Below are 72,089 nucleotides of genomic sequence, written 5' to 3'. Positions count from 1 at the left end.
CATTTAATTCCTTGAACTCAGAGTATTTTAAAGGGTGTTATAGCAACCCCTGAGAATTAACTTGTAAGGTATGTTATAAAAGCAGTGACGTTGTTGTTTAGATCAGGTGGACTTGGTAGAACTGATTTATTTGTCCCACCTAGGCAAGGCAGCACAATTAATTAGCTGAAGTGTTTGCAGAGGGCAACTGCAAAAGAACTAAAAAGTCATGCTCAGTTGAAAAAATGTAACATGGGAATTTATTTCTTATTTTGAAAAGTGTCAATCAAGTATTTTTGTTTTTCTTTCCTTTTTATCCTTTTATCACATTTAAAAACGTGTCAATAGTATTTAACTTTACATCTCAGTATGTTGGTTACAGGATAGCAAAAGGGGCGTGTGAATCAGCTAGAAGAGTGAACATCACCCACAAACAAATAAAGGACTTTGTGTCTTCTCTTGGAGAAAGGATCAGTGGGATTTTGGTTGTGTGTGGGATAGTTGTATGATGTTAGGCAAATGTGTATGGTTTTGCTTTGGCCTTTAGAGATTGAGTTTGGTTTAAGGACACACGTGTGGGTGCAGAGTTGACAAGGCATAGATTGCATAGCTTTGAAGCATGTCAGTTTGGCCAGGCTGAAAAACATCACCTAGAATCCCCTTTTGTATATACATTTCCTCGTTAGGGTGCACTGCCCGGGGGGATCCTGGCAGGGGGTCGGGGGTGACCTGGAGGGTGAAGGTGAGGCAGCCGCCATATTGCAGCTCATACAAATGGTCGTTATCTGCGGGTTCACCTCATTGGCAAGAGGCTGCAGCTGGGTCTGCCTTAGCTCTTCTGACTCCAGGGCCGGGAGGTGGGCTCACCTCCATGGAGAGAGGCCCAGGCTTCCGCTGTCAGAGGCAACAGGAGCTGATGTCGGTTTCGGTCAGCCTTTGTGGGTCCCAGCTTGTTCTTGGTCTCCCCAAGTCTGCATCCGTCTTCCCTTCCTGATTTCCTGTCCAGCATCAGTCGGTGAGACAAGCCCTTACTGTGATGGTTAATTTTCTGAGTCAGTTTAGCTCAGCTAAGTAATGCCCAGGTAGCTGGGAAATTATGGTTTCCCTGAAGTGGGGTTGGGGGTGGGGAGTCTGTGGTTTCTGGAAGAGATCAGAATTACTGAACTGAGGAAAGCAGCCGGCCCTCCCCTCTGGGGGCTGGTGTCATCCAGTCCACCGAGGGCCCGGATAAAACACAAAGCTGGCAGGAGGGCCAAGTCGCTCTCTTTACTCAGAGCTGAACCGTTCACCTTCCCCTGCCCTGGGAATTTGGCGCTCCTGGTTCTCAGGTTTTTGGATTTAGGTTAGAGTTCATACCACCAGCCCTTGATACTCAGGTCTTTGGACTCAGGCTGGATACCACCGCCAGGCTTCCTGTTCCTCCAGTTTGTAAACGGAAGTTGTGGGTGATTTCTCAGCCTCCAGAAGTGCACGAGCCAATTCTTATAATAAATCTCCTTTTATCTATAATATGTCTGCATCTATCCTATTGGTTCTGTTGCTCTGGAGACCTTGAATACATTTATAGACTACTTAACCAGCTCCCCAAATTTCATGGGGTCCAATTCCTGTAACAAACCCCATTTTAGTGGTTCTGTTTCTTTGATAGAACCCTGACTGATGTAGCAGGTTATAAAAATGAATTAAAACCAATATGCCACTTAAAAAAATTTGCAATAAGGCAATATAATTTGTGGCTCACATTGTAAGTTATTTTACTGTTGAAGCCAGTACATAGTTTGATAGAAGCAGAGTATTTCTCCTGTAACTGAGCATGGGAGCAGAGAGAAACCCTGGTGTTCAGTCATGGAGAATAATTATAGTGGAAGTTAGCATAAGAATCTGAAAAAACTTAATTTTTTTGACAGCCTAATCAAACTTTTTCAATTTATTTTGTAAAAGAGGAAGGTAAATAACACTAAATTCTAATTGGTCCAACAGCCAGTATTTTTATTTTTTTAAATAAGAGATTTATAATACTAAACATTTTATACATGTTTTTATTTTTAAATAAGAGATTTATAATAGTAAGCATTTTATAAAATGAAATAAATGAGATTTTACTCTAAAATAAATGTTTCATGATGTGTAATAAAATGTTTTAAGTAGACTGTTAGCAATACACACTGAGTCTCAGAAAATGTTACCTGTATGTTCATTCTAGTGTATCTTGAAAGTCATGTCGTGTCTGACTCTTTGCGACCCCATGGACTAGTTCATGGGATTCTCCAGGCCAGAATACTGGAGCAGGTAGCCGTTCCCTTCTCCAGGGGATCTTCCCAATCCAGGGATTGAACCCAGCTCTCTCGCATTGCAGGCAGATTCTTCACCAACTGAGCCACCAGCAAATCTGAAAAATATTCTTATTACATTTAAAAGAATCAGCATCACTAATCTTCACTGTTTTGGCTGCTCAAAATTGCTTTTCTTTCCAGCTAATGACAAGTTTTAGGCATGAATATTGAGAACAGCAGGAAATATTTGCTTGTGTTTAAATAAATGAAAAGAAGTTATTTTTTAGTACTAAGCATATCTGATTGATGCTCTCTTTGCTGTCATGAAAATCTTCCTTGGATGATTCATCCTTTGAAAATGGGCTGAAAAAAATGGACAAGAGATATAAACTAACAGTTCACAGAAGAGTTGCAAATTGCTTCTAGTCATAAGGAAAGATGTTTAGGTATAAGAGAAATACAAAGTGCGCCAAGAGGAACAGAACTCGTGGAGATGTGAGGAGCAGACACCTGGGATGAGTGTTGGGTTAACAGGTGATGGAGACTGATGGATGAGATTCTGAGCTGGAGATTCAGGGAAGAGGGATGAACACTGGTCCTCAAGTGACAGCAGCGTGTAAAGAGGACACATCCGCTAGGTGTTGGCTATGTGGGGGAGAAAGCAGCTACATTTTGAGATGGCTAAAGACAAAACTCAGGACAGAAAAATAAAAACGAAAACCAAACTGCCAAGATGCAAAGTGGACCAAAAAAATTTAAGAGTTTGACAATTCTATTGACAAAACCATGGGAACAGAAATCCTTTTATATTGCTGGGGGGAATGTAAAATGGTACAACCCCTATGAAGGGAATTTGACAAAATCTGGCAATATTACATATGCACTTACCTACTATCCCAGAAAACCATTTTAAAGATTGACTGGCAAAAATACAAAATGACAAACATACAAAGACTCATCTCATTGTAGCACCAGACTCTGAGTGCAAATGGAAAGAATGAAAAAGCCGGCAAACAAAGGGAGAGTTGAATAGCTATGGTAGACACACAATGGAATACTAGATAGGGATAAAAAGGAAGCAAGTTCTATAGGACAAATAGCCCATTTCTTTCAGTAAGTGTCAGGAATAAAAAAGAAATGGAAACTGTTATAGGTTAAAATAGATTGGACGCAGTCTAATGTGATTCATGTGTTGTTTGAATCCTAATTTCAACAAATCAACTAAAAAAAGCCATTTTTAAGATAATTAGGAAAATTTCAAATATGGCATAGGTATTAAAGGATCATTTTTGTTAGATGTGATAATGACATTGTGGTTATACTTAGGGAGAGGTATCAAAATATGTATCTGCTGAGATATGTACAGAAATAGCTATCAGTAATATGATCTGTAAAGTATAGAGTTTGCTTTAAAATATTCCTTCCCCACTAATAATAAAATGTTGTATGTGTGTGTGTGTGTATGTGTGTGTAGGGAAACACATGAAACAAGTGTGGAAAAATGCTGATTATTGTTGAGGCTGGATGATGGGTACTTGGCTTTCCACACTATTTTTGTACATGTTTGGAAATTTCCATAGTAAGTTAACTATTTTCAAATTCAAGAAAAGAGAGCGTTGCTAAATAAAATTTATTTTTCCCACCCTCTACTTGATCATATACTTTAATACACAATGTCTCAACACAAGTCAAAATACTCAGTTGCATTTCAGAATAATAGTTTTATTTAACAGAATTCCTAACCCTTTGGCTTTCACTGTTCTGAATTTCATGGACCCAACAGCAGCTGGCCTGTTTAAAGGTTGGGCTTTGCTTTTAGCTTTAGAGGTATACAAGCAGAGAAGTAGGAGGATTATCGGTTCCTGATTAATTAGCAAAGACATTCTTTTTATTTTTTAAAAAACTTTTCATTTTATATTAGAGTATAGCTGATTAACAATGTTGTAATAGTTTGACATGAACAGGAAGGGACTCAGCCATACATGTATATGTATCCATTCTCACCCGAACTCCCCTCGCTTCCAGGCTGCCACGTAACATTGAGCAGAATTCCATGTACGATACAGTAGCTCCTTGTTGGTTGGTTATCCCTTTTAGATATAGCAGAGTGTACATGTCCATCCCAAACTCCCTAGTTATCTCCCCCATCCCTCCCCCTGACAATCATAAGTTCATTCCCCAAGTCTGTAAGTCTCTCTCTGTTTTGTAAGTTCATTTGTATCATTTTTTTTTAGATTCCACATATAAGGGATGTCATATGATATTTCTACTTCTCTGTCTGACTTCACATAGTATGACAATCTCTAGAGCCACCCAAATGGCATTATTTCATTCTTTTTAATGGCTAGGTAATATTCCATTGTGTGTATGTACCACATCTTCTTTATCCATTTCTCTGTCAAGGACATTTAGGTTGCTTCGATGTCTTGGCTATTATAAACAGAATACACTCTTTTTATATCTTCAAAGGTTTTTATACCCTGGGGAACAACACAGCCGTAAGATTTGGAGTAGGTGATGGCTTAGTGTGGGAGAAAGGCAGTTTTGATGCAGCCTTTCTCTTAGGTGGGTGGGTTTTAGCAGAGTACGTAAGCAAGCACAAGGTTTAGAAATCAGGTGCCTTAAAATAATCCCTGCGCTAGTTTCTCTGGGGAGGTCTTTGTTTATCCACAAAGGTCCATGCCCTTGTGGGAAGACGGCTCATCTCAGTTTGGCATGGGTCCCAGCATCCCCTGACATTCTGCTTCTCTGGCAGGTCTTGGCATAGAGTGACAGTTTGCACAAAGGTGCCAGAGCGCTTTGCACAGCGCTCTGTAGGGAGGAAGGGGGTAGGCGAGGAAGTCCAGCCCCACACTTGCCAAACCTGCAGGCTGGCGAGGAAGGGCCTTCATGCAACTCATCCTCTGGGGAGTTTTCTGTCTTGCACAGAGGTGACATCTGTGCTAATGGAGACCCAGGCCCTGGGGGTTCATCCCTGACATCATTCCAGTCCCGATCACCTTCTCAGTATCAGATCTTTAGGTTTCTGCTGGGAGGAATTCTGAATCATCTGTACTCTGAGGTTTCAGTGGCTTTGTGTGGACTGTATAAATAGGGATCTTTCTTGTATCATCCACTCAGTAGTGTTCAGAGGACAGCAAATCTTGGGAGTCTCAGGGAAACACAGACTCTAAAGTTATCCTCATCTTATCCTCCTTTTTCTCTTTTAAACTCTTATGCCCTTGTTGCAAACTCAGATGCTTTCAGCATCTTGAAAATGATACAGAGATCCTTTTAACAATTTGGATATACAGTGCTTGCTACAGAAATATCTTTAGAATCACATGTTCCTGATTATGAGAATTATATGTGTTCATCATAAAAAAAATTGGAGATTTTGTGAATAAGACAAAAAACTGTACCATGCAGAATGAGTATTAACATTTTGCGGTTTTCTAATTATCTACTCTTCACATGTAGATCTATATGTAAGTCTATTCATTAGGAATGTTAGGAATTACCTGTATTAACAGTTTTACATCTCGCTTTTGTTATTAAGTCTTTAAACAATTTTTTATTTTTAAATTTCATTTATTTTTTTAGCTGTGCCCACTCTTGGTTGCGGCATGCAGGACCTATTTGCCTGACCAGCGATTGAACCCAGACCCTCTGCACTGGGAGCGTGGAGTCAACCACTGGACCACTAGGGAAGTCCCTAAACAATTAAAAAATAATAATAATTAAAGGATGTACTAGAAAAGGCACTGTGCAGGCTGTAGGGTGTACAATGTGTGTGTGTGTGTGTGTGAACTTATATATGCACAACTATATTATTCAGATTGTTTCCAAAAGTAAAGAGGTAATAGATATTACCTCTGCTCTCCCAGACTTTCCAATCTAGTAGAAGAAATAATACATATATGTAATCAGCTTCAATACAGTAGCAGCATATAATAAATCATGAATTCCTCAGAGACAACTTGGGGATGGGATGAATCTACATATTCATATTCTGGGCATTTTTCTCTTCTAGTGGCTGACACTGAGGAACTCTAACAATAATCCTAGCTTCTCCTCCCCTGTGAATGAACAGTTTTTGCTTTTCAGATGTAGAAATCATTGAAAAGTTTGGTGAGCTCGTGACAAAGGGATGCTGAAATCAGCAGAATTCGTCTCCTCCTCATTGTTCCCCGCCTCTGGAAGGTGGTTCTGCCAATGCTGTTTGGTCAGAGGCAGGCAGGGTCCTGGGCAGCTCCGCCGCCTGTCTCCGGAATGTTCTGAGGGTCAGGAGAGGATGAGACATTGAAAGAGTGAGAAGAGACTTTGCTTCTTGGTGTGCCAAGGGAAAACACTAGCTTAGAGTAATTGAGAGTAAGTAATGGAGAAGCCATAACGGGACGCTAGCCATGCATGTGACGCAGCAGCAGATCGCCCTGCTGATGGGGAGAAAAGACCCAGTTTTGAGCAGTTCAGAGACTGAACAGTGAATTCTCATCTAAACAGTGAGACTCACAGATAGGAGCGGCCTGGGAGAACGGATGTGAGCCTCTCATGGGTGAATGTACCCTTTTCAGAGGCAAAGAGATCCTAGCGAGTCTCCTGGTGTGTTTCATGTAATTTCCTTCTTTTGTGCCTCATCCCCATTAGTGATAAAAGATATGACCCGGAGACAAGGGGTCACCTATGCCTTTGTGGTGGAGGCTCTGCAGACCTAACTGGCTACCCTTCCAAAAAATGGAGGCGATATTCTAGTGCTTTTTATGGTCTTTCTGGGAAAGTTTATAAGATGTTGGTGAATTTGCTTACACTCACTACTCATGGGAAAATCCCCTTAAATCTTGGTTCAGGGTTATTTTATTTGGGAAAGAGAGCCTTCCCCTCACCTTCCAACAAAGATTTGCATATGTTATTCCCCCTTAGTACAGATATACAGATATTTTATAAGAAGCTGTGCAGACCTTATTTGGCATTATTTATTTAAGGAACGTGCTTCCCCTGGTGGCTCAGATGGTAAAGAATCTGCTTACAATGCAGGAGACCTGGGTTCAATTCCTGCATCAGGAAGATCCCCCAGAGAAGGGAATGGCAACCCACTCCAATATTCTTGCCTGGGGGATTCCATTAACAGAGGAGCCTAATGGGCTACAGTCCATGGGGTTGCAAAGAATCGGACATAACTGAGTGACTGACACACATTTCAGGAGAAGAACCACAATTTTGTTGGCATTTACCATTTCTCAATATTAATTTTTTTTTTTTGCCGCACCACACAGCAGGTGGGATCTTAGTTCCCAGACCTGGGATCGAACTCATGCCCGCTGCATTGGAAGCACTATCTTAACCACTGGACAGCCAGAGAAGTCAGCATTCACAGTTTTTGCAGGGAGGAAAGTCATCACATGGCAGGGGCTGGGCCGTCCAGTATCAGGTAGAGAAATTTCAGAGAAAGCCCCCACCGGACCAGAGCCCTGTTGAGAGCTCAGATACCCTTGGGTTGTCTAAAGGATATAAACAACTGGGCCAAACCCTGAGGAGTTTTCGGATATGCTTGCATGGAAAAATCAGACTAAGAAAGCAAGTCAGGTTCTATCTTGAGAAGAGCTTTAGTGATTCACCCCCACCTATTAGGGAGCCCCCCTGTAATGACTTAAACCTGTTCAGGTGGAAAATTATCTTCTTGGTCATCTGGCCGTGGAGATTTTTCTTAGCAAGACAAGAAGTGGACTCAGGCTGTTAGTAATGTGCCGGAAGCGCTGAAAGTTTTCCTTTCGGACAGAGACAAGGCAGCAAGGCTCTGCCTGAAGGTGTGGTGGGCTGTCATGACCAGGTTGGTCCTTTGCATTCCTTGGTCTGCTCATTTTCACCATCTACAATTCACACACACACAGATCTGCCCCAGGGTGCAATGTGTAGAGTAACGCTTTGCTCTGTGCAAAGCAGAGATTCCCTGAGAAAGGAGGTGTGGCCCCTGTGATCCTTGCGTCACTCTGCTCAGATGGAGCTCTTGGCAGGCAGAAATCTTTCTGACCCTGTGAACTTCCTGCTTAAAATCTCTTCCGGAAGATACCCAAGCTCTTTGATGATCTGGTCACAGACTACCCCTCCAGCCTCTTCTCTGACGACGCCTCACTCCGCAGTTTGGGTGCCAGTCATTCCTAACTACTTTTTTCTATTTTTTTTAAAGCTAATATTCACTGAGCTTGTTCTGTACTGCAGAGTCTAACATGGTGCTGAGGATTTTTACATGGCTTTTCTCATTTAGTCCTGATGACAACTCTGGGAGGTAGACACACGGAGATTACAGTGACCTTAGGTCCCGTCGCTCATAAGTGCCAGGCCAGGGCTGGGACTCAAACAGACTGACCACGGACGCAACCCACCTCCTTCACGGCTGGGCTCCACCACCTTCTCACCTGAAGGCACCTCGCTCTCTGCCGCGTCACTGTCTTTGTGGATGTTGTTCCATCTGCTCTTCATTCCTCATAGCTGCCTTTCCGTGTTCAGAAATCATGTGGCCATCACCTCCTTCAGGAAGCCCTCTCACACACACGCTCCTCGCCCCCGCGCTTGTCATCTACTTGTCACACGTGTGTGTGTGTGCACGTGTGTGTGGTATTTTTTATGGTCTCCCTTGTCACTAGGCTAACAGCTTATTTTAGGTAAGAACAACGTCTTTTATCTCCATCGCCCTACTCAGAGTTCCCAGAACTTAGAAAGTCTTACGTATACAGTAAGACAGTTTTGTTTTTTGTTTTAGGCAATGAATGCACGATGTATACCTTTTTCTCACCTAACAGTCTGGATATAAGGATCCAGGGCTGGGGATCCTTCACCAGCGTGAAGGGCCCCAGTCTCTGTGTATCTTTTTGATCCTCTCTCCTGCTCTCATCCACGTGGCCTGCATGGACCGTCTCCATCATGTCCACCTGCATTCAAGCCAGCGGGGAGGGAGAAGGGGGTAAAGGGAGCCCTCACTCTTTGCTTTCAAGGGTATTTGGTATTTGGTATTTGCACCACTGACCTGGGCTCCCATACCATTGACTGGAACTGAGTGGTGCAGAGCCTGGGAAATATCTTCTGGGAGGTCATCCGCCCAGATGAAAGCTATTAGCGTGGGACTTCCCTGGTGGTCCAGTGGCTGAGACCCCGTGTTCCCAACGCAGGGGGCCCAGTTTTGATCCCATGTACTGCAACTAAAGGTCCCACATGCCGTATTTGCTACCTGGCAGAGCCAAATAAGTAAATATTTGAAAAAAAAAAAAAAACTATTAGTATAACTGTACTACTATAGAGAGAGGGGAATGAATAGTTGGAGATAACTATCTTTTCTGCCACAGTGAACAAGAATTTTAAAATGACCGGAGAGTCTATCGTGGGCATGTTAAGTTAAAACAACACTTGGAGTGTTGAATTTTTATTTACTAAATATATAGACTCTTGTTTGTTGTACAGTCACTAAGTCATGCCCGATTCTTTATGACCCTGTGGACTGCAGCACGCCAGGCTTCCCTGCTCATCACTATCTCTGAGTTTGCTCAAACTTATGTCCATTGAATCAGTGATGCCATCCAACCATCTCATCCTCTGTTGTCCCCTTTCCCTTCTGCCCTCAATCTTTCCCAACATCAGGATCTTTTCCAGTGAGTCAAATTTTTGCATCAGTTGGCTAAAGTATTGGAGCTTCAACTTCAGCATCAGTCCTTCCAACAAATATTCAGGACTGATTTCCTTTAGGATGGACTGGTTGGATCTCCTTGCAGTCAAGGATTCTCAGAGTCTTCTCCAACACCACAGTTCAAAAGCATCAGTTCTTCGGTGCTCAGCCTTCTTTATTGTCCAATTCTCACATCAGTGCATGACTACTAGAAAAACCATAATTTTGACTTTATGGACTCTAAGACCTTCAGTAATTCTCTGGTTGGAATCACTGGTCAGTTTATGTATTATTAAGCGAAACAATTCAGTGGAACCATGGAAGAGTGGCCTGTCTGGGAAGGTTTCCTGGAGGAGGAGCGTCTGACCTGGTATTTGACACACTTGTAGGAGTGAGCCAGGTGATGACCCAACCTGGTCTGCAGGTGCGGCAGCTGCCGTGGAGACCAGCTATGTGGCCCTTCCCCTCCCGCCCACAGCTCCATGCTTGCTCCTCAGACCTCTTGCCTCCCTGCTGACCACGAGGCCTGGGAAGTTATGAAGCCCCCACACATACACAGCCAGAAGTGCAGGGCAGATAATGCTCCCCACCGGGGTGGACCTGCAACCTGAGATGAGGACTGCTGGACACATCTTTGTCCCTTTCTCGCCCTGTGAACGGCTTCTCAGAGGAGCAGCAGGAGGGCAAGCATCTGGTGTCCCCGCCTGTGTCACACCCTCGTGTATCCCTCCTCGTCCCCCCACCACCAGCCCGTGTCCCTCACTCCTGTTCCATGGAGTCGCCCCTCCTAGATAAAGGGGAAATTCAGAAGCCTTTGCCTGCCAGACTCTGCTTTCTGGAGAATACCTTGCTTCCTCTAATCCCATTTGCCGTTCCATCCACAGCATAAATGCACTGTCCTCTGTGCTCTCTCTGAAAGGCGCACAATAGCCATCCACATGAGTACTCCCCACCCCCCCACCGCCACCTGCTTCCTTTCCCCAAAGGAGATTGTAACTTCTGCAAAGACTTAGAGGCATGGGACATTTTCAGAACGCCATCCAGCCACACATTTCAATTTAGATCTCATTGATCCCATGTTAGCATGGGGAGAGAGAAAGTTATTAAGTCTGCGGTTGAGTGGTTCCCGCCCTGGCCTCTGTCTCTTAAGAGCTGTCCTCGGCGCTGCGATGGGGCGGGGAGCGGGCCTGCAGGGGGATGGAGCATCATGGCTTTCAGCAAGAGGAGACGTTTCTCTAGAGTCAAGTTAATGTGAGGGTGAAAGTCCCTCCTCCTGACCCCATACCCACAAAAAAGTCTCCTGCAGAGACTCAGCAAAGTGCAAGAGTCCCATCTAGCTTGTGGAGTTCCTGCTTTTTTTTTTTGGCCACACCCCAGGGCATGTGGGATCTTAGCTCCCGCACCAGGGTTCGAACCCATACCCCCCCTGCAATGGAAGTATGGAGTCTTAACCACTGGACTGCCAGAGAAACCCCCCTATTTTTTAAAACAGTTTTTAAATTTTTGTTTTTTTTAATTGAAGCATTGTCAACTTACGGTGTTGTTAGAGCATCAGGTGTACGGCAGTGATCTGGTTATACATGTGTCTGTATGTTCTTTTTCAGATTCTTTTCCATTACAGGTTATACTAAGACATTGAATATAGCTTCCCGTGCTATACAGTGGGTCCTTAGAGTTCCTCCTGCTGTCCTGGACTCTACTTCCTCCTAACACTCAAAGGAAATGTTACTAAGGTTAACCTGTTGACCGATCTTGATTTTGCCTTTTGTTCAATTGTGAGAGCTTGACACTGAGGAAATTGAAGTAAGAGATCAAAGATCAGCCGTAGTCCCGCCCTCTGAATGCAGTGCCTGGGGGCATCTAGGGCGGTGGCGTTCACGGTGCCGCCTGCATCTGGGAGCCTATGGATCTTGACTGTGACTATGCTTCTCTCCTCTGTCCTGTTGAGGCCAGTGACAGCTCACCCCTTCCCAAGGCCCACAGTGTGCCCACCGCAGAGCCCCCCGCTCACCCACACACACACTGCCGTTCCCCCCTGTGCCCACAGTGGGGCAGACCCTGGAAAGGTCTGAACTGGAGGTGCAATCCAGGCGGTTCCCTTGTTAGTCCTAAAGGTGTGGGAGCCTTTAGGTGTGGGGCCCTCTGGTGTGGGAGCATTGTCTGGCTGTTAGGAGGAACTTGAATGTTTATGACACAACAGCAACACGCATGAGTTTGCGGTTTGCTTTTCTTATAGACTGTAAAAAAATGGCGTGTGAAGAAAGTCATGCACAATGCCACCGGCTGCAGAGGCTCATTCTTGCTCTCTGAGTGTATTTCCTTCCATGTGCACTCATTTGCTTCAGTCACATCCGACTCTTCGCCACCCCCTGGACTGTAGCCCACCAGGCTGCTCTGTCCATGGGATTCTCCAGGCAGGAATGCTGGAGTGGGTTGCCATTTCCTCCTCCAGGGGATCTTCCTGACCCAGGGATTGAACCCGAGTTTCCTGCATTGGTAGGTGGATTCTTTACTGCTGCGCCACTGGGGAAGCCCATTTTCTTCTATATGTGTGTATAAAACGTTCTCTGCTGCTCACATGATTGCTTGAGCATCCATGCTGCCCTGTTAGCAAGAAAACCAGAATTTCCCCTGGAATTCTCTTTTATAGGATTCCCTACTCCCCACCCTTACTTGCTGGAAAACTCCAGGAGCTTACTTGGCATAGAGTGGCTGAGTCTTGTTTCCAGGGGCCAGGTGTGAGTACCACCAGAAAATGTGGTCATTCCCCTGCCACTCACTGCGTCATAGAATTGCTCTTCAAGACTGATTCTGTGATGTTGGACAGATGGCCTTGGTGCTCTCTGAAGCCCTACAGAGATGCTTCACATGTTAGCTTCACATTCACAGCCGTGGAGTCCCAAGGCATGAGACAGCTGAGGGATGGCACCGCTGAGAAGTAGCCCATCCCAGGACCTTTGTGTTGAGCCTGGACCAGCTCTAAACTCCCCACAACGTTCATAGCAGTGCTGTTTACAATAGTCTAGACAGGGCAGCACCCTGAATGTCTGTTGACAGAGGAGTGACTGAAGAAGTTATGGTATAGATACACACAATGGAACATCACTCAGCCATTAAAAAAGAATGAAATGATGCTGTTTGTAGCAACATGAATGAAATTATCACACTAGGGGAAGTAAATCAAAGGTAAGTATCATATGGTATCACCTTTATTTGGAATCTTAAAAAATGATGCAAATGAAACCTACTCACAAAACAGAAACATACTTACAAACATAGAAAAACTTATGGTTGCCAAAAGGGAAACGTAGGGGGAGGGATAAATTAGGAGTTTGGGATTAAAATATACACACTGCTAAATGTAAAATAGATAAATAGGGACCTCCCGTATGGCATAGAGGCCTTTACTCAATATCCCTTATATAGTAGAAAAAAGTATACATGTGTGACTGAATCAGTTGGCTGAAATGAATACAACATTGTAAATCAAATATATTTCAATAAAAATTAAAAAAATCAACTATCACCTTTTTCTCAGGGTAATTTTATATCATGAGCTCATTGCCCTTTGCCCATAATACTGGGTCTTGCTTAGGATCACACCATGATTTCCTAACAAGTTTCCCCAAACTGAATTTCAGTAAGCAGGGCTGGGGTATTGCTATACCGCCTTACCAGAAGGAGCTTGGGCACTTTATGCTCATAGATCTGTTCATTCCCACAGTCCTCCAGGCCCACCTACTAGGGGGAGCGGGAGATTTTGCTGAGTTCAGTGAAACCAATTACACCGTTTTTCGCTGGGTCATAGACGGCTACCACTTACACTTCTATTAACAGGACCCCTCGGGCAGTGGTGTGCCAGTAACGTTTAACCAACAGATCTCTGAAAAGATAAAAAGCCCTGAGTTTTTTGCTTGTCAATTTCTGTGATAGAAATATCCTTACCATTTTCAGCCTATCCAGGTGACGCCATTGGACTTGGCGTTGGGAGCTGACGCACACAGTTGGCACACCCTGCCCTGGGAGCCCAGCCAGCTACGGGAGGCCACATCCGCCAGGAAGGGTGCTGAGGGCGCCGTGCATCTTTGCCCACAGGGAGCTGCTGGAAGCACTTTCTAAGTCCGTAAGTAGATAAGTAACTAAAGTATGTTGTTATAAGTCGCTCAGTCATGGACGACTCTTCGCGACCCCATGAACTGCAGCACACCAGGCTTCCCTGTCCTCCTCTATCTAAAGTATACCACATTATATACTTTAAAACTGAGATCGTAGCAAAAATATATTCTCTAAATGTCATTGAAATAAGGCTTTTGGTACCCAGGGTTTTTGTTTTGTTTTTTTTGTGTACTTATCAAATATCTCAGAGGAGGTTGATTATTTTGTGTTCAATTATTAGATGTAAGCCTATGGCTGATTCATGTTGATGTATGGCAGAGGCCATCACAATAAAGTAATTATCCTCCAATTAAAATAAATAAATTAATTAAAATACTGCCCTTCACTTGAAGCGCCTGCTTTCTTCCCTCTTCTCTCCGCCCTCCCCTCCCCCTCGCCTTAGTGGGGTCCCTGGTACAGAGGGCATCCCCTTCTGGGGCAGCTCCCTACGTCACGGTCCCCTGCTGGAGATTTTGCTCATTCATGGCCTTGATGGTCGTGGCGGTAAGATGTAACTTAGTCAAAACAGAAAAAGCTTACATGATCTGCGTGTTGATTCAGCATGTTTTTATGACGAGTTTGTGACGTTCCAGGCATTACTGTTAACTGCTGAGATTTATCTCTGAACAAAGCAGGCAAGATTCCCATCTCGTGGCGTTAACACCCTAGTGAGGAGAGGCGGGCAGTGAGTGAGTGAGTGAGTGAGTGAGGTCTGTGGAAACAACGGCCAGCCGCCTGCTGGGGCAGCGTTCACTCGTTGCGGAGGAATCAGACGAGTCCTGGCATCTTTCAGAGAAGGCCCCAAAGCCCGTTGTCCTGCTGTTATGAGGTCAGGGAGATGGCAGAACAGCACTCAGCTCTGACGTCCCCCCTTCTCCCTCAGCCATCAGGACTCAGACTTGGTGATTCCAGAGCAGAGCCAGGTACCCTCGTCTAAAGGTCCGTAGAGAAGATGGGCTAGCCGCTCGCCCCCACGCCTTACCCTGCGAGGCAGGCACCTTGAGCTAATGTAGCGCATAGACTAGAGGGCAGAGGGAGGGGTGGAGGAAGGAGGTCCTGGAGGGAACCCGAAGCGCTGAGTCCTGGCCTTGCAATTCACTAGATGTTAAGACTTCAGGCAGCTTGCTTACTTTCTCTGAATCTACCTCCTCAAGTGGAAAACAGGTTATTAAATCTAACTTCAAGATCATTGTGGAGCTTCCAATAGCGGATACATGGGAGAGCATTTTGAAAACCTAACGCAATTTAAATGTCATCCATTTGGTATCATTTTGATGATGAGCTAAAAAATGTAGTGCTGAGGTGAGTTAGTCTGGAAATTCACCATGTGCATTCTTGTGATTCCCTTGCCCTGTAAACAGCATTTCCAATACGACACTAAATTCTGAAGCTCTTTTCAAGTGGCGATTTAAGGCAGAGATTAAAGAAATGTGTATGGTAGCAGTGGGAGTGTGAGACTTCTCACTGAGTGTGAACCTCCTGTGTTGTAGCAGGACTCTTGAAATTTGTCCTAGTAGGAAGGTTGCAGCGGGTGCTTCCTCGTTCCAGGATGCTGGCAGGAAGGGAGGTGTTCCCAGGGTGTGGGACTCTGGTGGAGGTGGGGTGTGTTTGCAGACGATTCAGGTGCAGGGGTGTTGGAGGAAATATCCAGTATATGTGGACAGTGGCCTTTTTATAAGTCTCAGCCTTTCTGCTGTCTTGCATTAAATTCTGTTCCGTGGAGTTTAAGGGAAAAGCCCTTTCCTCCAGTTGTATTGCACACACAAGGTGCCCCTTGTTGAAACTTCCTAACAAACTTAATTTTGGATCATTTCCCCGTTCCCACAATGCTGCTCTCATCGCCCAGGCAGCTCGGAGTCTTTACTGATGCTCTAAAAACATCCAATTTATTTCCAGGCAGTTGCATGAATAAAATGGTTCCTTTTAAAATTTGGTAGTTACACACTCTTTGTACCTGGCGAGGCAGGAGTGGGGAGGAGAGAGAGAGAGAGCAACTGGCCGAGTGTGGACTTGAGTCAGTGTTAGGAAACATTATCTATAGTCTTTAGTAATTTGTTGTTCAGTCTCTGAGTCTTGACCAACTGTTTTGTGACCCCATGGACTGTAGTCTGCCAGGCTACTCTGGTCATTGAATTCTCCAGGCAAGACCACTGGAGTGGGTTGCCATTTCCTTCTCCAGGGGATCTTCCTGACTCAGAGGCTGAACCCACATCTCCTGCATTTGTTTGTTGTTCAGTCAATGAGTTGTGTCAAGCTCTTTGAGACCCCATGGACTGCTGCATGCTAGGCTTCCATGTCCTTCACTATCTCCCGGAGTTTACTCAAATACTTGTCCATTGAGTCAGTGATGCCATCCAATCATCTCATCCTCTGTTGCTCCCTTCTCCTGTCGTCAATCTTTCCCAGCATCAGGGTCTTTTCCAATGAGTTGGCTTTTCGAATCAGGTGGCCAAAAAGTATTGGAGCTTCAGCTTCAGCAGCAGTCCTTCCGATGAGTGTTAAGTGTTGATTTCCTTTAGGAATGACTGGTTTGATCTCCTTGCTTTCCAAGGGACTCTCAGTAGTCTTCGGCACCATCTTGCATTGGCAGACGGATTCTTTACTGAGCCACCAGGGAAGCGCTATGTCTTTAATACCTTGTCTTTAAAGTACAGACACATTGTGTTTAAAAATGTATGCCAAGTTCTTAACTATTAAACTTCCACTAAATAAAAGTGTGAATCTTTTTTTTTTCTTTCCTTGGGGGCTTCCCTTGTGGTTCAGCTGGTAGAGAATCTGCCTGCAATGCAGGAGACCTGGGTTTGATCCCTGGGTTGGGAAGATCCCCTGGAGAAGGGAAAGGCTGCCCACTGCAGTATTCTGGTCTTGAGAATTCCACGGACTATATAGTCCATGGGGTCACAAAGAGTCGGACACGACTGAGCGACTTTCAGGTTAGTGGTGGTTCACTATTGTCTGAAGGAGCCTAAAGTAGTTATTGTAATTGCTGTCATCCTAATGATTTTGAATATAGAAGGTGGGTTGTAGTTATTTAAAAATGAGAAAACTGGAGCTCAAGGAGGGAATACTATTTTCTTCTGATATAAAATATCAAGGCAGACTAGTTATAAGAAGTCAGCTTTTCTGGCTAAACAGGTATCTGCTGCATCTTTTCTATAAAACATGTGCAATTACTGGGCTGGACTGTTTTCTTTCTTCTCAGTTTAGCTCTCTGGGCAGCTTGCCCCTTACCAGTCTGTCTTGAGATATCCTGGAGGTTCTTTCTGTCTGTCTGTCTGTCTCTCACACACACGCCCATCAGCATCACCCTTGCTTTATGCCCTATTCTTTTCATCTAAAAAGTGAATTATCTTCATCAGACCACTGAAAGATGCTTTTCTATAACATCAAATGACTGACTGACTGTATCTGTCTGTTAGGCCAAAGGTGACTCATAAGGCAGTGTGTGAAAAGGATGCACAGAGAATGGGAGGGGATAGATGGCTTTAAGCGTTCTTGACTCACAGTAACAGAAAACAAGCGTTTGGTTACCAGGGGGGATAGCAGGGGTGTGGGGGAAGTAAATTAGGAGTTCAGGATTAACATAGGCACACTACTAAGTGTAAAAGAGATAAGCAACAAGGATGCCCTGGATAGCACAGGGAGCTACATTCAATGTCTTGTAATAACCTGCAGTAGAAAAAAATCAGAAAAATAATATCTATCTTAATACAAAGTGGAAAAAAACCAGGGCAGGTATGGCCTGTACGTTGGATTGGCAGTTGTTCGCACAAGTTTCTTTGATTGTTCCTGGGAAAGAGTGGCACATTGAGGGGCAGAGCAAGGAGGCCCGTCACGCCTTACATGCTTGCATCTCTTGAATTCTTGGATACCGATTTCATTCCTCCATTATGCTGGCAGCCGCAGCCCGAGCATACCGGGCAAGGTGACCTAGATCATTACAGGGAGCAGCGTATTTTCTGTGGCGCACGGTTCCTTTTTTGAAACGGGAAATCTCATTCTATGGAAAAGACTCCAAATTGGCCTTTCATTTTACACACCAATAGCCGGGGCAGCTGCTAACGACTTTAGGCGGTAATTACAGCTGTGTGCACATAACCACTCTCTGCCTTTTTATTACCCTGGGAATTCAGGCTCTGGAGTATCTCTGATGTTCCTCTTGGCTGCATTCAGCGTTCAGAAATGACTCACGGTGCGCATGCTCACACCCACCTCCCCCGTGACCTGGTGCAGGGCGCGCCCCAGACTGTCCTGGGAGGTGCCCAAGAGCCAGAGGCTGTTATACTTTCTATGGGGACAGTTGAGTTCACTTAAGCCAGCTCGTTTGCGTACCTCTGCCCTCCCTGGTGATTTAAATTTGCTTAGTTAGTGACTCTCTCTCGCCTCTAAGCAGCAGTCGAGCAGGTCGCTCACCTGCTACTTTGGTTTTGCCCGTCAAGCCTGCCCTGTCTTTCTGTCCGGTCAAGTCTGATTAGTTCTTGCTCCCTGTGGCTTCTTGGGCTGCTGCCGAGGGGTAGCCTGTGTGTTCCCCGGAGCACTTCTCTTGTGGATGGTGGTCAATGGCCATTCAAACACCCCGGGCAGGAAGGGGAGGGAGTGCGGTGAAGCTCAGATCCTCTGGGAGAGGGAGGGACCCAATTGCATTGTTGCCCCCTCCTCGTGGGTTTATAATTTTATGCAAAATAAAAGTTAATTAGAGGTGAAGCAGCTTCATCAAGTAGGGGAGGGTCTGATTTCAGGTGGGAAATGCCAGTTTGTTTTTAGGGAACTGTGTGGTTACATTGGGGAGGGACTGATGATGAAATTTTCACCCTCTTCCTCCCTAGAGACAGTCATGCCTCTCAAAACATGTGGGTCAGAGGTAAAAGCTTTTTGTCTCTGCAGATCTGTCAGATCCTTATTCTTTCACTATGGCCCCTTTCAGACGAATGGTGTTATTAATAGTACCCTTTATAAATAGCTCTTTTTTTAAATTTTACAAACAGCTTTATTGAGATACAGTTTACATTCCTTAAAGTTTACCTGTTTACCTGTTCTTCAGTGTATATTCAGAGTATGTATTCACACTGTGACCGGTTTAGAGCATGTTCATCATCCTGAAATGAAACCTTCTTCCCTTTAGCAGTCACCGTCCCCCCATCCTAGCCTACCTTCTCCTTCTCCCAGCCCTCGTGTGTGGCAGTGTTGGTCGCTCAGTCGTGTCCAACTCTTTGCAACCCCGTGGACGGTAGCCCGCCAGGCTCCTCTGTCCATGGGGATTCTCCAGGCAAGAATACTGGAGTGGGTTGCCATTCCCTTCTCCAGGGGATCTTCCCCACCCAGGGATCAAACCCGGGTCTCCTGCATTGCAGGCTGGTTCTTTACCATCTGAGCCACCTGGAAGCCCCTCCCAGCCCTGGGAAGCCACTAATCTACTTCCTGCCCCTATAGATTTGCCTGTTCAGGCCATTTTACATCAATGGAATCATACCGCATGTGGTCTTCTGTGACTGACTTCTTTCACTTTGCATAAATGTTTGACGTTCATCTATGTAATAGTCAACTGTTATGTGGTTAGCTATGGATGCCATTCCTTTTTATGGCTGAATAATACTGCATGGTGTGATCTGTCAACACAATATTTTATTTATGTGTTTGTCAGTTGATGGGCCTTTGAGTTGTTTCTACTTTTTGACTGTAATAAATAATGCTGATATAAATAAACATTTGTGTGCAAGTTTTGTGTGGACATAGGCTTTTGTTTTCCTGGGGTACATATCTAGGGGTGAAATTGCTGACTAATACTGTAATTTGGGATCTTCCCAGGAGGCTCAGTGGTAAAGAATCCACCTGGCGATGTAGGAGACGTAAGAGATGTGAGTTCAATCCCTGGGCTGAGAAGATCCCCTGGAGTAGGAAATGGCAACCTACACTAGTATTCTTGCCTGGAAAACTCCATGAACAGAGCTGCCTGGTGGGCTGCAGTCCATGGGGGCTCAAAGAGTTGGACACGACTGAGCTTAGACACACATAAACACACACACACAAACACACGATAACTGCATGCTTAATGTTTTGAGGACCTAGCAAACTACTTTCCAAAGTGGCTGCACCATTTTACATTTCCACCAGCATGAAGCAATCAACACGCTCACCAACACTTGTCTTTTTGATTACAGCCATTCTAGTGGGTATGAAGTAGTGTCTCTTATGGTGTTGATTTGCATTTCCCTAAAGGATAATGATGTTGAAGATCTTTTTTTGTGTGCTTATTTATCCATTTGTACATCTTCTTTGGATAAATCTCTATTCAAATCACTTCACATTTAAAATTGAATTGTCTTCTTATTATTGAGTTTTACAGTACAAGTTCTTTATATATTCTGGGTACAAGTCTCTTATTAGATGCATGATTCGCAAATATTTTCTCCCAGTCTGTGGTTGTCTTTTCTTGATGGTGTTCTTTGAAGAACAAATGTTTATAATTTTGAGAGGCCCAACTTATCAATCTTTTCTTTTATTGCTTGTGCTTTTGGTATTATATCTAAGACGGTGTTTAGTCACTCAGTCATGTCCAACTCTTTTGCGACCCCATGGACTGCAGCACACTAGACTTCCCTGTCCTTCACCATCTCTTGCTCAAACTCATATTCATTGAGTCGGTGATGCCATCCAACCATCTCATCCTCTGTCGTCCCCTTCTCCTCCGCCTTCAATCTTTCCTGGCATTAGAGTCTTTCCCAGTGAGTTACTTCTTCACATGAGGTGGCCAACGTATCGGAGTTTCAGCATCAGTCCTTCCAATGAACACCCAGGACTGGTCTCCTTTAGGATGGACTGGTTGGATCTCCTTGCAGTCCAAGGGACTCTCAAGAGTCTTCCCCAACACCACAGTTCAAATGCATCAGTTCTTCGGTGCTCAGCTTTCTTCACAGTCCAACTCTCACATCCACACATGACCACTGGAAAAACCATAGCCTTGACTAGACAGCTGGCAAAGTAATGTCTCTCTTTTTTAATATGCTGTCTAGGTTGGTCATAACTTTCCTTCCAAGGAGCAAACATCTTTAATTTCATGGCTCCAGTCGCCATCTGCAGTGATTTTGAGCCCAAGAAAATAAAGTCTGCCACTGCTTCCATTGTTTCCCCGTCTATTTGCCATGAAGTGATGGGACCAGATACCATGATCTTTGCTTTTTGAATGTTGAATTTTAAGCCATTTTTTTCTGAGATATCATTGTCTAGTATGAAATCACAGATTTATTCCTATGTTTTCCTCTAAGAGAATTATAGTTTTAGCTTTTATGTTTAAATCAGTGACCTGCTTGGAGTTAAATTTTGTGTGAGATATGAGACAGGTGTTCAACTTCATCTATTCCATGTGAATATCTAGTTGTCCTACCACCATTTATTGAAAAGACTATTCTTTCTTCCATTTAATGGTTTTGTCCTCTTTGTCAAAAATCAATTGACCATGAAATTTAGGGTTTATTTCTGGACTCATAATTCCCTTCCATTGATATATTTGTCTATCCTCAAATGTCCTAGTTCAGAAAAATATTTTTTATTAATTACTATATACATATAGAAAAGAGCATAAATTTAAATGTATAATTTTGGTTAATTTTTGCAAGTGAACACAGTTGTGTAGCCAGTACCTAGACTTGCTAATTTAATATTACTAGCACCCCACAACTCTCTGTACCCCTCCTGATTGCTGCTCCCAAAGGTAACCACCCTCCTGACCTTTATTACCACAGACTAATTTTTTTTGTCTATTTTTGAACTATATATAAGTGTAACCATATAGCATGTATTTCCTGTTTGGCTTCTTTCCTTCAACATTATGCTTATGAGTTCCATCCATGTTGTTTCATGTAGCAATAGTTCATTAGTAACTAATACGAGTTTTTGATATGGTATTATAAAATACGACCACATTTAATGATCTTCATAATTCAACAAGCCAGTATTTTCCAAATGACTAATGCCTGGGAAAGATGGATTGGGAGTGCAAGATACACCAATGGATTCTAATATAAGAGAGTTTGAAAAGCTCATTAATACAATTTCCTTTTCCACATTGCAACTAACCTTTAAAGAAATAACTACTTGTGGAGTTTTGGTGTAGTATCAAAGAAAGATAACCCCAAGTTTATCACATTTTTCCTTTGTTTTCCAGCTAAATATGTGAAACCAGATTTTCTTCATGTGTTCAGCCTAAAAGCAAATCACAACAGATTGAAGTAAGAGGTAGCTATAAGAATATATAGCCATCTCACATTAAGCTGGCCATTGACTAGATTTATGGAAATGTAAAGTAATGCCACTGTTTCCTTTGGAAAATATAGTTGTTTTTCATAAGATGGCTTCCCTTGTGGCTCAGTGGTAAAGAATCTGCCTGCCAATGCAGGAGACCTGGGTTCAATCCCTGGGTTGGGAAGATCCCCTGGAGACGGGAAAGGCTACCCACTCCAGTATTCTGACCTGGAGAACTCCATGGACTGTATAGTCCATGGGCTTGCAAAGAGTGGGACATGACTGAGTGACTTTCAGTTCACTTTCATAAGATATTATTTTAGGTTAACATATAATAGCTTTATTATTGTTATTTAAAATGAATGAATAGATATTTAAACAAATGTTCAGCTTTAATTTCTAACAGGATAAATATTAATAGAATAACCCTGATAAACAGGGTTGTTGATAATTTTTCAAAACATAAAAGGGTCCTAAGACCAAAAAGTTTGAGAACCACTGTGCTAGGGGGTAGTCAGGCATTTAACACATAATCATACAAATAACTGTGTAATTATAAACCCCTACAGTGAGTGATAAAAAGTAGAAGGTGATAAGAGAGGCAAACTGGAGGATATTAGATGGGAAGAGTGTCAGAGAAGGCCCGTCTGAGAAAGTGGATTTTAAGTAGACATCTGAACAGAGATCGGGGTGAAGATCATTGCTGGCATAAGGAAAAAGCATGTGCTTTTCAGAGCCCTTCAGCTGGGGGTGAGCTTGGCTTGGGTGAAAACATGGTGATGATCAGGAGTCGGGCGTGAGATGAATCAGGAGCTAAATCCCACAGGTTCTTGGAGATCATGTTAAAATTTTTGGCATTTTTGTCCAAGGTCAATAAGTATGGCTCTACCATATGATCAAAGTCAAATTTTAAAAAGATAACTGACTGTCGTGTTGAAAAACAGTTATTAATAGAAGGGGACAAAAAAGAAGGTGAGGGTAACACCTGGGCAGCTATTTAATAGTCCAGTGGTGTGTGCACCAAGAAGGTGGTGATGCAAGTGGGGGTATTTTAGAGCTAACATTTGCAGTTCTTTCTGTGCCTTACCCACCCCATCTCTGCCCCCGTTGGAGTGGAAGAGACAGGAAGACTCCTACAAGAGCAGAACTACGCACCAGGCTTAGTGATAGCACTTCTGGGTATCACAAAGATTAAATATCCATTACACCAAGTTTACCATTATTTGCTTTTTTTTACGTGGTGCCTGTATTGACCACGTTTACTTTGATAATTGTTTTTGATGAGGAGATGGAAAAAGTCACTCTCATAGCACCACCTTGTGGACAGTGGTGAGAAGTTTTTTAAATTGGGTTTAATAGCTGGAAAAAAAAAAAACAAACAGACAGACCAAGTTTTCCTGGACCTTTCCTAGATATCAGCCACCCTGTGTCCTACTTGGCAAGGGATGGGATATGAACACATTCAACAGAATTAATTTCAGCCCTGAACCTCACATGAGAGTTCAATCATGTCTGATTCTTTGCGATCCCACGGACTGTAGCCCGCCAGGCTCCTCTGTCCATGGGATTCTCCAGGCAAGAATCCTGGAGTGGTAGCCATTTCCTTCTCCAGGGATCCTCCTGACCCCCCTTCTTTCTGGTTGAGTTTGACATAGAGTCACTGGAAAGACCTTTTATTTAGATATCGGTTGAGGGTCACCTCCTGTATCTCTGGCTGCTGCTGCTTTTCCGGGCTCATTGGGACTTACGTGACCACTAGCAATGGGATTCCTCGGGGCTCAGACCCAGGCCATCTCTCTAACCAGTCTCAGGCAAATCCACTCCCTACCACCGTGTTCCTCACCATCCGTGCCTCCCGAGTGTGCTTCTGTGGCCCAAACCTCTCCTGTGAGACCCACAACCTGATTTCTAACCTGCTATTCTACCTCTCCACGTGAATCACGGTTTCACATCCAAGACTGAACTTGGGATTTCGTCCCTTCCCAACCTGCTATTCTTTTAGTGTGTTTTTAAATTCAGTGAAGGCACACACAGCCATCCCACTTTCAGACCTGGAACCCAGAAGCCATTCCTGCTGCCTCCTCCTCCCTCGTGTCCTGTCCCCACCCGCCCCCAGCGTCGGTCTCTGGGCCTCGTCTGCTTTTCCCACCCAGTGGATTCCCTCGAGTGGCCCACTTGGGTCTGCCTGGACTGCTCCCGCTCTGCCCTGGCCATCTCTTGTCTAGATCCCTGCTGGAGTCTTCTCACGAGTCTCTGTCCACTGTGGGCTCTCCCCGCTCTGCACACTGAGACAGCTTCTCAGAACGCACGTCTTCCCAGCCTTGGGCAGGCCACGGAAGCTGGCAAGGCTGCCCGCGCCGCCTCACCTCCAGCGCCTGGGCTGCGCCCTGCCCTGCCCTTCCAGCCGCTTCCAGCCGCGCTGCCCCTCGCCTTCTGCGCGGCAGCCCCGCTGGCTCTGATTCCGGGGGCTGGCACCTGCTCGTCCCTCTGCCCCGCCCCTGCCTCTCACCACTCAGCCTCCCCACCTCCGTTTAACCGTCTGCTTCTCAGAGATGTCTTTCTCCGAGCTTCCAGGCCTTTGTTACGAGCTATTGCACGCATGGATCCCCTCCCTCTGAACGCTTACCTCAGTTTTCAAGCTTTTATTCATCACAGTGGTCTCGTGATGAAGGCCTTCACCTCGGAAGAGCTCCAGAGAGGAGAGGGCCCGCGGCTGGGGTTTCTCACTGTACGTCTCTAGCACCCGGGCGAGTGTCCGGGTGACATGGGGATGTTTGACACGTTCCCTGAGGCAGGGAACGGAGTGTCTCTAGGGCCCTGACAGGGCCACTGCCACAGTCCACAGCTACATCCGTAGCCTGTGATATTTTTCAGTCGCTAAGTCTTGTCTGACTCTGCACCCTCATGGACTGTAGCACGCAGGCTCCGCTGTCCTCCAGCGTCGCCCAGAGTCTGGCTCAGAATCCTGTCCGTTGGGTCAGCGATGCCATCTAAACAGTTTGAACTCTACCACCCCTTTCCCCCTGTGCCTTCAATCTTTCCCACGTTGATTTTCAATCTTGCCATCTCCTGCTTGACTATGTCCAATTCACCTTGATTCATGGACCTGACATTCCAGGTTCCTCTGCAATATCGTTCTTTACAGCATCAGACTTCACTTTCCCCACCAGACACATCCACAGCGGAGCGTCATTCCTGCTTGGGCCCAGTCACTTCATTCCTGTTAGTAATCGCCCTCCGCTCTTTCCCGGTAGCATATTGGACAACTTCCGACCTGTGGGAGCTCGTCTTCCGGTGTCAGATCTCTCTGCCTTTTCGTACTGTCTGGGAGGTCCTCCAGGTGAGCGTACCGGGTGGGTTGCCGCTCCCTCCTCCAGCGGGCCGCAGTTTCTCAGAACTCTTCACTGTGACCCACCAGTCTTGGGTGGCCCAGCACTGCATGGCTCGTGGCGTCACTGAGTGACACAGTCTCTTTGCCATGTCAAAGCTGTGATCAATGAAGCGGATAGTTTGTGTTACTCACTCATAGATAAAATGAGGCTCAGGTGTGGCTAAAGGTTCCCCATAACCTGGAGCAGGCAAGGGAATTTCAGCCAGGGAATTTCAGGCCCGCCTGCGACCTGGCTTGGTCCCACCTGGTCTTGTGACATTGGTGAACTTGACAAAATGATACATACATCTTTGCTAAGAACAAGCATTAATTCTGAGGGACAAACCAAAAGGATTTGCCATCTCCTCAGGGACATGGTCTCACTAAAGAGATGCTTAGTTTAGTAACTCTTCAGAAAAATTATCATCTCTGTCTTCAAGCAAATAGCATTTTCCTGCTTCATGTTTTAGAAGCTGACAAGACAATTAAAGTCATTTATCTCAAAACACAGAGAGTTCAAAGGTGAACTGATGGTCCTAGGGAATTTCTAGCTACTCAAGAAAAACATGTTTCCACCTTACCAAAAAAGAATATTGTTTATAAGATGAAATAAACACTCATTTCATTGAACATTGACATACAAAGTGATTAATACCTTTCTGTGTCAAAATGATTATACAACTATATATAAAACATGTTCTTAATCTTTATTATTTTGATTATTAATAAGTTTGTTCCAGGAATAATAAGACATTATAACAGTGTATAAAATATGGCAAAATAAGTAAATTATAAATCAGTTTCCCAATGACTCAGTGGTAAAGAATCTGCCTGCCAATGCAGGAGACACAGGAGACACGAGCTCCATCCCTGGGTCAGGAGGATACCCTGGAGGAGGAAATGGCAACCCACTCGACTATTCCTGCCTGAAAATCCCATGGACAGAGGAGCCTGGCGGGCTACAGCCCATGGAGTCTTAAAGAGTCAGATAAAACAGCATGCACACGTAGATCAATGAAGAAATCCAAAGACAAATAGGGCAGAAATAGAAAATGGATTCAGATTTGAGACCGATTGAAAAAGCACCTTTCGTAAGGACGGATGCGCTGCCAGGCCACGCTGCCTCACCGCCGTCTCCACCACAGTCATCCTGCCTTCTTCCTTCCCCAGAGGTCTGATCATGTCCTGGTACCGAGACTTCTGTGCTCGGGCCTGGAGGAGAACCACGGTGGACCCAGGGGAGTCACGTGGATCCCTAACTGGCTCATGCTTGTTAGAGAGGAACGTCCTCACTGCGACAGACACTTTTAGTGAGGTCCCTCACTTGTGGCTGGGAGCTTTCTGACCGATACACTCGCTAGGGTTCTCATTAGGCTCTAAGTTTTCCAGTAGTCCACACCGAAAGGGATTTAATTAGAAATAAGTCAGTGTTCATAAAGCCGAAACAGGCCTGCACCTCAGGAAAAGCGCAATATTGCTAAGACTAAGAAATAGGCTGAGGATCTGTCAGGATCCGCTCGTTTGTCCGATGTATTTAAAATCCCAAATAGAAGCATCAATGATAAGGATACTGAAATCAGCAATCGAAGCCAAATTGGCTTTCTCTTTTGACATAATTTATGATTCACCTTGAAGTTTCATTTTCTACATCCTTCTTAAGTTAAAACATTATTCTTGGGGCCAAAAGAAAATGCATTTAACAAATTAATTTGGACAATGGATGCAGAAAAGTTGATCTTTGCAAACCTAAGTTTGGCTTGTGAATAAGAAACCCCACATCTGTGAGTCGGTAGACCAGTGGGGTGGGTAGGAGAAAGGTCTAAATGGTTCCCACGGGCTTCTTTTAGAAAGAATATGTATCTTGCTCTGTGTATTTCTTCAGAAAAAGTGCAGGCATTCAACAGAACAGGGAAAGATCAAGTTCTAAAAACAATTGTTTTCCCCTTTGAACACTGACGGAAGAAGAGATTTTACTTTTGTATATCATTTTATTTTGGTTAGGAATCAGGCTTCTCAGAGTATGTTTGTCCATCTGTATTTTTATATCCAGGGGCTTCCCAGATGACTCAGGGTAAAGAATCCACCTGCCAGTGCAGGAGACGTGGGTTTGATACTTGGGTCAGGAGGATTCTCTGGAGAAGGAAATGGCAACCCAGTCCAGTATTCTTGCCTGGAAAATCCCATGGTAGAGGAGCCTGGTCGCCTACAGTCCATGGGGTCACAAAGAGTTGGACCTGACTGAGCACACACCATTATTTACATTCAACTTATAAAGAAATGAAGGAAACATAGTCTGATGGAAAGAATGTCTCCTGTGTGCTCACAGGATGGTTTGAACCCACAGCCAACTACAATAGCCAGCCTACCAGGAATAGCCCCCGCTTCAAGCCCATTTACTATTTTAATGACAAGAACTTGCTAATGTGGGCACTTTGAAATGTAACCTTGGAAAGGAATGCTCTTCATACCAGGAAATCTTTGAGAAGGCTTGAGTTCTTGCCATAACTGAAAATCTAATGATGTATTACCGATGACTTCATCCCCAAATGAAAGCTAGCTCCCCCCTTCCGTAATCCCCAGGGAGAATCGCACTGAGGAGAGACGAATTTGGAAATAACATGAAGGAAAGAGACTTCGGGTTTTCTTTTGAATAAAAATGAGGAACCAGTCTATATGAGCATAAAGGATACACCTTCCAGACCCTGAAGCAAGGGTTCTGTGTGTCTCCAACAATACGAGCAGCAACTGCAGAGAGTTCACAGAGACCAAAGAAAAAACATGCTGCTTATGGGAGTGTTTTGGGTGGGGCTTCTGAATAAGGAACAAAAACTTCAATGGTCTTCCCCGAGTTAGGCTTTCATGTCCCCATAGTGCTGGTGCTTCAGACTTCGTTGTACATCTTGGCTTCCTCTTTAGAAAAAGGGACCAGATCCATTCCAGTTGATGGTGGCATCTCTCCACTTGGTTCTGATCACCATCTCCAGTGGGGAAAACCGTCTTCCTGGGCTGTGTTCATCTTCGTGTTGGACTCTCTCCCAGTGGTGGGAGTGAGTGTCTGAGGGAGGAATAGCCAACATTTAGACCCCAGCATATGTATACCTTTTCAGAAGAAGCCAGGAAAGAAGAAAGATAGGATGAGTGGGCAGGAGTTGGGCTCAGCAAGCTGTGTTCCTAGAAGTGAGTGAGCTGATGGGGATTCCGTAGACGGTGTGTAGATATGCCCCATGCAAGACATGTCCATGATAGCCTGGGTTGTTGTAGATTTTGAAAACTCAGTAATTATGTCATGTAATGGTGCGGTCCCGTACCGTGATGGAATACGTAGAGTTAGGGTGTATCAATAAATCACTGAATGTTGCCAGGAAAAATAAGAAAAGAGACAGCTTCTCAATACTAAGAGTACATTTGAATTTCGGGGTGAAGTGCAAGTATTCTCGTGAGGTATTCTAGAACTGAGTTCAAGGCCCAAGTTTGTCACAAATGACCTTTGGGAAGGTACTTAGTATCTCTCAACCTCATCCATTAGAAATCATTTTTTGGCCACTTCAGTTTCCTCTATGTAAAATAGGTATCATAGTGTCTACTTTAGATGACTGTTAGGAGGATTTAAAGGAATAATGTATGTAAGGCTTTCAACACACTGCCTGGAACACAGTGCTTGCTGTGTGTGGGAGCTAATAAAAAACAAAACAAAAAAAAATCCTCAAAGACGAGAGTAAAGTAGAAGCAATAATAGTAGAAAAGTAGAAACAATATGTATCTTAAGGAATGTATTGGCAATGTCCCACTAAATGAAATGGGTGTGTGTATATAATATACATTTTCTGGGTTCATATATATATATATCTATCTACACACACACACACGCACATATATATATGTATGTATTGGGCTTCCCTGGTGGCTGAGATGGTAAAGAATCTACCTGTAATGAGGGAGACCTGGGTTCAATCCCTGGGTTGGGAAGATCCCCTGAAGGAGGGCATGGCTACCCACTCCAGCATTCTTGCCTGGAGAATCCCCATGGACAGAGGAGCCTGGCGGGCTACAGTCTATGAGGCCGCAAAGAGTTGGACACGACTGAACGACTCAGCACATGTCTGTGTATACACATACACACAAACATAAATTTCTCATAATTAAAGAAAAAGAATTAGGAACTACACAGACAAAACAGTCACTAAAATACTCTTCTAAATGTAGTCATAATAATGAAAAGTTGCCTAAAGCCACACCTGTGATACTAAATGCAGAGTCAGACATCAAATCAGCAAGGTTCCATGCGTGGTGCCTTGGTGGCAAATACGGGCTTCTAGTTTCATCACGTTTATTCCCTTGTCCAAAAGGCTAGTGTTTAAGGACATCTTAGGGTTAATCTTTTTTCCTCATGTTTTGGGGATTGGAATGAAATGGCTTGTATGATCACACTGTGCCTTGTTGCTTTGCTAGGGTTTGGCACATACCTGGCGCCTAGTAGGCCTCAGAAATACTTTTTGAACTGATCTGAACACACATGCACTCTCAGTGTAGTTGCTGTGTTCTGGGATGATCGATCATCTGATACTCTATCTCAGGATTAGAACTCATCGGTTGGAACCCCGAGGTTACAATGCTTAGGTTCGACCCATGACGCTGAAGCCTAGGTTTCATTTCAGAGATCAAGCCTCCACATCTCCCTGCAGAGCTAGCCCAGGCATCCACACGGCTGTAAACCAGCCCAGCCTCGGCTCTCTGAGCACCTTAAGCTGAGGGCACCGGGGTCTGGCGTGCTCACCCACGGTAAGGTGCGCAGGCTTGCTCTGTGCAGGCCGGCCACTGTAGAAGTACAGATCAAAGAGGCGCTCCACTCTCCAGTCTGATAAGAGCTGCCTGTTTGTGCTAAATAGGACGCTGTAAGTTCCGTTGATGTTGCACAGCCAGACGGGTAACTTGGGAGTCTTCAGCATGCTGCCCACCTGCAGGAGGAGAGAGGAACGCAGGTGGACGTTAGATCTGGCCGCCTACGACAGAACACGTCACCAGGATCAAAGAGAGCTCGGGGACTTCTCTGGTGATCCAGTGGCTAAGACGTCACCTTCCAATGCAGGGGGTGTGGGTCTGACCCCTGGTAAGGGGGAGCTGAGATCCCACATGCTTCACAGCCAAAAAACCAAAACACAAAAAAACAGAAGTAGTATTGTGACAAATTCAATAAAGGCTTTAAAAAAACATTTATTTTTTTTTAAAGGCAGCTCAGAGACTTGGCATTGTGCTTGTAGTTGGGCAGGGCCCCGTGCATGGAGGGAGATTTCAAACAAAGGCTTTCTCGTGAATGAATTTGCATTTATGAATGGTGTGGTGGTAATGTTCCAGTTTTTCTCTTCACGGATTTTATTTTAAAACATGTTGAGGGTGGGCTTATGGAGCTGGTGGAACCATCTCAGTTTGGTTTGTTAGTGAGGTGGAGAATGAATAGACTGAAATAGAAGTGTAGGAATGGAATATGAGAACTTGAACTGGTTTTCTTGTTGACTAGTGTACTTATTCCTGTTCCCAAGATAGGACAGTATTTCATTCAGCAGGTGGTCATTCTGGCAGCACTAACCATTTAGATCATAGGAAAAAGAGCCTAGAATATGGGAAGAGAGACTATTTTGAATACAGAAGAAAGCTTCTGGGAAATGAGTGGAGCGCACACAAACAGTCTCACAGATATACACGTATCTGCGTGTTAACATGTAGATCAATCACAAAGATGTACTTAGAGCTGAGGGTACTGGTTCAATATTACGTATAATATTAAGCTCACTGTTTTTTAAAATTATTTATTTGTTTTTGGTTGTGCTGGATTTTTGCTGCTAATGGGCTTTTCTCTAGTTGCGGCAAGTTGAGATGCAAGTGCCTCTCTTTGCGGTGGCTTCTCATGGAGCACAGGCCGTTGGAGACACGAGCTTCCGTAGTTGCAGCCCTGGACTCCAGAGCACAGGCTTAGCTGTTCTGTGGCACGTGGGATCTTTCTAGATCAAGGATTGAACCTGTGTCTCCTACATAGGCAGGTGGATTCTTTCCACTGAGTCACCAGGAAGCCTAAGTGCAGTGTTTTAATCAGCTTGCTTTCTGGTTTTTCCAGGCAACTGTCAATTCAGCCTTGAATTCTCAGGCTAGTGAATTCGATTCGGCAAAGCACCACTCTGGGAGGCTCACTAGTAAAGGATCCTGCATCCTCCAGTAACCCCCGAGGTTCGGTGTTGCTGTTCAGTCACTAAGCCATGTCCAGTTCTTTGCGACCCCGTGGACTGCAGCACGCCAGACTTCCCTGTCCCTCACTGTCTTCCAGTTTGCTCAAACTCATGTCCATTGAATCAATGATACTACCTAAGCATATCATCCTCTGTCACTGGCTTCTCCTCTTGCCCTCAATCTTTCCCAGCATCAGGGTATTTTCCAGTGAGTCAGCTTTTTGCATAGCCAAAGTATTGGAGCTTCAGGATCAGTTCTTCCAATGAATATTCAGGGTTGATTTCCCTTGGGGTTGACTGGTTTGATCTCTTTGCAGTCCAAACACGTGAGGGTATCAGGATTATAATGTGTTTTTCTTAATGATAGCTCCCATTTTGTTTAAAGAGGCAGGGAAGCACATTTTTTTTTAAATACCATTGAAACTTATTAATGTTGTTTAAGAAACATGTTTTTTGTTTTGTTTTGTTTTTTAAAAACACATAGAGATTAATGTGAGCTCCATGGAAACCCCCATCGTTTCCCTCAATGCCAGGGAGAGCTCTGGACCCTCGGCTGTGGCGTATCTTCCCATAACAAAAGGATTCCATTCTGTTTCTTTTCTTCTTGGTCCTTAGAGTTGTACTGTGTGTTCAGGAACAAATTCTGTTGTGTGGAAAATCCAGCTTTGAAAAAATGACTGCGTGTTTTGTCAACCCAAGTATTAAAGGCTAGTAACTTGACATTTTGATTTCTCAATCGTTCTTTTCAAATCCCTTCCTTCTTCTAGAGTTGAAATTCTTCAGTTGTGGGTGAGTGGGAGAATCAGAGGTGCTTTTGTCTTTAAACTTTACTCTTTAGCTCCTGGAGAAAAATTATACTACTGTGTTTAAAAGAAATGACCTCAGTTTTAGTTGATAGTTGAAAGAAGGGGTGTAAGCCCAGCACCCCAGTCTGGACATGCTCACAGTGGGCATGCTTATCGGCTCACATCAACACCGGCCCTCCCTGGACTGAGTGTAACACTCCAAACTTGGGGCAAGTCGCCCACTGGCTACATTGGAAATAAAACACGGAGGATGTGCCACTGAAGCAACCCCATGTATTTACATCCCAGAATCCACCCCCCCATCCCAAAGAATGTCATCACCATTCATCAGTTATAAAAGAAGCTCTTTCTTAGCCCTTCTTGCAATAGTACTAAGGTTATGTATAAATACGATCTGCAGGACTTGGAATTATTAAGTTTGAAAAATATGGAAAAACTAACTAGGAACCTGAGGGCTGCTTGTAATAAGATGCCACTCCATTTTGACTCCAGATGCATATTCTGGCTGGTTTTAAATCCGTGATGGTAACTGGAAATGATGTATGGGTGGATGTAATCGACTGTAGGCATACATGATATTGTTTCACAAAATCTTTGTGACGTAGGCAAAATTCAACTGGAGCTCAGATTCATACCTGGTAAGATGTGGCCATGGCGCTGTTGTGATTTTATGCAACAATGCAACAGTTTTCTCTCCTGAACTCAAAGCTACTCATGATCTTATTAAAGTAGGAGGAAAAGGAAGGAGTCATAAATATAACAATCTCCAGCACTCAAAGTGACCATTCAGAGACCCTGCACTGAGCAGGCAGAGTCCCACTTGCCCTGAGAGATTCTGGTCAAGAGAAATATGTCTGTCACAGCGCTTTGGGTTTTAACTCCAAGAGGTGAGCCTCAGGTTACAGCTTAGAACGTGCTTGGTTTGAAGGGAGTCCTGCAGATGCAAAACTGAGCACCTCCCAACTGAACCCAGTCAAATATCAAAGCCCTTTCCTCAGGGCACCGTGGAATCCGTTTGACTGGCATCTTCAGTTAAGGACTTGTATTGCTTTGGGATAGACACAATTGATCAGCTAACCTCCCCACAAAAGAGAATTCTAAATATGTTTTCCTGGTGAGATGTCATCAATGCAGAATTTGTGCATGTTGCCCCATGTTGCCATGGTAAAAAGGAAATTAGATTGTGATAGAGTGGTGCTATAAATAAAATACCTTTCTCCTTAAATTCACTCATTGTGTAATAAGCCCAGTCAGTTCAGCCTCCCATGCGGCAATCAAACTTTCCATAGCAGGTGTCATTGAAGGTAAAGTTACAAAGATAGGCAGAAGGGACAAATTCTAAGCACCAGAGACGGAAGGAAGCATCCATCCGTCCATGTGGTGGCTTAAGTGGTAAAGAATCCGCCTGCCAATGCAGGAGACCTGATTCGATCCTTGAGTCAGGGAAGACCCCTAGAGGAGGAAACGGCAAACCACTCCAGTATTCTTGCCTGGAAAATCCCATACACAGAGGACCCTGGTGAGCTGCGGTCCATGGGGACGCAAAGAGTCGGACATGCCAGTGACTCAGCGCTAGCATAGGCCGGCTCTAGAACAGTGGCTCTTAGAACGCGCCTCTGCGAAAGGCGTTGACGTCCCAGGGCCCATCCGGGGACCCGATTGGGAGAGAGGTGTGCAAATGCTGGGCTTTCTCCGCGGATTCCTGGTGACGATTCGCACGCGTGGCTCTTCACAGTCTGGCTCTCATCTCTGCCGCCCGGAACACGAGTTGATGGAACTTCTCTCAGCGAGCTTGCAGGGGTTTTGTCATGTTTTCCGGGCGCTACCCCAGCGACTCAGGGGTAGAGAACAGTGGGTGGAGTTTCATCTGGGACGTTCAGTGTTGGATTTCTTCCTGTCCGTCTCTTTAAAGGGAAAAATGTAAAGAGGGATTCAGGATGGTGATGGGACTCAGATGGTGATGTGCTCTGCCAGGGCTGTCGGGGGAATAATTCCAGCAAGACCTAAATGGCTTCAGTTCCTTCTAAAATTCAGAGTTGATATTTCTTCTCGGTGGCAGGTGCGAAGATAATGTGAACCTCCTAAGGTTTTCCAGATGGTGTTAGACTCAAACTGCTTTATGCTCTCACTTAGGTATTGGAACTTCACACTCAAACCTGTCCCTTCAAATAGAAAAGTGATGGGAGGCTTCAAAATAGTGCCTCTTCTTGCGGGGACCTGGCTGTGTGCTGCAGAAACTGCCAGTCTGGAGGGTTCTGGGGGGCTTGCGTGTCATCTAATGAGAGCTCCTTTTTTGTTTTTTGTTTTTTTTAACCTCACCTACTGGGCTGTGACATTGGGACAGAAAGACGTGCGTTTTTGCAATCTCTGCATTTTTATCACCGAGTTAGAAGAGATTCACTTAGGGAAGACAGATGCAGTGGCGGATGAGGGGGTTTCACCGCGACAGCAGGTTCTGCCAAGCAGCACACTGATTTTCTTTTGAACTTAGAAAATTTCTTATATTAGATTTCTCTTACCAGTGCTTACATATAATCTTCCTATTTAGAATGCCCACCCGAGGCAGGAGTCCCTAAATACCCAAAAAATGCTTATGTGCGAACTAAGTTGCTTCAGTCATATCCGACTCTTTGTGACCATGTGGACTTTAGCTCATCATGCTCCTCTGTCCATGGGATTCTCCAGGCAAGAATACTGGTGTGGGTTGCCATGCCCTTCTTCAGAGGATCTTCCCGACCCAGGGATTGAACCTGCATCTCTTATGTCTCCCGCATTAGCAGGGGCGTTCTTACCACTTAGCGCCAATACCTACATGCATTTGGCATTTCCATGTGCAGTCACCATGCCTCAGAGCAGAAGGGGAAGGGAGTGACTGTGAGGCCCTCAACCCAGTGATGCTTAGAGCACTGCCCTCGAACCACATCTGGTTCTTTTTTGAGCAAACTGCTGTGCTGCAAGAAGTTTTACGATAGAAGGTTATGAAATATTAGATATCTGGATGCACTACCATCAGATGAGTCTTCTGGCTAGTGCATCTCTGAGCGCCACTGAGCTTGTCCTCCTAGCGTATAGTGACAGACACAGTCCGCCAAACCACGGGTGGAGGGTGACAGATACTGGAAAGGGTGTGTGCCACCAGTACCTGCGGTTCACAATCAACCCAAACTCACCGCTGCTTTAACCTAGAAGTCAGTGGATACAGTTTTAGATATGGAGTACAGCCATCATGCATTCTAAGACCGAGCCATGATTTTGCCACCATCTAACCACTTGTAATCCAGCATCAGAGGATCTGTAATTCGTTGTTCAGTCGCTTAGTCGTATCCGACTCTTTGCGACCCCATGGACTGCAGCACGCCAGACTTCCCTGTCCTTCACTATCTCCCAGAGTTTTCTCAAACTCATGTCCATTGAGTCAATGATGCCATCCAACCATCTCATCCTCTGTCTCTCCCTTCTCCCCTGATGCAGAGAGCCAACTCATTGGAAAAGCCCCTGATGCTGGGAGAGATTGAGGGCAGGATCTGTCATAGATCTTACATAATACAAATATACATGTCTATGTCAATACATTGATGTGGTTGATTACAGAAGCCCCTCTGAAAGATATCCTACCCAGAACAAGCGTTTTGTATTTACCACTTTATCAGAAACAGGTAGAGATGATCATGACAGGCAGTGGGCTGGAAGTGCCTTGGAACATACATAGGTCTGGGCTCAGCGTCCTGGCCCTGACACCTCCTTAGTTGGTGGCCCGCTTACCACTTTCTCAGTCTGGGCTTTCTCATCTCTGAAACAAACAGCTAGTGGGAAGCTGCTGTGTAGTCAGGGAGCTCGGCGTGGGGCTCTGTGATGACCTAGAGGGCTTGGATGTGGGGAGGGGAGGAGAGGCCAAGGGGGAGGGGATACATGTACACATACGGCTGTTTCACTTCATTGTACAACACTGTAGAGCAACTATGCTCCCAATAAAAATAGATACAATGAATGATCACACAACAGCCCTAACACCGATTGTAGCTCTGCGTGGAAATGAGGGTTAAGTGAAAGAAGGTATCATTACCAGTGACTTGGAGAGAGCCCAGCACACAGTCTGTGCGCTGCACAAGCGGCTGTTAGACTATAATGACTAAATGAGCTTTAAAAAACACCGTCTTCAGGAGGGATTGAGCTTTAAAAAGTACTTTAATCCCCATCTTCCGGAGTGATGGGAAAGTAAAAAATTCTTATGGATATAAAATCATTATGTACAAAAATTATTTTGATCATATTTGGTGAGTTATAGATTGCTTTCTCCCCAGAATATAATAAGGTGCTATAGAGAGAATAAAAAAGCACCTTCAGGTTAAATAAACTTTATATGTACATATGTAGATGCTTAACAGAGTCATATATCTCAGCAGTTCAAGTAAAACTACCTGCCAGCCTGTATTTGCTCTTTAATACGTTTGTTCTGAAACCAAACTTCAAGTGCATGTCAGAGACAACATAATAAACACCCTCTGGGTTTCAAGCCATTAGTGTACAATTTCAGGCAATTTTCACCGAGGGCAGGATTCACAGGCACCTCCCTGGGGAGAGAACGCTGACTCTAAGAAGGAAGATGAAAAGCCACATTAGTCACTTTTTGAAAAGATGGAGGCTTTGTAGGTGTGATTTCTATGTAGATTTTAAAGCTAACCCAGTGTCTCACCATCCTTTGCCCTACTTCCAGTTTGTGAGCAGGCATTTGGATGGTGGTCCTGAGGTTGGCTGCATTTTGCCCTCTTCCCAGCAAGAAAGCGTTTATGGTTTTTGTTTTTTTTTTAACCTTAGACCTTGGCCTCTTGATGGAATTTAAGGTCCCAACAAACACCTACTTTATTACTGGAGGATATTTTAGGCTCTGCAGGTAATTTTCTTTAGAGTATGACTTAGCAGTGCTGTTGGTCAGAGCTGACTTGTATTGAAAGATATGCGATCCAGGACAAATGGTAGCACTGGATTGCTGTGAATTCTTGCTTCTCTGAAGCTGTCTTTCTTTTTCTCTCAATCTCACTTTCCTTGGGGCCGGGGTGCATAGCCTTTGGTATAGTCCCTTTTCTCAGAGCAGCTTAGTCGCTGTTAGCAAATGCCTGTTTAATTTTAAGGTTTGAAACTTGCCCCTAACACCTTGATGAAAAGGAATGGAAAGCTGTCAACATTTCTCATACTTGAAGGAAATATCAGTATTGAAAGAAGATACCCTTTCTTGTAATTTCACTGGAAATGATAGTTCTCTAATTCTGTATACCATGGATTTAATCAGTTAAGCCTAACAAGATTCTCCCCCCCACACACCGTTTTTAGAGCTGTGATTCAGCTGGGACAGTTTTGTCCTCTGGGGGACGTTTGGCAAAATCTGGAGACATTTTTGGTTATCACATGGGGTGGGGCAGTACTACTGGGAAAGAGCGGGTAAAAGCCAGGATGCTGCTGAATAGCCCATAATGCACAGGAGAGCCCCCACCACAAAGAATCATCTATTGCAAAGTATTAGTCGTGCTGAGGTTAAGCAGCCTTTCTCTAGAACAGAGATTTCTAACCCTGGATGCACCTGAGGGATAAAACAACCTCGGTTACCAGATGGTCTCCAGGCCAGATAAACCAGAGTCATTGGGTAGGACCAGCTGTACCATTTGTGGGGTCCAGTGCAAAATGAAAAACTGGAGGCCGTTGTTCAAAAACTGTGAAGAATTTTAAGGCAGAGACAGCAGAGCCTTCTCAGTGTGGGGCTGTGTGTTCACACAGGTCCTACACACGTGCAACTTGTGTGGTCACACGGGTCCTGCACACATATAACATATGTGTTCACACGGGTCCCGCATACATATAGCTGACCCTGTTCCGGAGGGTGACCTGAGCGCTGATAACTCTTTAAGTGTGGGGCTGTGTGCTCACACAGGTCCCGCACACGCATAGCTGACCCTGTTCCGGAGGGTGACCTGAGCGCTGATAACTTTAGATGCTCCCTAAGAGTAACAGATCCCTCACCAAAGACAATAGACAGATGGCAACTATGCATATGCTTATTATCAGGGCAATGTAAATAAACAATGTGATACCTATTAGAGTGACTGAAATCCAGAACACAGACAACGCTAAATGCGGACAAGGATGCACAGTAGCAGGACCTCTCACCCATTGCTGGTGGGAATGTAAAAGGGAACAGCCACTGTGGAAGGCAGTTTGGCAGCTGCTTATAAAACTAAACGTACTCTTACCATGTCATCCAGCAATTGCCCCCCTCCCTTGATATTTACCCAAAGGAGCTAAAAACTCATGTCCACAGAGAAACCTGCACAGATGTTTATAGCGACATTATTCGCGATCGCCAAAATGTGGACGCGACCAAGATATCTTTTACAAGTGAGTGGCTAAATAAACCATGATATTTCAGTGGAATAAAATTGTTCACAGAAATATTATTCACAATATTCCAATGGAACATTATCCTGTCCTACAAAGAAATGAGGTATCAAGCTGTGATAATATATGGATAAAATGTAAAGGCATATTATTAAGTGAAAGAAGCCAATCCAAAAAGGCTACATACTATGATTGCAACTATATATTAATAACACTCTGGAAAAGGCAGAACTATGAAGACAGTAAAAAGATCCATCATTGAGGGAGATGCAGGGCTGACTTGGCAGAGCACAGAGCATTTTTAGGGCAGTGAAACTACGCTGTATGGTGCTCTAATGGTGAATACATGTCATTATACATTTGTCCAAGCCCATAGAGTGCAAACACCAAGAGTGAACCATAACATAAACTGTGGACTTAGTTTATGTCAGTGTAGGTTCATCAACTGTAACAAATGTACCACTCTGGCGGAGGATACTGATAATGTGGAAGCCATGCGCATGTAAGGACAGGGAATATGTGAAAACCTTTGTGGTTTCCACTCAGTTTTGCTGTAAACCTAAAACTGCTTTCAGTTCAGTTCAGTCACTCAGTCGTGTCTGACTCTCTGTGACCCTATGGACTGCAGCGGGCCAGGCCTCTCTGTCCATCACCAACTCCCGGAGCTTACTCAAACTCATGCCCATTGAGTTGGTGATGCCATCCAACCATCTCATCCCGTGTCGTCCCCTTCTCCTCCCAACTTCAGTCTTTCCCAGCATCAGGGTCTTTTCAAATGAATCAGCTCTTCACATCAGGTGGCCAAAGTTTTGGAGTTTCAGCTTCAGCATCAGTCCTTCCAATGAATATTCAGGACTTCCTTTAGGATGGACTGGTTTGATCTCCTTGCAGTCTAAGGGACTCTCAAGAGTCTTCTCCAACAACTGCTTTAACTGACCTAAAACTGGTTACCTATTTATTTAATATGTGTTAGAAAGAAACAGTGTATCAAGTTCATTGCTTATATTACTGTTATAGAAAATGTATGTACGTATGTGAAAGTCACTCAGTCGTGTCCAACTCTTTGCGACCCCATGGACTCCAGGCCAGAATCCTGGAGTGGGTAGCCTTTCCCTTCTCCAGGGGATCTTTCCAACCCAGGGATCGAACCCAGGTCTCCCTCATTGCAGGAAGATTCTTTACCAGCTGAGCTACCAGGGAAGCCCACTATAGCAAAGGTTAGATTCAAATTTTAAAAGTGAATTCATCTAAAGGAAAATATTAAGCAAATAATAACAGAGGTGGTGTGAAGATATGACAAAGCTTGTGAATTACCTACTCAGATGACAGAACTATGAGAAACACTGGTTAAAATCTTTGTAGTTTGTAATGAGGATATGGTGAAATAATATTGTGAAAGGACTTTGTAATAATAGACAAGGCATTAAAGCTGTGGTTTTTGTACCTCACTCCTTGAAACTTGTCCTCACTGTAGCCTACCAGACTGAGTCTTGGCCTATTACTGGTTCTGATAGATACAGGGTGCTTAACCAAGGACATTATGTGACTTTGTGCAGTTGAAAGAAAACTATGTATAATGAAATCTTTAAGTCCCCTATTTTTGGCTTAGTTTTCCTTGTTATTATATACATCAAATTCTAAGATGAATTCCCAAATTATCAGGGACAAGCAATTAGGAATTTTATAGTCATAACAGATCCATTCTCTGTTTAGGACATATTCAAAGTACAGTTTTTCAGTTTCATATAGTGGAAATGTTTGCATCCATTAAATATGATGAAGGACACATGTTCATTGACATATAAGGACATTTGTATTACATGAGAAAGACAGGGTTCAGAGGAAGTAGAATAGGACTTATTTATATGCAAAAGAGAAGGAAACATTTCTGAGAGAATTGACTCTGGGTGATGGATTGGGTTCATTTGTTTTACTTTTAGCTTATCTGTCACTTCTCATTTTTTCTTTTTTCAAACTGAAGTGTAGTTGATTTACAATGTCATGTTAGTTTCTGTTGCCATTTTTCTATGATGGACTAGATTTCAAACTCAAGGAATACTTAGTAAACTTTGAAGACACGCTTGTACAAACGATACAGTCATTCTGTGATAGTCAGATGCCACGTTCCCAATACCATCAGACATGATTTGTGTGTGTTGAGATGTGCCGATTTCATGAATAACACGTTGTAGCTGGACCCAACAGTGGGAGGAAAGCCAGATGAAGTGGTAGATATAAAAGGACCGTATAGAGTGCAAGGCCCTGTACGAGGGAAAGGGACTTTGAGCCTGAACCAGCAGAGCGAAGGACAGCACAGGCTCTGAGCAGTGGGGCTCTTTGGCGCTGATCGACGGTGAACCTGGGAGGCTCTGTCACCATCATATTGAATTCCATCCCAGCTGGTTTCAGGACTGCTCCAGAGAAGCATTGCTTCTCACAGGACCGCCTTGCCTTCCCTAGGTTTTAGGATGAACTTTTTGTGAAAACGTCACAGAAGCATCTTTGATTTGTGGTTTGGGTGGGTATACTAGCTTCCTCACGCTCTCTGCTGGTTGTTTTTGCAGAATCACATCTTACTTAATTCTCTGGTTGTGCTTTTCAACAGCACAGTCTACATTCTGGTTATCAGAGATTATAAATCCTCGGAGCTGGAAACTGTTTTGAGAGGCATTTCATAAGCAAGGTTCCCTTTTTTTCAGTGATTTTTAAAGCTCTGAGTAATAGATACAATATATGCATTCATATTTGCATAAATAAAGGGTTGGGAAGATAGTCATTGTCAGCTGACAGTATCGATTTCTGTTGAGTGGGGATGCTAGGGGACTTTGTTTGTATACCTCAAGTATTGTTTTAAAAAATGATTTGCATGACTTGTATCACCTATACTCTATATATATAAAAATTGATAACGCAAAATATAAAGCAAGACTTCTATATTTCCAGTTAGACCCTGAAAAATTTACAGGCATGCAGTAAAGTAGTAGAGGAAAAAGTAAGCTCAGATTTGAATTAGGACTTCCCAGATGGAGCTCGTGGTAAAGAAGCCACCTGCTGGTACAGGAGATGCAGGAGACGTGGGTTCGATCCCTGGGTCAGAAGATCCCCTGGAGGAGAAAATGGCAGCCCACTCCAGTATTCTTGCCTGGAGAATCCCATGGACAGAGGAGCTTGACAGGTTACAGCCCCTGGGGTTTCAAAGAATTGGACTCAACCGAGTACAGACACATGTGATCTAGAGACGTAATAGAATGTCCAAATAGTGACACTGGCGGTGTGGCTGAGCACTGGGACACGCTTACCTGTGAAAGTCTGTCGCCCTCTGAGGTGTCCTTACCCCACTGCAAATACCCGACATCACTGCGCGTCAGGACCCCATGTAATATTTCTTGAGACTTTCCTTTCTGACAGCCGTTAAAGACGTGTGGACTTGCTCTTCCAGTTAGAATCAGGTTCAGAACAGCCTAGGTGACATATTTTACAAATATGTGTAAAGATAACCTTGATACAGGGACTTAATTTTTTGTATTTTAATAATCACAAAGATGACCATTTTTAGTGAAAAGAATGAAATCCCACAGTATATAATTCTGGAAAAACATATGGTATAAATGTTTGGTAGAGTTAAAATAGGACTTTATTAATTTTTTCCTTGAGCCATGCCCCATAGCTCCCCCTGGGGCCTTAATATTTTCTTAAACTTTGGTTTCTATAATTGTGATTTAAGATGCATGAAACTAAGATATTTTTATAGTGCTTTCCTTTCAGTTATGAGGGATTCCTGGGGGGGGCATGGTCTTGTCAAGATATTTTCTAGCATTTCTAGACTCGCAGGAGTAGCAGACTCTCAGAGGTAAATTAGGAAGGACAGTAATGGAAAGTGGAAAAGTTAAAAAAAAAAAGGGGGGGTACATCTTAGTATTTCAAAGATAATTTGATCACCCTTCACTTAAGGAGAGAATATACTTAATTGAAAAAATAAGAGCCTTGTTCAGATTCTACAATAAAAGGGTAGTCCCACAACCCACCTGCCTGCACAGGAAGCCTCCAGTGTTTGGTTGCAGCAGGTGAGTGGTGGAGACGTCCAGCTCCTTCTGGAGCCTGCGGGATGGGAGGAACCATCAGCACTCGGGGACCGTGACTGCTTCCGGGACCCACAGCCTTTCCTGCCTTCACCCCCAGCACCGAGCACCTCTGACATGAGCTCGTCTGGTCAGCGTCCTTCCCACGTGCCTGGTGTGTCTCCATCTGTCCCCTGGAAGGCTTCTAGGGCTGGGGCCGTGGAGATGATTGGGGAAGTTCGGATGCCATTGGGGGAAGCCAGTGAGAAGCGATGAGGGAGAAGGAAGAAGTGACGGACCTCACATGTGACAGTCCTTCAGTGTGGGCTCTTTGGGGATGCTGGACTCAGCAGAGAAACTGTTTGCTCTGAGTCCCAGGGGATGCTTGGCTTAGGGTGGTGACTTTTGACCACTCCAGAGAGTGCTGGCCCAAGGCAGAGCTGAGCAGACTGTTTAAGGGAAAACACCAGCTTGGCGTTAAGCCCGTTTCTTGGTTGCAGTTTCCACTGTTTCATCCGGGACCAGGGATCAGGGTTCTACCCAGGGCAATGTAACATAAAGGTGGAAAGTGGCTTCAGCTGTAACCCAGAGGGAGATGCTGAGTATGTGAGCTGTATGTGTTCTTGGATGAACCTAGCCACAGGGTTGGAAGGTCAGGCGCTTCTGTGCATCAGAACTAAAGACATGGGTGAAGCATCACATATAATTCAGGGCAGTGTTTCCTAAAGTATGGCTTGATGTTAGTTGATATAGACGTGAGCATTTAAAAAGTTCCACATTTATGTGTTTACTACATTTTTTCTTTAGCACAACAAATAAATGATTTAGATTATATGTATTAATATATTAATATTTAAAGGATATTAAATTTAAGAAGAGGACATTTAAATGTGTATTGATTTTGAATTTTTCTTCTTTTCTTTTTTTGTCTGTGCCATGGAGCATGTGGGATCTTAGTTCTCTCATCAGAGATAGAACACTTGCCCCCTGCAGTGGAATCACAGTCTTAACCACTGGACTGCCAGGGAAATCCCAAATGTGTGTTGATTTAAGGAAATTGTTAAGCAAATAATAATATATCATAAAAGTATGATATGCAAATTACAAGTTTCAGGAACACTGCTTCAAGGTTTGAAATTTTTCCTTTCTGGAAGCCCTGTATTTCTCTCTTTGATTTGCAAAAGCTTATCCTTTTTTCAGGGTCCAGAAGAAGGTGTATCCTTGCAAGACGCCTCCCTTTACTGCCCTATCTGTTGGGGCCCCTTCCTCCTCTGGTATCCCTTAGGAGTCATTGTCTTTGCATGCCATCTGATATACCAAGTACCATCTGGGACTTTCCCAGTCTCTGTGTGTGTATATCTGGTTTTTGCCAAACTAGAACCTGTGAGGGGATCAGGGCCATATCCTGTTTTATTTGTATATATCCCACAGTGCCAAATAGTGCTTTGCATTTAATGGGGACAAAATAAATATTTGTGGGTATATATTTATTGTATATAGAAATCATGAATTATTTTCATTTATGAAAGTTGTATACATAAGCCTGAGTGATATCCGCCAATATTTATAACCACAAGAAGGAACCTCCCACAGTGCTAGAAAAGTAGATTCACACTTTTCTGATGACATCCACTCTCCCATGAATATGGCCAAATCCACTACAGAAAAGGATGCAGCAACAGAAGAGTGTCTACTAGAAAAAAAATCACTCTCATGTTTCCAATAAGGCACAAAAATACTTTCCAACACAGGAGAACGTTGTTCGTGTGACCCCAGAGCTATAGGAAATACCTATGCAAGTATTTGTAGCATTTACCTTTCAAATGTCCTGGAGAAGATCAGGCTGTAAAGGAACAAGATGACGCCACGGCTTCCTTCTCTTTTGAACTGCTTGGAAAACAAAGGGAAAACATGTTTGCCTAAATGCAGTGCATCTCTGTGTGCCTGTGGGCACAAATTCGAGGATTTACAGCCTGAGGGATTTTTCCTAGCTGACACAAGGACAGTGGAAGCTCTCTCTGCTTCCCTAGGTCATCTCCACTCTGAAATGCATCCTCTTGCCTTGCTTCAGGCCTGCCAGTGGCACTGGCATTCTCTTAGTTTTCAACCCATCTTTCTTTCCTCCACTTACATCACGTGACTCTCTTTGACTCATGGCTAAGACTTAGTGTATTTTCCCTCTCCATTTTTCCAGCATCCATCCTAGCCAAGCCCTTGAGACTTCTCTGGATGGCCTTTATCTAGCCTCCCTCAGTCACTGCATTCCTCCTCATTACCCTGTTAAACTCAGGGAGAGCAGAGAAGTTTTCTAGAAATAGTTTTGGAGTTACAGAAACCCGAGTTCAAAACCAGTTCTATTATACTAACTCCAGCTCATTTCTTTGCATTTCAGTCTCTATTTCCCCATCTATTTGCCATGAAATGATAAGACTGAATGCCATGATATTTGTTTTTTGAATGTTGAGTTTAATGCCAGTTTTTTCACTGTCTTCTTTCACCTTCATCAAGAGTCTCTTTAGTTCTTCATTGCTTTCTGCCATAAGGGTAGTGTCACCTGCATATCTGAGGTTATTGATATTTCTCCTGATAATCCTGATTCCAGCTTTTGCTTCATCCAGCCTGGCATTTCCTATGATATACTCTGTATATAAGTTAAATTAGCAGGGTGACAATATACAGCCCTGACGTACTCCTTTCTCAATTTTGAACTAGTCCACTGTTCCATGTCCAGTTCATGAAATTACAATTTCATCTGTAATTGCAGATATAAATACCTTTTCTCTAGGATTGTTGCAAAAGTTGAAGGAAATAATGTACAGTGCCTACCTTGGTTTTGGTTTGTTGTTGGTTTTTTTTTTTTTTTGTCATTGTTTAGTCACTCAGTCACATCCTACTCTTTGTGACCCCATGGACTGTGGCATGCCAGGATTCCCTATCCTTCACTATCTCCCAGAGTTTGCTCAAACTCATGTCCAATGAGTTAATAATGCCATCCAACCATCTCATCCTCTGTCATCCCCTTCTCCTGTCTTCAATCTTGCCCAGCATTAGTGTCTTTTCCGATAAATCAGCTCTTTGCATCAGGTGACCAAACATCAGGTGGTTCAACTTCAGCATCAGTCCTTCCAATGAATATTCAGGACTGATTTCCTTTAGGATTGACTGGTTGGGTCTCCTTGTAGTCCAAGGGACTCTCAAGAGTCTTCTCCAACACCACAGTTCAAAAGTATTGATTCTTTGGTGCTCAGCTTTTTTATAGTCCCAACTGTCCCATCCATACATGACTACTGAAATAACTGTAGCTTGGACTAGATGGACTGTTTCTGCTTTTTAAAAGCAGAGACGGAATGTCTCTGCTTTGTAATATGCTGTCTAGGTTGATTATAGCTTTTCTTCCAAGGAGCAAGTATCTTTTGATTTCATGGCTGCAGTCACCATCTGCAGTGATTTTGGAGACCAAGAAAATAAAGTCTCTCCCTGTTTCCATTGTTTCCCCATCTATTTGCCATGAAATGATAAGACTGGATGCCATGATATTTGTTTTTTGAATGTTGAGTTTAAAGCCAGTTTTTTCACTGTCCTCTTTCACCTTCATCAAGAGTCTCTTTAGTTCTTCATTGCTTTCTGCCATAAGGGTAGTGTCACCTGCATATCTGAGGTTATTGATATTTCTCCTGATAATCCTGATTCCAGCTTTTGCTTCATCCAGCCTGGCATTTCCTATGATATACTCTGTATATAAGTTAAATTAGCAGGGTGACAATATACAGCCCTGACGTACTCCTTTCTCAATTTTGAACTAGTCCACTGTTCCATGTCCAGTTCTAACTGTAGCTTCTTGACCTGCATACAGATTTCTCAGGAGGCAGGTAAGGTGGTCTGGTATTCCTATCTCCCTAAGAATTTTCCACAGCTTGTGGCAATCCACATAGTCAAAGGCTTTAGCATAGCCAGTGAAGCAGAAGTAGATGTTTTTCTACAGTTCTCATGGTTTTTCTATCATCCAACAGATGTTGACAATTTGATCTGTGGTTCCTCTGCCTTTTCTAAATCCAGCTTGAACATCTGGAAGTTCTCAGTTCATGTATGGTTGAAGGCTAGCTTGGAGGATGTTGAGCATTACCTTGCTAGCGTGTGAGATGAGTGCAACTGTGCAGCAGTTTGAGCATTCTTTGGCATTGCCTTCTTTGGGATTGGAATGAAAACTGACCTTTCCCAGCCCTTTGGTCACTGCCGAGTTTTCCAAATTTGCTGGCATATTGAGTGTAGCACTTTAACAGCATCTTCTTTTAGGATTTGAAATAGCCCAGCTGGAATTCAATCACCTCCACTAGCTTTGTTTGTAGTGATGCTTCCTAAGGCCCAGTTGACTTTGCACTCTAGGATATCTGACTCTAGGTGAGTGATCACACCATTGTGATTATCTGTGTCATTAAGATCTTTTTTTTTTTTTTAAGATATCTGACTCTAGGTGAGTGATTACACCATTGTGATTATCTGTGTCATTAAGATCTTTTTTTTTTTTTTTATTAGTTGGAGGCTAATTACATCACAACATTTCAGTGGGTTTTGTCATACATTGATATGAATCAGCCATAGAGTTACACATTTTGTATAGTTCTTCTGTGTATTCTTGCCACCTCTTCTTAATATCTTCTGCTTCTGTTAGGTCCATACCATTTCTGTCCTTTATTGAGCCCATCCTTGCATGAAATATTCCCTTGGTATCTCTAATTCTCTTGAAGAGATCTCTAGTCTTTCCCATTCTGTTGTTTCCCTCTATTTTTTTGCATTGCTCGCCTTGGTTCTTAGAACATGCTATTAACAGGACCACAGAAAAATTACTATCTGCCCCTCTCTAGGGGACTCCTCCCTGTCTCTCTTCTTGGCCAGGGTACTTTTCTGCTCAGAACTTTTCGAAGGTGCCCCGTGATACAGGGGCAGGATACAATGTGGCTCCAGGATACAGGGGCAGGATACAATGTGGCTCCAGGATACAATCCAGCCACATCCAGGGCCTCCCGCTGGCTGGCCTGCTCTTGGCTATGTGTCAGTACTCTACCTGCTGAGGAGAAGAAGCTCCTTGGCTGGCTTTCAAAGTGCCCAGAGTTAAAGGCTTTTCTTTAAAGGCATAGTGTCGGGAAGGTGTCTGCGAAAGTGCATATGCTTCCCCTTTTGTGAGTTAATCTGTGTTTCACTCTCTGTGTGCTAACAAGGGCTGGAATCTCATGCAGGAGGACAAATTTCAGTGGCTGTGCTGCAGGGCATGGGAGAAAACGGGAGAGGTGGAGCCTGAGGCACAGGAAAGCATGCTTGGGTCAGTTTCCTGCTGCTGTCTTAACAGATGACCGGCTTAAAATAATGGGCATCCATCATCTCGGGGTTCTGGAGGCTAGCTGTCCAGCCCTGGTATCTCCGGACTCGACCCTAACTGCTGGTCAGCCCACGTTCCTTCTGGAGTCTTTATGGGAAATGGTGTCTCCTAGCGTTTTCCAGCTTCTAGTAGCAGCCTTAATCCCTTGGCTTGTGACCCCACATTGCATAGCTTCTTCTCATCTGCTTCTCTCATTACATCCTTTTTTTCTGACTCTCCTGCCATCCTCTTTCTGTTTTAAAACCATTATGATTAATCAGACCCACCAGAGAAATTCAGAACAATCTTCCCATCTGAGAAACTTAAACTTAATCTCATTTGCAGTTCCTTTTGACCAGTTAGGTAGCATCATTCAGTCTATCACAACTTGTTTAATGGGAGTCATTGCTCCCTATATCAGCTAATGGAGGGCATGCTAGATAGAATATAGGTCTAGTGCAGCCAGATTTTCTGATTTGGCCAGAAGGATCTAAACCTTTAGGTTTTGAAATGGAATTTTCTAATTCTTTTTGAAGTTCACTGACTCAAATTTTTAAAAATACAACATCAGGTGAACTGACACTGCCCATCTTATGTGATAGATGTATGAGTTTCCTAGAACTACCCTACAAGTGGCCAGAAATTCGAAAGGCTTGAAACAGCAGAAGTTTATTCTTTCACAGTTCCGGAAGCTAGAAGTCTGAAATCAAGGTGTCAGAGGAGGGCCATGCTCTCTCTTGAAGGCCCTGGAGAAGGAACCTTCCTGGTATCTTCCTAGCTTCTTGTGACTGCTGGCAGTCCTTGGCATCCTTGGTTTGGGAGATATATCACTCCAGTCTCCATTATTGCATGGTGTTTTCTCTGCATGTATCAGGGTTTTATGACCAAATTTCTCTTTTCTTATAAAGATAGAAGTCATTGGATTGAGGCCCATCCTCATCCAGCATGACCTGATGTTAACTTGGTGACATCTGCAAAGACCCTCTATCCAAGTAAGAACACATTCGCAGCTGCTGGGGCACACACACTTTTTGGCGGTGGGAGGGGCGGGGGGGAGGTGATGCAACCCATAACAACAGTAGGCCTGCTCCTACATGTAGCCCTTAATTCTCCAGCTTGTCATCCCTGCCTCAAGATAGGCACAGAGATGAGTTTTTTTTTTTTTTTTTAATGTGTTTTAAAGTTAATTTGGAAAAAAAATATTTGGAATCGGGATGGGGAATACGTGTAACTCTATGGCTGATTCATATCAATGTATGACAAAGCCCACTGAAACATTGTGTAAGTAATTAGCCTCCAACTAATAAAAAAAATAAATAAATAAGTAAAAAATAAAGTTAATTTGGAGAAGGAAATGGCAACCCACTCCAGTATTCTTGCCTGGAAAATCCCATGGACTGAGGATCCTGGTAGGCTATAGTCCATGGGGTCGCAAAGAGTCGGACACGACTGAGCGACTTCACTTCACTTCACTTCAAAGTTAATTTTTATTGGTGTGTGGTTGCCTTACAAGGTTGCACTGAGTTTCTAGCGTGTAGCAAGAGGAATCGGCCGTACATACACGTATATGCCCTCCCTTTTGGGTTTCCTCCCCGTTCAGCTCACCAAAGAGCGCTGAGCAGAGTTCCCTGGGCCCCACAGCGTGTCCTCATTGGTCGTCTATTCTGTGCATCGTAGCAGTGTGTTTATGTGTCCTCCCAATCTCCCACTCCTCGCCCCCCTCCAGAGCTGTTGTTCTTTGGTAGTAATGACATTGGTGGAGGTCTGGATGGAGGCTGATCACACAGGCAGCCCCTGGTCTGGGAGTGCCCTTGAGAGCGGGGTGTCTATGCAGCAAGATCCCCCCTCATCCAGGAAATGGTGCTGGCCCTTCCCCAACGTGGCTACGGTCATGGTCAGCTTGAGTCTGATTGGCACAGGTAGCTCTTGTGCTGAACCCGCCTGCGCCGTGCGGTCTGATTCCACTTCTGTTTATTACTTATTCCAGCTCAACCCTTAGCCTTTGAGGGGAAAGCCTCTATATAGCTCTAGCTCTGATTTTCCAATTGTCAGCTCTGGCCACACTTAAGAAACCCTTGCAGATGTGAAAGACCTTCTTATTGAATCAGACTCTTTCAGGGCTGAGCTGAGGAGATGGAAGGTAGACAGGGAAGGGTTTGCCTCTGTTGGCCAGGAGAGTAATTTCTTACATGGTTCCTCTCTGTGTAGCCCCCTTAAACATCTCCCTCTGCAACAGAGAGTCCCTAAGCAGGCTTCTAGCCTAACATTTCATGTCAGATAATTTAAAATCTATCGCACAGCTTTGATGGCTTTCATATTGCTGTTGGAACAAAGTACCATAAATTTGTAGCTTCAATAATACAGATTTATTTTATTATCTTATAGTTCTGGAGGTCAGAAGTCTGAAATGGGACTTACTGGTCTAAAATTGAGATAGCAGCAGCTCTAGTAGAAACTAACACGACATTGTAAAGAAACTGTGTGTGTGCGTGTGTGTACTCAGTCATGTCTGACTCTTTGCGACCCCTCCAGGCTACATGTCCATGGGATTTCCCAGGGAAGAATACTGGAGTGGGTTGCCCTTTCCTCCTCCAGTGAGTCTTCTGACCCAAGGATAGCACCCACATCTCCTGCATTGGCAGGAAGGTTGTTTACTACTGCACCACCTGGGAAGCCCAAAACAACTATACCCAAGTGAAGAAAAAAAAAAATTGTCATCAGCCTTGTATTCCTTCTGGAGCCTCTAGAGGAGAATCTGTTTCCTTGCCTTTTCCATCTTGCATCAGCCTGTCCACATTCCTTAGTTCATGGCCTCCAGTTTCAAAGCCACAACAGGGGTGGTACTCTTCGTATCACACCACGCTTCCCCTCTCTTCTGCCTTCCTCATCCACATATAAGGGCCCTTGTAATTACGCTGGGCCCACCCATGTAATCCAGGATAATCTCCCTATTTTAAAGTTAGCTGATTAGCAACCTTAACTCCCCTTTACCATGTAATGAAGCAGTCATGGGTTCCAGGTGGTAGAGTATAGACATCTTTCAGGAGATGATTCTTCTGCCTACCACATAGCCCCTAGAGCTGATGGAGGAGGTAGGTCTGGGGTAACTAGTTTATCCTAAACTAGTTTATTAAGCTAAATAAACTAGTTTATTTATTGCTAGTATGTGTTTGAGAACTCATGCTCATGTTTTCCATCCCTGTGACCTTTGAAAGGCATGGAGCTCTGAGCTTCATGAATCACATTTCCCCGTTCCATACAAGCCACATACACATGGATTTGTAGTTTCCCTGCTACATTGTAAGGTTCTGATTCTTTGGAAAACCAACCTTCCTTTCTTTCTCTGCAGAGGAATCTTACAAAAGCACCTTCCATTTTCACCCATCACTGTCTCCTGCTTTGTGACCTGCCTACCCAGGGGGTGGGGAAGATTCATTGCAGGGGACGACACTTTGTAGAAGGGGCTGTTGGAAGAGGTGGGGGGGGGGGCACCTTTTTCAGACAGAAAGTCATTTTTTTGAGCCTATGTGAATGGTCATTTTGGCAATTTAGACTACCATTTTTACGTTTTATCCCTCAGAGGAGGCAAGACTGCTGTAAAATTTTCTCTTCCCATAAAAGCCATCTTGCTGTATATGCCCTCTACAGTATTATTCTCTGGGTTTGATTAGTCAAGGAGAAAGAGGCATTTGTGAGCAGGCCTGTGTGTGATCTGGCCTCTCTCTAGATTGTGGGGAGGGAGAGACGGGCTTCTCTTTCTCTCATTCCGCCCTCTCTTAGTCCTCAAAATGACCTGGTTTTCTTAACAAGCATCATTAGAAATATACTTTATAAAAGGAAGAAAATTCCTGTAAGATCAGTTCAACATAAAGGAATTACCTCGATGCTTAAACACTTACACATTGTAAATGATCATAGATGAATTTCTCAGTGGTTTCTTTGTCTGAAAGTTCAAACAGCTGGAGCTATAAGTCAGAAATAGAAGATAAAAATGAAAAGGAAGATGAAAGTCACATCTAGAAGATGTCAACGCACTGTTATTACCTCAAGGGAGTTCTTTGTTTCATTGCAAAATCACAGTTCTAAGAACTGACGTGTTATCTCACCCAAGGTCATGTAAAGCATACATGGTAAAATTGGGTGGCCACCGGCCGCATGTTTGCATTCCTCTGTTTTAAACTAATATGGTATCTTGAGCTGGAAAACCATAAGCACATCTTTTTTTTTCCCTAATAGGTAGAATTTAGCCAAGTTTAAAAGATTAGTTATGAAAAGTGTAGTTTATGATCATTTCAGGCATGAGATTTTCTTTTTAAAAATGTTTTTGTTGTAGTTAATATATGGTATTATATAAATTACAAGTATACTATCTAGTGATTCACAATTTTTAATGGCAATATTTCATTTATAGTTATTATAAAATATTGACTATATTCCCCATGTTGTATGGGGAATACAACATAGCTTATTTTATACATAATAGTCTTCACCTCTTAACTCCCAAACCCTATGTTGCCCCTCCATCCTTCCCTTTCCACTGAAAACCACTGCTTTGCTCTCTGTGTTCTGTGAATCTGCTTCTCTTCTGTTAGGTATGGAATATACTTTTTTTTTTTTTGATGTGGACTGTTTTAAAGTCTTTATTGAATTTGTTGTAATACTGTTTATGTTTTGGTTCTTTGGCCATGAGGCATGTGGGAATCTTAGCTCCTACACCTCCTGCATTGGAAGGGGAAGTCTTAACCACTGGACCACCCGGGAAGGCCCTGGAATATTCTTGATCATGGTAAATTTTGGAAGGAGAAACTCACAGCAGGCATCTCTGTCTTGGCTGCTTGGGCTCTGCATGGCCTTGATCCTTGCCTCTTTGGCCACATCAGATGCTTACATTGTAGAGGTCTGCCCCAGAGCAGCCGCGGGCTTCCAACTCCATTGCTATGGGGAGTCTGGTCCTCACCCAGGCTCTTTCACCCTAATCTGGCAGGATGGGCAGGAGGGCACTCACCCGTTCAGAGAAACCGTCCCCAGAGTAGCCAGGCGTCGGGACGACGTAAGTGTCCTCGGTAATGAGGCAGAGGGTGGCCTTCTGAGCTGCCCCTGCGGCCCACAGGATGCCCGCGAGCGCCGCCGCCAGCGTGCGGTCCTGATCGTGCTTGCTCATCCTGCACAAGCTTCAGCGCAGAAGGAGGGGAGGAACACACGGCAAAGAGCATCAGCTAGCTGAGGGCCCGGGCCTCCGCTTTCAGGAGCCCTTCTGAGTAGAGGACGGTGTTTGGTTCCTCGTCAGCCTGCACTCTGAGAATGTCATGGGGTGGGGGAATCTCGTTCTCTCTGCCCCATGGAACGGGCATCCTCATCCCAGCACACTCTTCCTTTTGGTTCTCCACCCTGTGCATCACGGTCCCCACTGAACCCCGACACTGTCCTCTCTCCTGAACTCAAGTCAGGCTCCATCCAAACTCTCTAACCCTGTGACACAGGCCCTTCCCGAGCGCAACCCCGAACAGTCCTCCCAGGTTTATCTCCCAGACTTCCACTTTGCAAACACTCTGCCCCAGATGGACCGGTCCCCTGGATGTTGTTTCCACATTCCACCTCTGTGCTTTTTCTCATGCACTTGTCTGCTTTTCATATGCATGCCCTGTCTGTGCTTCCTGCCTGATCACATCCTACGTGTCACTTGAGGCCGCCTCTATAGGGTCACACAGAGTCGGACACAACTGAAGCAACTTAGCAGCAGCAGCAGGTTGCCCTTAGTGACTCGTAATTTACTCTCGTCTGGCACTCACTGGGTCCAGCATTGTCCTAAGCACCTAACTCATATCACCTCATTTAATCCTTTCAATGAGCTGTGAGGTGGGCACTATTATTTCTCCTGTTTTAGAGGTGAGGAAAGGAAGACGGGGAGCTTGAGCAGTCTGCCCCTCGTCTTCTGCCTTCACAGCCGCAGAGCAGCGACTTGAATGCAGGCGGTGTGCTCCTGACTTAACCATCAGATTATCCTTAACCTTGAGCCCCATCAAGTAATCCCAGTGGATCCGACCTCCCTGGAAATGAGAGTCACGCTTTACATCAGAGGCCTGTGCTATGCTCATTTTCTAAATATTTAACATTGACAGCTGTGGTCCTAGTGAAGAAACACATGCTAGAGGTTAGTGAATGAACTCAGCCATGATTTATAAAACCCACCTAGCTCTATGATGATAGAGAAATGAGTAACAAGAACCTCATCCTCCAAAACCCCAGTGCAAGGTAGAATGAGAATAAAACAAGTGCTGGGAAACTGCAGAGGACGGAGAGAGAACTTGTGCCTGGGACCAGAAGGCTTCATGGGGATGGTGGATAATAGCAGTTATTCATTACCATTGACTTGATACCAGGTACTGTGCTGAGTGCTCTCTATTTGTGCAGCAAATGCATGTGTTTCACCTAGACTGCTTGGTGGATACATCCTGCCAGTGCTTTGGGTACTCTGCTAGTGGCTCGTAGTTCTAAACTTTCTGAAGACCTGGAGCCATCTTCTCTGGAAGCGGCTAGGAGTTGTGCCGCCTTCCCCTAGGAGGGTACGCAGTAGATGCCCAAGCGGGGGTGAGAGGTGAAAAGGCCCCGCCCCCTTATCTGAAGATGGAGCAGTGCCCCCCCCCCCCCGCCACCCCCCACTGCCAAGAGCGGAGCCTCGCCATCACTGGGGACCACCTGCTTCCTCCACTTCCTTCCTGAGCCGGTTTTACTCTGCTCTCTTACTGGTTTCTTCTGAGGACATTCATTCCCTTAATAAAGCACCTGCATAAAGAATTCCCACCTTTGGCTCTGCTTCTGAGGAACCTGGCGATTCATGTTCTTAGGATAGATGAGATATTCAGTTCCTGCCTTGGGTGATGACTTATCCTGCTCGAGGGTGGGTCGGTGCCTTTTAATTATTTCCCTTTCTCCTAATAGCAGTCGTATAGCCTTGCGCATGATAACGTCTAAGAACAAAATCATTTGAACTGAATTTTTAACAAAAATAGGCAACCACCAGACACTGTGCATTGTCAGCCTGATTAAGTGGGAGGGTGAATTCTCCATTTATGAGGCTTTTCATCGCCCCTTTGGTCCTCTCTCTGGAATTGTTAGGTTGGGGCTTCCCATCAAGTGTTGTCAGTTGAGCCCACCTGGAGACCTGGCGCTTGATTTTACCTGTCAGGGTGGTCTGCAGTGGAGCATAAAAGCTGTCAGCATTATTCCTGCAGCTGAACATTGAGGGGGACTCTGGGAGAGCCCTCCCCAGTTGTGAAATTCAGCCCCTCTGGGAGAACCAGGGCCATTTCTGCCTTTTTTTACTTTTTAAGATTTTTTTTTTAATATGGACTGTTTTTAAAAAGTCTTTATTGAATTTGTTACAACACTGCCTCTGTTTTATGTTCTGGTTTTCTGACTGTGAGGCATGTGGGATCTTGGATGTCTCTCCAGGGATCAAACCCGGATCCCCCGCATTGGAAGGCAAAGTCTTAACCACTGCACTGCCAGGCAAGTCCCCACGTTTTGCCTTCTGAGTCAAGTCTCCTTCCTGAGGCAACCCAGGGGATTTTCCCTGGTGATTATTTAGTCCACAAAGTTTTTCATAAGATGGTTAATTCTTTTCGAGTCCTTCTCGTAGGCCTCTTACCTGAAGAAGTTACAGTCTTTTCCCTTCCTTGTAAACAGCAGGTATTTAATGATGGATCCTTGTACAGCCATCTGAATGCTTCGGACACCTCCCTGAAATGGGAGTGGATACATAGTGAGGAGCAGGGCCTTACAATGGTGCTGGAACCCTCAGGGCCCACTTTATAAAAATGAACTCTTGGAAATGGAGGTCATCATTTATTCTCCTTGGCAGCCTTTTCCCTCCGGCGCACAGCATCCCTAGGCTTAGCAAATGGACACTGCATTCTACAATGCCACGCCTCTCCGTGGACTGTGGCCGGATGCCATGGCCAGACTAGAATCTGCAGTGACTTGCTTCTCTGTGGAGCGTTACAGACCAGCACCCGGGCTGTCTGTCTTCCTCTGTCCTACCTTCACTGTGCTCCTGTCTCACATTCAACTTTGAGATTTGCAGGAAGAAGCTAGTCGGCTAGCTCTTGAAATTCTGCGTGGCTAGTGATCAATGATATGAACTATTGAGGCTTTAAAACAAGTCAGAAATTCTTAGATCTCTCTCTACCTCTAAATTCTTAGTGATGCTTAGGACTTTGAAAGAAGAGCTAGGAAAACCAGAATTTGGAAAAATGTAGGGAGGAGTTTGAGACTTTATTATACCCTTGGTAGTGTGTTAGAACTTTCAACACACCGTCTGTTATCATTTAAGGTTACATTTTAAATTATAAACATGTGTCTACATTTGATTATAATGAAAACATGTATTCATATGGAGGAGGCTGGAAGGAAACACGGGAGCATAGGATTAAAAAAGAGATCACCCGTGCTTACCTTTCCTACTTGCAACGCAAAAGCCAGGTCAGAAAAAGGCTCATGAAACTGGAAATAGGCCTTTGTCCAGTCAGAGCTGAAGACCTGGGTGGTATTTCCAAAGAGGGTCTGGCGCAGTTTCTGAAACAGGGGGAACAAATGGTTCAAAGGGTATTCTTCCTGGACACAGCCCTTAGCAAACAGCCCTAAGCCAGGCGGTGAAATCACGGAGGTGGGCCTGTCCCTTTCCTAGAGTCAGGTTAGCATATTGCTCTGTTCCTCTGAGCGTGATTGTCCAGCCCTCCGCCAAAGGTTTGCATCAGGTTCACTTAGGACACTTTATCCTGAAGGCCCAGAGGGTCACCTCTGCCCCTGTCATCCCCATCTGAGTTCTGTCCCCGTGTCCATTGCCGACATCTTCCCTGTTCGCTCTTACCATCCGTGATAAGGCTGCTGCTCTGTCCTCATGCCTCTTGTCCCTCCATCCATGACTCTGAAACCTCTACTTCTCCTGCCTTTGGGTCTTTCTCTCTTGCTCCGGAAAAAGGGAACGGGCAGGCCTCTATGATTGTAACCTGAGTGTGATAGTGGTGTAAATGGTATTCAACAAGCAGCCTCTGTTCTTGCCCTAGAATCTTTGTTTTTTTTCTGGATACTCAGCAACATGTTGAGATTAGAGAGGGTCTTTTAGAAAATCCCAGAAAGTTTGGTACAAGCCTTTGTAAACCAAACACACAACAAAAAGGGAAAACCTTTATAACCAGAGACACAAGAATCTTTTAGTATGTGTTAGGTCCTATGTGTGGTATAGATACGTAAAGAGTCTAACCTTGCAACCATGTGCAATAAAGAGTGTGTGACATTCCATCAGGCAAAGTGCCAGGAGTGAAGAAAACTTCTGACTGAAGCAGTCAGTGGAAGCTTTGTGGAAGAGGTGGCGTTTGAACTAGGCTGGCAAATGGCATCTAGTACTTATTGAGCATTTTCTGTGCACCAGGACTGGGCTAAGTGCTTTGAGTTCATTATGTTAATTTAATTCTTTGAGAAAGGTACCATTATTATCCTCCTTTTACGGGAAAGTATTTGCATAAGATCACCCAGCCAGAAGAAGCAGAGCTGGGATTCACACCAGCCTAGCAGCACTGATCCACCTCCCAGCTTAACGCCTGTATGCGCCATCCCTATGACTGTTGTCATCTTTATGTGCTGGTCATTATTGACTTAATATTGCTCATTAGCTTGGGCCACTCTTTGATAATTTAGAAAACATTTGAAGTGTTTATTTAAATATTTAAAAGGACTCTTTACACCATGTCCTTAATTGGGAATCAAAATCACTTGCCATAATAAAAAATAGAGAAAAGCAAACACCATATGTTAATGCATATATGTATGAAACCTAGAAAAATGGTGCTGACGAACCTATCTGCAGGGCGGGAATAGAAGCGCAGACATAGAGAATGGACTCCGTGGACACAGTAGCGGAAGGAGAGGGAGGGATGAACTGACAGAGTAGCATTGATATATACACACCATGGGTAAAATAGCTAATGGCAAGCCGCTCTATAGCACCGGGCACTCAGCCCCGTGCTCTATGATGACCTAGAGGAGTGGGATGGGGGAGGTTTGGAGGAAGGCTCAAGAAAGAGGGACAGATATATATATACATACATATAGCTGATTCATGTTGTGGTACAGCAGAAACCAAGACAACCGTATAAAGCAATTATAATCCAGTTAAAAATAAAAAACTGTACAGAATAGTGACCAAAAGTAAATGCATACGTATGTAATAGGAATAAAATGATCTTATTGAATCATGCTAGAAACCATTTTCTATGACGTCTCTGACTGAACCCTGCACTCTTTTTATTTAAAAGGGGAGATGGTGGTGGTGGTTTAGTAGCTAAGTCATGTCTGGCTCTTGTGACCCCGTGGACTGTAGCCCACCAGGCTCCTCTGTCCATTGGATTTCCCAGGCAAGAGTACTGGGGTGTGTTGCCACTTTCTTCTCCAGGGGACCTTCCTGATCCAGGAATCAAACCCAGTCTCCTCCATTGCAGGTGGATTCTTTACCAATTGAGCTACAAAGGAAGATGTGAACATGTCCCGCCCCTTAACTGGTCTTCTCTCTGGCCTGCCAGAGTGGAGAGGGGACTGAATTTCCATGACACAACTCCATGTTAGTCCACGTCACTTACTGCCGCAGCCCCAGACACCCCATACTCCAGCTCAGGGACACGTCCCACACTCTGCAACAGCCACACAGTGGCCTGTCACTTGTGAAGGAGGGGAGGCTGGGCAGAGAGGAAGACCTACAAGTGCACACACCTGGTACCAGGGTATCTGGGGACAGTGAGCAGTTCAGTGAGGCTAGAACATTGTGTGTGTGTGTGTGTGTGTGTGTGTGTGTTCCAGGGTCATGGGGCAGAAAGTCAGCGGAAGCTCAGACTGGAAAGTACCTTGAGTCTAATTGTGGAGTGTTTTGAACAGCACGCTCAGGCGTTTGGAGCTAGTTGAAGAGTGTGGGCGAATGGAACCTGGAGCACAGCTAACCCAGAGCCAGAGCACCTCTTCTCCGCAGTGCACTGAGCAGACCCTGCTGGTTTCCAGGAAGGACACAGGCAGGAGAAGCATGCGTCTGGAACAGTTTTCTCAATGTCTGACCAGGGGCTGCTTCCAGGCGTCCATGCATGTTAAGTCGCTTCATTTGTGTCCAACTCCTTGTGATCCCATGGACTGTAGCCCACCAGGTTCCTCTGTCCAAGGGATTCTCCAAGCAAGAATACTGGAGTGGATTGCCATTTCCTTCTCCGGGGGATCTTCCAGACGCAAGGATCGAACCCATGTCTCTTGCATCTCCTGCGTTGGCAGGCGGATTCTTTACCATCGTGCCACCTGTGGCTGGAGTTTATTTCCTGGCCACCACGCTCCTACCTTTGAAGGAAAAGATTGTCTCGACAGAAAAAAAAGGAGTACAGCAAGGCTGTCAAAGGCTGTATATCAAGAGAGTCCCTTGGACAGACAGGAGATCAAACCAGTCAATCCTAAAGGAAATCAACCCTGAATATTCATTGGAAGGACTGATGCTGAAGCTGAAGCTCCAGTACTTTGGCCACCTGATGTGAAGAGCTAACTCATTGGAAAAGACCCTGATGCTGGGAGGGATTGAACACAGGAGAAGAAGGGGACCACAGAGAATGAGATGGTTGGATGGCATCACCAGTACAGTGGACATGAACTTGGGCAAACTCCAGGAGATGGTGAGGGATAAGGAAGCCTGGCGTGCTGCAGTCTATGGTGTCACAAAGGGTCAGACATGACTTAGCGACTGAACAGCAACAGAGAAAAAGAGGCAGATACGTTTCAGAGTGAGAAAGAACCCGAAACTGCACTTGAGGGAAAATGATGTGTCCCGTGTCTGTAAAGGGGAGGGAGCAGAAGACACAAAGGCTGCTCTTGGAAGACAGAATCGGTGTGCACTCTAGCCAAAAAGGGTCACCAGGTCCTGGGCAGGGGACTGGACATGGATGGAAAGTGTTTCCCTGACATCAAGACTGCACAGTGCGGAAGGAAAAGGGCGTCAGGAGTCCCTCCTGACTCCAGGCCTGAGAAGCCCCTGCTCTGCTCCTTGCTGACCGACTGCCAAACCTAAGACTTTCTTTGCTTCTTCTGAAACGGGGATAACCCCTGGCTCAGCCCCCATCCCTGAAATGGAAAGCCATCCCACTGCAAGAGGAGATGTATGGAAAGAACTCTGGGAACCATAAGTGCTGTTATTACCTCTGTGAAAACACAGTCTGTCTGTGCTGGAACGTCTTATGCTGCGTGGAAGAAAGTTCCAGCCCAGATGGAAAAAGACCAGAGACAGGCAGGAGGAAGGGAGGAGAAGCCGTGGATAATGTGACAGAGACCGTCAGAACTAAGGAAGCTTAGAATTCAAATTCAATTGAAAAATTCAGTGGGCCAAATCAGACTCCTGTTTATGTTGCCAGCTGCCCCTTCCAACTTAGGGAGCATTGCCATCCAGATGCATCTTGGGGAGGCCTAAGCAGAGGGGATGCAGGCCCCTCGGGGTAGCCCCCACTGGCCAGCATGGCAGTGAAGATGACCCACCCTACTTACGTAACACTGACTTTTAAAAAAATGTTTATTGGGGTGTAGTTGATTTGCAATGTTGTGTTAGCTTCGGGTGTACAAGAAAGTGAATCAGTCATCCATATGCGTATATCGACTCCTTTTTTAGATTCTTTTCCCATGTAAGTCATTACAGAGTTCCCTGTGCTACACAATAGGTCCCTGTGTGTGTGTCTACTTGTGTTAGTCATTCAGTCATGTCTGACTCTCTGCGATACTGTGGACTGTAGCCCGCCAGGCTTCTCTGTCCTTGGGATTTCCCAGGCAAGAATACTGGAAGGGGTTGCCATTCCCTTCTCCAGGGGATTCTCCCAACCCGGATTGAACCCCAGGCCTCTTGCATTGCAGACAAATTCTTTTACCATCTGAGCCACCAGGGAAACCCACAATAGGCCCTTATCAGATATTAATTTTATATATGAGTGATAGTTGCTCCGTTGTGTCCGACTCTTTGCAGCCCCATGGACTGGACACCGCCAGGCGCCTCTGTCTGCAGAATTCTCCAGGCAAAAATACTGGAGATTTTTTTCCAAAAATTACTGGAGAAGGTTCTCCAGATCTTCCTGACCCAGAGTATCTTTATATTATATATATTTTATATATAGTAGTGTATATATGTCAATTTCCCAGTTTATCCCCCCCAACACTGACTTTCATATCAATATAATTTATAACAAGATTAACCTGACACACGGTAAATGATACATATATTTTGTGCTGCCTGGTAACTAGACACAAATGGTAAATGGTCCTAATAAATGACTGTAATGAGTGTTATTATTTAACACAGTCAAGCGGGGTTTGTAGTTTTTCTCTTTACTTTGTTAGTTTTCCAGGAATACTTACCTCTCTTTGCTGATGGCTGTGATGATACCAAGGATGATGATCATTATTTCTCTCTCTCTCTCTCTCTCTCACACACACACACACGCACACACCCACAGATCATTCTTCCCCAACAGATTCATTTCCTTACCCTGACTGCCTTGTCCCTTGTCCCTGGGCTTACAGTTTCCCTGTGACCGCCTGTCTCCCTCCATCGCTCAGCCACATCACCGTACTTCACAACCTGAAGTAGAATAATTCTCTTTGAAGCTCCTCCCCTGAATCCTTTCCTGCTTTAGAAATTGCTGGACCATTGTAGAATCAGAGAATTTAGAACTAGTGAGTCCTAAGACGTTTCTAAACCAGCCCGCCAAGTAGAGCGGTACTCTCTAGACCTGGTCATGCTCCCGGTCAGTTTCTCATCATCTGGTGCTGTACCTGGTACATAGTAGGCTCATAAGAAGTATTTGTTGAATAAAGTCTAATTTGGCCCTTTCATTTTACGGTTAAAGAACGTGGGGCCCAGAGCAGTGAAGTGGTGTGCCCAAGGTCACATAGCTGGTAAATGGTGCTGCCAGGACTCAAATGCAAACCTTTCAGCTGGCACCGGTGTGGGTCCCAGCAGGAAACAGATGGCACTCAAGTGAGGATAACTGACTTGAGGAAAGTTTGATTCAGGGACTGTTTATAAAGATGATGGCTGCATGTGGGGAAACCACAAGGGCTAGTGCAGAGTGCCAGAGCTACCAAGAATGAGAAGTTGTTATGTCTCCTGGACCTGGAGGTGGGGAAGGCAGGAAAGAGGCCTGGGGGATCACTGCCTTCAGAGGAAAGGGATTCTGCCAGCCTGCTCAACCTGACTTCATTCCCATCCCTCCCTCCAGGGCTCCCCTTGTTCAAACTCAAGAGGAAGTCAGAGGAGGGAGTCCTATTGATGAAGTGAGTACAGCTCAGTCTCCAGGGCAGCAAGCAGAGTGGCGAGGGGTAGAACAGGCATCTGAAGGGGCACACGGATGATATCCACTCTCTTGTACTGAGATGCTTCTCTTGGAGATTGTGCAGAGGCAGTGAATTAATTAATTAAATAAACACCTACTCAAGACCACCTATTGCCTGGAAAATCCCATGGACAGAGGAGCCTGGTAGGCTACAGTCCATGGGATTGCTAAGAGCTGGACATAACTAAGCTACTTCACTGTCACTTTTCACTTTCATGCATTGGAGAAGGAAATAGCAACCCACTCCATTGTTCTTGCCTGGAGAATCCCAGGGATGGGGGAGCTTGGTGGGCTGCCATCTATGGGGTTGCACAGAGTCGGACACGACTGAAACGACTTAGCAGCAGCAGCAAGACCATTTTTAGACCTGTGCTGACAAAGGTCAGCCAGACCCCTGTCAATAAAGGTCTGTATAGTCAAGGCTATGGTCTTCCCAGTGGTCACGTACAGTTGTGAGAGCTGGACCATGAAGAAGGCAGAGCAATGAAGAATTGATGTCCTCGAACTATGGTGCTGGAGAAGACTCTTGAAAGTCACTTGGACAGAAAGGAGATCAAACCAGTCAATCTTAAGGGAAATCAGCCCTGAATACTCATTGGAAGGATTGATGCTGAGGCTGAAGCTCCAGTATTTTGGTCATCTGATGTGAACAGACACTTTGGGAAAGTCCCTGATGCTGGAAAGGATTGAGGGTAGAAGAAGAGGGCGTCAGAGGATGAGATGGCTGGATGGCATCATCGATGCAATACGGGACCTTGGGCAAACTTTGGGAGATGGTGAGGAGCAGGGAGGCCTGCTGTACTGCTGTCCATGGGTTCGCAGAGAGTCTGACATGACTGGGCAACTGAAGAATAACAGCATGCTGGAGTTACCAGGCTCTGGTAACTCAAGGCCCACCCATTGCCTGTTATCCTCTGTTAGAGCTTCATTCTTCTGGGTCTCCCCCAGAATATTTTGATCTCCCATATTACATTTTTTAGATGATCCTGCTGGGTGGCATCCCAAATGCAACTAGGGGTTTGTTTATTGGCTGCTGATAAAAGAGGCAACAGGAATGTGTTCCAGGCTGGGTCTGCAGAAGGGCTGGCTCTGGAGGAGGATGGAAGCTGCTGCTGGTGGGAAGATCAGCAGCTGTGGGGGCGAAGGGGCAGAGAGGGGGTAAGATGGGGGAGCGGAAGAGCCCTGAGGAGGACTCTCACCTTCTCCGAGGACCTCGCCTGGGTCAGCAGCCTGGCCGGCCATTCATTACACCACACACACTGTGAGATGTGAGGCTGGGGAAGGGAGAAGGCTGTGGAACTGGAAATAGGGCAGCAAAAAGCGAGAAACAGGAGAGTTAGACAGTGGAGGGGCCTTGTGTACGTTGCCCACCCTACTTTCTCAGCAGATTCCCAGCAAAAAGCGTGTGCAAATGTCAGGAAGTCCCATGCATCCCAATTCCAAATGGACAGGGACAGCGAGAGTAGCAGGATGATGACAAACGGAGCTCTCATGTGAGAATGAAGATCCAATCACTCTGCAAATTTGCCAGGCAGCTACAGTGCCGAAATATTCCATTAGAACTGGTCTGGTCAAGCTTCTAGATTGACTCCTGGACATGCATATTCAGAGTCCCAAGGCTCATCATCTTGAAATCCCAGGGTGTGTTTAATTAATGCTGCTGCTGTTTAAAGGACACTCTATCTTCTGGTCCTGATAATTGGAATTCGTCCAAATTCAGCTTTTTTGAAGAAAAATCAATTCTCTCTTCTCCTGGGACTTCCTTAACACTTCATCAAGTCTGATTCTTTTGTCTCCAAGCCTCTTCCAAAGGGAGAGAATTATCTTGGAAAAGTCACCGAGGAGGTCTCCAGTTGCATCACGTCTGTGCTTGCAGACAAGTGGGAGAATTCAGACCCGGACTCACTGGCCTCCACAGTACAGAGAGAAACTAGCAGACTTTGGAAACATCAGTGACTGCCTCTTTTTTTTTCCCCCCGTTTTTAATGCATAAATGCATTTTAAAATGTAGTTTTTGTGTTTTTTGGGGGGGTGGGTCACTGTGCCACATGGCATGTGGGATCTCAGTTCCCTGACTAGGAATCAAACACACATGCCCCACCTTGGAAGTGTAGAGTCCCAACCACTGGACCGCCAGAGAAGTCCTGTAATGGTGTTTTTTTAAAAAATAGATTGTCCATACACATGGTTCGAAATCTAGAGAGCACAAAACTCAAAATGGATTAAAGATCTAAATGTAAGACCAGAAACTATAAAACTCCTAGAGGAGAACACAGGCAAAACACTCTCCGACATAAATCTCAGCAGGATCCTCTATGACCCATCCCCCAGAATATTGGAAATAAAAGCAAAAATAAACAAATGGGACCTAGTGAAACTTAAAAGCTTTTGCACAACAAAGGAAACTATAAGAAAGGTGAAAAGACAGCCTTCAGATTGGGAGAAAATAATAGCAAATGAAGCAACAGACAAAGGATTAATCTCAAAAATATACAAGCAACTCCTGAAGCTCAATTCCAGAAAAATAAATGCCAATCAAAAAATGGGCCAAAGAACTAAACAGACATTTCTCCAAAGAAGACATACAGATGGCTAACAAACACATGAAAAGATGCTCAACATCGCTCATTATCAGAGAAATACAAATCAAAACCACACTGAGGTACCATTACACGCCAGTCAGGATGGCTGCTATCCAAAAGTCTACAAGCAATAAATGCTGGAGAGGGTGTGGAGAAAAGGGAACCCTCTTACACTGTTGGTGGGAATGCAAACTAGTACAGCCACTATGGAAAACAGTGTGGGGATTTCTTAAAAAACTGGAAATAGAACTGCCATATGACCCAGCAATACCACTTCTGGGCATACACACTGAGGAATCCAGATCTGAAAGAGACACGTGCACCCCAATGTTCATCGCAGCACTGTTTATAATAGCCAGGACATGGAAGCAACCTAGATGCCCATCAGCAGACGAATGGATAAGGAAGCTGTGGTACATATACACCATGGAATATTACTCAGCCGTTAAAAAGAATTCATTTGAATCAGTTCTAATGAGATGGATGAAACTGGAGCCCATTATACAGAGTGAAGTAAGCCAGAAAGATAAAGAACATTACAGCATACTAACACATATATATGGAATTTAGAAAGATGGTAATGATAACCCTATATGCAAAACAGAAAAAGAGACACAGAAATACAGAACAGACTTTTGGACTCTGTGGGAGAAGGTGAGGGTGGGATGTTTTAAGAGAACAGCATGTATATTTTCTGTGGTGAAACAGACCACCGGCCCAGGTGGGATGCATGAGACAAGTGCTCGGGCCTGTTGGGCTGGGAAGACCCAGAGGAGTCGGGTGGAGAGGGAGGTGGGGGGGGGATCGGGATGGGGAATACGTGTAACTCTATGGCTGATTCATGTCAATGTATGACAAAAGCCACTACAATATTGTAAGGTAATTAGCCTCCAACTAATAAAAATAATTGAAAAAAAAAAAAAGTGATGCTGAGACTTCCCCCTGCCCTAAGCCTTTCATCCCTCTCTCTCCCACCCCCCAACTACCTTCATATTTTAGGAAATCTTCTGGAAAATTCTGTGCGCATTTGCAGGCAAATACAGTACTAGTTTAGAATCATAGTTTTCTCTGTTTTGCATACAAAGGGTAGTGTGTTTCCTGCTTCCTGATATGTGTAAATTTTAAACGACCTTCTCATAGAAATTCACTAGTGCCCAGTAATACTTATTTATTAGAGACTGAAATTAGAAGACGCTTGCTCCTTGGAAGAAAAGCTATGACAAACCTAGACAGAAAAAAAAAGCAGAGATGTTACTTTGCCAACAAAGATCCACATAGTCAAAGCTGTGGTTTTTTCCAGTAGCCATATATGCTTGTGAGAGATGGACCATCCATACAGAAGAAGGCTGAGCGCCAAAGAATTGATGCTTTTGAACTGTGGTATTGGAGAAGACTCTTATGAGTCCCTTGGACTGCAAGATCAAGCCAGTCAGTCCTAAAGGAAATCAACCCTGAATATTTATTGCAAGGACTGATGCAGAAGCTGAAACTCCAATACTTTGACCACCTGGTGCGAAGAATTGACTCACTGGAAAAGACCCTGATGCTGGGAAAGATTGAAGGCAGGAGAAGAAGGGGACGACAGAGGATGAGATGGTTGGATGGCATCACTGACTCAGTGGACATGAGTTTGAGCAAGGTCCGGGAGATGGTGAAGGATAGGGAAGCCTGGTGTGCTGCAGTTCATGGGGTCACAAAGAGTCGGACACGACTGAGCGACTGAACAACAACAAAGATTGTTTATTAAAAACCTTGTACAGTAAAATACAGATACACTCAGCCCTCTGTCTCTGAGGATATTGGAGGACCAATGATACTAGGCAATTTTATATAAGGGACTTGAGTGTGGTGGGGGTTGGTTTCCTCTGGGGGCGCCTGAAACCAATTCCCCAGGATACTGAGGTGTGACTTCAGTTGCCCTAACTACTGTTCCTATAGCACATCGTAGGCAGAATAACCATGGAGGCTGGAGACTGTAACAGGATGACACTTTACTTGTCTTAATTATTCAAAAGGAGAGTGATAAACTAGATGCCTGAGATACAAGTTAAAGCACCATCCAGGGGCTGGGCCACCAAGGAGCCAAGTGCTGCATCTCTGAGGGCCCTGCCGGCCTGTCTGCCTGGGACATCTGGCATTTGAGCACAAGGGGGAGGGTGGGTTGAGGCAGAAAGATCTGTGATGATGAGAAAGAGCACATGTGCCTCCCAGCATGTTTGTACGACAACTCCGGCAGTGGAGAGAGTTGCTCCGTGAAGCCCATGAGGATGTGCGTGAAGATGAAGAACACGGGGGCTATAGTCTGTGTGTGACGTTGTCCCATCTGGGAGCCTGAGGAATGGTTATGGGTTATGTTGAGGTTGGAGATACTGCAGTGAGGGCCAGCCTGGCCTCTGGGCTCGCAAAGCAGGGGGAGACTGTGAGGTTCCCCCAGAAAGGGGTCCGGCTCCCACCCCTCCCTCCCACCGGGGATCCTTCCCGTAGGGCACAGACTGCGGAACTTTCTGTCCACGGTGGCCTGACTGCAGCCTTGCTGGCCTTTGCCCGGATGGTCAGGCTGGTCCTGGGTGTGTTCTCAGAGCATACCCAGGTGCAGCGTGTCCTCGGGAAGAAAGTACCTCTTCCTGCTTTTGTTCTTAGGGCCCCAAGGAGAGGTCTCTGCCTGTCTCTAGAATACAGTCTGAGAGGATGGGCTGAATGTGGAGAAATTACCCCTGATGTTCACTGTGATTGAAAGGGCGATACTGGAGGGCCATCCTGTCGGAAAGATCGCTCAGCCTCACTGGTGCTGTTTTTCCTTTCCTCGATCCCTGGCTGTGCTTCCCCAGGTCCCAACCATGCCTCACTGACCATGACAGCTGGCCCTTTGGCCACTTGCCAAGGCATTGCCCCCTGCCCACACAAGGAGATGTGGCTGGGTCTCTGCCTTAGCCCCTTGCCCCCACCTTGGTCAAGGTTTGAGTGGAGCAAGTGGTCCCTGGAAATAGCAGCTTCCAGATCCACTTGGATTCTCAAACTTTTAGGTTCTCTTCAAATCTGACTATTAGTTGGCACCCCAGACAGTGTTTCCCCCTTGGGATCATGTTTCTGCTGCAGGACCGAGCTGGGGAAGGTTCCCCATCTTCCTCCTGTCTACACAGCGCAGGGGTCCTGTCTCCCACATCTACTCCGCTTTTCCACCTTTGCCGTCTTTATCATCTACCCCATCCTACCTTATATGGTCAATTATTTGAATTTAACACCCTATGCCTTCACATTTAGCTGTCAAATTGAGGAAGTCAATGAAGAGAGACTCTCAGAGTTTGGGAAGGAAAGCCTGTAACATCACCAGTGCCCTTGAAAAACACCACGCATAAGTCAGTTTCATTATATTCTCCTTTAGCAATAACAGCTGCCCGTAGTCTTATCTTCCATAATACTCTCACATGACAGCCGATTAGATTCCCCCAGCCTTGTTGTTTGGGGAAGATTACGTTTCGTTTCATGTTTAATTGACAAGCTATACTTACCGTGGCCATTGCTAGGGAGACAGGAAAACCGCCCGATTTTGAAGAGATGATAGAGGGTTTGGGAACAGAACAAAGGCTACTTGATGGCAAATGTCCTTGTCCTTTTGGCTGAGGCCTTCCTGTTCCATCTTCGGTTTCACCAGCAGATGTGTGGTCACCTTCATGATTCTGTGTGAAACGCCGCCACCACCAAAAAACAAAGCAAACAGCTGCTGCTGACCTTTTACTTTGCTTTCCTTCTATTCTCTTTCTCTCTGAAATATCCCTGTTCATAAAATGTTGTCTCCCTTTTAGAGATGTCTCAAAATGGTCATAAATAGATATAAAAGAGGCAGAAAAATCCCAGTGTCTGTGTCAAAGGGGTTCTCCCAAGTTTTATGTGACTCGAAGAGGTTAAGTGTAACTATGGAAACATAATTAATGCTATCAAGACCTTGACTTGAAGTTATGTTTATAGACGATTGTAAATGTTACTGTCTCTTGTTTTGAGGAGACAACATTTTATAAACAATGAGTGAATCTTTCTAGTCTATACGAAGTATTTCTCATTATATTGCTAACTGGCCAATAAACAAAGTCAGGTTACCTTCTTTTAATTCTCTCAGATTCCTGATCCCTAGCAAGTGAGTGCAATGATTTTCTTCCTTAAAAAAACTACTCCCTATCTTTAAGAAAAACTTTTCTTAACTGATTCTTACAGCATTTAAATATAAGATAGCATCAGTTCTTCTTTCACTTGGTTTAAACTTCTATCCTAATGTCATGAAACATGTCTGACCAGTTGGTAGCTGAAACGTGAAGGAAACTGCCTTCCTTGTTTTCCGAATTCCTAGAGGCTAAGATACTTTATCTCAGAAACATAGCATGCAAGTCATAGACTACTAATGCGATAAGATGCATTTTGTAAAAATCACATGGAAAATCTTTACATTTGTAGCAGGGGGTTTCCCCCACCATGTGGAAAGCTTAACTCAACATTTATTTATTTTTTTCCTTGCAAAGATTGTTTTATCTTTTGACTATTCTATTTCCCCAAATGATGGCTAGCTCCATTTAATACTTCTAGGACTGAAATAGAAGTATTCTCTCTCTGACTGTAATGTAGACTGGCTAAGAGAGTTTCAGCAGAAATAATAAGGTTTTTGATCATATGTTACTTGGAGCGAGGTGCTTTAGTGTTATAGTTAAAATATTAATAATTCAATTGTTTGATTGTATTATACACTAGTGCCAGGAAAATCACCTTAATATTTTGTGCAGTGTTTGTTCAGTGATTGAATTAATATCTGAAATACAAAGCCCGTTACCTTCTAACCTTTTCAGGTGGCAGGAGAGGAAAACATCTTTCATCTTATACTGTATAACAGATTTTAAAATACCTTTTAACATCCGAATTCAGTCAGCTTTTCCTTATTTGAAGATGGTGAAGGAAAACAGTTTTTCAGGAGCTGAATCAATATGATAACTATTTTCAGAGCTACTTTTCTTCAGGATCACTGAAGCACTTTGGATGTCAGAATCTAGTGCTATTTCGCAAGTGTAGGAACTCTAGATTTTCATGTGATTTTTATTTTTGAAAATAATAACCATATGGTGCTTTTAATGATGCAAGGTAGCTCTTAAAAGTAAGAAGAGATTTTTATGAGAAAAGAAATCACAGGAAAAGATCTCCAACAGGGGTTCCAGTTTTTTGTTTTCACACGTTAAATGTCGAGTGCCCGAGTGACATTATACGCAGAGAATAAATGCAGATTATGCTGTTAATGTGATTGTTTGAAGAAGCAACTAGAGGAAAACACTCTGGCTTTGAGAAAAGTAATTACCTGAGAAGTTGTATTATTGGTTCCCAACCTATAAACGAAGGAGAAAACATCAAGAAAATTACTCACTCTATTCGACCCTTATTCCCTCAAACCTCCTCAACCTCCACTTTGCTTGGGATGCTTTTTCTGCAAACAGTTATACCTGAAGCATTTTAAATGTAAATCTGTAATGGAGACTTCTCACATAGCAAGCGTAAAAGCTGGCTGTTTAGTCACGTAAAATCCCCCTGGTTCCAGGTGGGCTTCCCTGGTGGTTCAGTGGTAAAGAATCCGCCCGCCAATGCAGGAGGCAGGGGTTCCATCCCTGCCTCCAGGAAGATCCCACATGCCTTGGAGCCGTGCGCCCGAACTGTTGAGCCTGTGCTCTGAAGCCCAGGAGCCATACAGCCCCTGCTCTGCAATGAGTGAAGTCACTGCAATGAGAAGCCTGCGCACCACAATAGGAGAGCAGCCTACAAGGAAGACCCCCCAAAAGACCAAAAATAAATATACAGAATTTAAAACAAGAAATCCCTTTGGTTCTCGAGGGTTGAGAAAATGAGAGCATCTTACCGGTGATAACTAAAGATTTCCCTCCATTTGTCAAGAAATAAAATCCTTCTGGTTATCTCTTCTAAATCCAGCCCTTGGGAGTTTTGTGCCTCATCTGAGGGCTCCATAACTGTTAGATACTGTAGAGGATTGGAAGAAGGAAGTTGTTCAAATGGGAGAGAGAGCAGGCTGGCAGTGAAATGAGTCGGCTGGCAAAGATGCCCAGGTGATGTGTGTGTAGTCCTTACCTTTTGACCAATGAGGAGATCACGCCCACAGTTGCAGCTCTGGGCTTTTTGTAACACCTTGCTGTCAGATCATGATTAAACTTTCATTAGGGGTGGAATACTTTGTTTTTCTTCACTGTATGGATACCATGAATGTTTAATCCAAGACGCAGATTTATAAACAAAAGAACTGCAATTACTTATCTGTATCAAAGCAACTGGGATAATTTAATTGATGAGAGATATCATGTTCATGGAATGTGATAGCACCTTATGCTGTGTTGCCTCCTTGGAAATGTGTAGTCAAAGAGACTAAAAGCCATCATGATGATATTGAAAAACCGTATCAAGTACTATTGGGTAGTGTAGGCCGAGGAAGAAACTGGCCACATCAAGGCCAACTCGATATGGATTTTAGCACACAGAAGTCTTATACAATGTGAAGAAGGACTGGTTTGGTTTCTTTCTGGGAGATATTTAAAAGTACGTCTCTTCCTACTAGCTGAATGAATCGTAGCTTTAATGACTGGCGTAATGAAGAATGTTGATGGTTG

At 44.5% G+C, this 72,089-nt stretch overlaps 1 protein-coding gene across 1 annotated transcript; it reads right to left on the bottom strand.

Moving 5' to 3' along the window:
* Positions 1–28,560: 28,560 nt before the first annotated feature.
* On the bottom strand, positions 28,561–71,436 carry MINDY4B (MINDY family member 4B). The gene is made up of 12 exons (XM_065942130.1): positions 71,330–71,436; positions 70,778–70,805; positions 68,955–69,122; positions 56,925–57,044; positions 56,119–56,210; positions 53,476–53,641; positions 52,370–52,435; positions 44,934–45,004; positions 43,085–43,157; positions 42,359–42,520; positions 30,423–30,603; positions 28,561–28,703 (listed from the first exon to the last, which is right to left on the bottom strand). Exons 1-12 carry the CDS (start codon positions 71,434–71,436, stop codon positions 28,561–28,563), a joined length of 1,377 nt encoding a protein of 458 aa, XP_065798202.1.
* Between the last annotated feature and the right edge of the window lie 653 nt (positions 71,437–72,089).

The sequence above is a fragment of the Muntiacus reevesi genome, chromosome 8 (assembly GCF_963930625.1).
Source record: "Muntiacus reevesi chromosome 8, mMunRee1.1, whole genome shotgun sequence".
NCBI classification, from domain to species: Eukaryota; Metazoa; Chordata; class Mammalia; order Artiodactyla; family Cervidae; genus Muntiacus; species Muntiacus reevesi.
The sequence above is the reverse complement of the archived record's forward strand: the minus strand, read 5'-3'. Positions and strand labels throughout refer to the sequence as shown.

What these genes read in the sequence shown, in the direction of transcription:
- MINDY4B (XM_065942130.1), bottom strand. Translation starts at nt 71,436, where the DNA reads ATGGAGCCCTCAGATGAGGCACAAAACTCCCAAGGGCTGGATTTAGAA. An exon ending in TTGCGTTGCAAGTAGGAAAG is followed by an intron (nt 56,211 to 56,924) that starts GTAAGCACGGGT and finishes CTCCCATTTCAG; the next exon opens with GGAGGTGTCCGAAGCATTCA. An exon ending in GCCTGCGCACCTTACCGTGG is followed by an intron (nt 28,704 to 30,422) that starts GTGAGCACGCCA and finishes TTCCTCCCTCAG; the next exon opens with ACACTCACTCCCACCACTGG.